At 34.5% G+C, this 65,363-nt stretch overlaps 1 protein-coding gene across 4 annotated transcripts; it reads right to left on the bottom strand.

The window, feature by feature from the left end:
- Positions 1 to 7,543: 7,543 nt before the first annotated feature.
- Positions 7,544 to 49,422, bottom strand: LOC126767899 (uncharacterized). 4 transcript variants are annotated; one of them, XM_050485618.1, is made up of 8 exons: positions 48,679 to 49,422; positions 29,693 to 31,209; positions 18,366 to 19,342; positions 17,624 to 18,167; positions 17,384 to 17,552; positions 11,391 to 14,228; positions 8,765 to 9,082; positions 7,544 to 8,707 (listed from the first exon to the last, which is right to left on the bottom strand). In XM_050485618.1, exons 2-8 carry the CDS (start codon positions 30,474 to 30,476, stop codon positions 8,686 to 8,688), a joined length of 5,652 nt encoding a protein of 1,883 aa, XP_050341575.1. In that variant the 5' UTR covers positions 30,477 to 31,209; positions 48,679 to 49,422; the 3' UTR covers positions 7,544 to 8,685. The 4 variants fall into 4 exon arrangements, with proteins under 4 accessions (XP_050341575.1, XP_050341572.1, XP_050341574.1 ...); XM_050485615.1 differs by having other exon boundaries at positions 17,624 to 19,342; XM_050485617.1 differs by having other exon boundaries at positions 8,765 to 8,989; positions 17,624 to 19,342.
- Between the last annotated feature and the right edge of the window lie 15,941 nt (positions 49,423 to 65,363).

Raw genomic sequence — 65,363 nt, 5'->3', positions numbered from 1 at the left:
GCTGGAGAAGCAATTTTTCAAGGTCTCCTTGGCCGGTAGGAAGATTGTTTTGTATATCATGAATTGACTCTTCTTCGAGTGAGATTTTAAAAAGCATAAAAATCGTACATTCTAATAAACAAAAATTTTTTTGTAGACTCCTTTACCATCTGAAGTATATGTATACCCTCCCTGGCTTGCCATTTCGGAGGGATATTAACTACAGCATTATATATTGAATATCGAACTCTTGCGTCACAATGAGTCAGCCTTGATTCGGATATTCCTATTTAAAATTAATAAGAAATTATTTCCGGATATCTCGATTTCACTTCACACATTCTGCCACGCCGATCCTAAGCCATCCTTACCTAATTTCTTATTAAATCGCCTTGTTTGCTTCCACGAACTGCATAATTATTACGAGCATGCCAGTAGCTTTATTTAAGCTAAAATAATAATGCCGATCGTGTTGATTTGTGATCGCGTTCCAAATGAACTGTGGAATGCCTCAATAAAAAAATTTTGAAGAGTGGTGATGCACTTATGAAAACGTGAAGGCATTATACATAAATAAAAATAAATAATTGATGACACTAGTGGCTAAAAATTCAGTTAAAATTTATCAAGAAGTCAGCACAACGGTAAAAAGTTTGATTTTTAGAGTTCTTACATTTCATTGCTAGTTAAAGAGAAACCAAATTTCGTGTTCTTAAATGGAGTCATTTATGTGAAAGTTATACTTTATATACATATAATTCCGGCAAGCGGATACGGCTATAACGATCCAGCTAGGTGTCCCAATCATATCCGAATAATATTTTACAAACCTACCTTTTTTACCTTCTAATACTTGAAGGCAACTGAAAAGATTAACAGCTCATTTCATATTCATGAATGGTAAAATATAGTATAAAGGGAGTCACTTAAGAAAATTCCAATATTCGAGTGACTATTAGAAGAAGTTAAGCCATAATTCTTTTAGCGATCATGGAAGACTTTCTTAGACATCAGCTTTTCGTAGTTTTTTCGGTATAAAATCCTGATGTTTAATGAAAAAATAAAATTTATAGAGTTGCCACATATCAGCAATTATCCAAAGTAATTAGAAATCCTTTTTAAATAGGTTTACCTTTTTTTTTTGAATGTAACAAGCAAAACTAAATAATTATTATAATATGATATACTAATAAAGGATTATAACAACAGTTGAACATAACCACAACTCCAACTCTCGAACTGGAGCAAATTTCCTTCCAAAACTCGAAGTCCCTCTAACCCGAAGTTTTTTTGTGGATTATATTGATTGCAGTTAGGGAAGTTCAACTCTATTTTAATATTGAATTCATTTAAATTGTAAAAAAAAAATTGTTATCATAATGTTTCTATTCAATCTAAAGTATATGAGAAATTACTGAAGCAAAAACAAATATTTTCATTAGCATTTTTATATTATGTGTTATATCCCAGATATGAAAGCTAAAATTATATTGGAGAATATGAATGAATGAATGAATGAATTAAGTTCTTAAATATCCATAATTATTTTCTCTCGGTTATTGAGTTCAAAGACTACTCTCAAGCTTGTTTAATTTTGATCTCACCTAATTTAACGGTGTAATTGGGTATAGTTAGGCTTCTGGTTGGGCAGTTACAGTTGTAGGACTATACCCAATTCCTACACTTGCCTTCTCGCCGCGCACACTGGAAACGTGAGTAACCCTTGTGTAAGATGTGGCATCCAACCCGTGTGGAGCCTGAAGTCACGACTAAAAGAGTGGAAGATCCTGCGGAGCCACTCCGACATATTCGGTTAAAAGGTTTGACTGAAGTCTAATAACAGCGTCTGTTTACCAGAGGCGCGGCTGCCGGAGGACTTCGGTCTGGAAACAATTGGCTCGCTATATAAATGTGTATAAAACTTTATACTACTAGTTTATCGAAGTTGTGCGCTGTGTTTGGAACTCGCCACGTAGAGACCAGTCCCAATGAAAAAGAAACAACAGCATCAGATGAATGACCCCACTTTTGATGACGACCAGAACCAACTTAATAAGGACTATGACTTAATAGCATGCACCTGAGATATCCGATCCCTAAATTGGGAAGGTGCCTATTCCCAGCTGGTTGTCGTCCTCGTAAGAGTAAAGGTTGACAACACGGCCATCCAACTACGATGGACCAGATAAGAACGCTGAGGAGTAGGTCCTTGTGACATTGACTACAGTGGCCAAATAAAGGAGCTAAGTTCGGTGTGGGATTCGTGGTAGAAGAGAGACTCAGTCGTTGAGTCGTGGCATTCACTCAGGTGGATGAGCATCTAGCCACAATCCACATCAGTGCGAAATTTTCCAACATAACACTTTTTTGCGCAATCGCTCCGACAGAAGATAATGATGATATTATATGGCAACAGATGCCTTTGATGAGTGGCTGGAGCGCACCTATGGGAGATGCCCCCGCCACGATGTCAAAATCGTGCTTGGCAACTTTAACACCAGGGCGGGCAAAGAAGGTATCTTTGACATAACGGTCGTTAAATTCAGCCTCCATGATGAAACATCCCCAAATGGGTTGAGGCTAATTCACTTCGCAGTGACCCGAAATATGGTTGTTTATAGTACTAAATTCCAGCAAAAGAAAATTCATCGAGTTACCTGGCTGTCTCCGGATCGAAAAGCCACCAACCAGATCGATCATGTTGTGATAGACGGAAGACACGTCTTCAGTGTTTTAGAGGTGCGTCCGCTCCGAGGTCCTAACATCGACTACGAAACTATTCATACGCTACCTAAATGGTAAAAAACACTCGATAGCAAACAAATGTGATCCGTGTAAAAAACATATAATTTCTCCCAATTAATTGCGGTGTGTTATACCAAAGTGTTGCAGCTTTCAAAAAACAATTGATTAGAAAAGATTTTACTCACATAACCAACGAGCTTTCAAAAGAGTATAAGCAATTAAAATCGTTTCTCTCCTACTCTCATATCCTTCAGAGTTAAACATGATTTTTTGTTGCCGATATGTTACGGACATTTTATCGCCTCTCAAAAAATCTGCGGAGCACAGAGAAATTGTAAGCAGAACGAGCACTAACATAATATCAACTCAGAAACTAGGAAACGCTATAATAACACTACGCACGCAATAAAAGCTCTTATTTCGAAAATTGTTTCTTTAATTTCGAAAAGTTTTGGAATTCGAAGAGTGCTCAAAGAAACTTAAAATGTTTCTCATTACGCACTTAAAAAAGAATATTACTTACGCTTGACACACAGCGACTCATCCGCAGCAAATCAATTGTGCTCTTCGCGCCACACTCTATTTTCAACGCCCACCACCTAAGACCATTCACGCCTCTTACGCTAATTGCGTGTTCTTTTGCTCTCCCCGAACGGCTGCTGAATACTTGAATGCCTCTGCACTTTAGTCATTCGTCGCACTTCATTGTGTCGATTCGATTCACATTAACAACTTAACTAAAGGTCTTTGATTGCCGCCAAACAGCCACTCAACGCTTCCAGCTTTGTATTTGAATGATTGCCCACACAGTTCCATACATATAGTACATACTGGAGCGGTAATTCTCGTAATGCAGCCGCAAATTGCAGTTCGGTTATCGCTTTGTTCGGCTTGTGTTGCAACCGCGAATTCAATAAATACTCATAGAAATGTAAGTAGTCTCGCCGTAACGCTTAGCCGCACATCGACAGAAGATTAGAAATGACAATTATAGGTCATTCATGGATTGACAGTTATGCCAGGCAGCGCTGAGAAGTGGGGCAAGGGTGAGATATAATTGACTCGTGTGTTCATTTTGCGGAAGTATTAAAAAAAGCTGCAGAAATAGAATGTTTGTTTGGGTTGTTGAACAAAATTTCTAAAAACAGCTTTCAGATAAAAAGATAACATTACTATTCAGATTATAAAAGATAGTTTCCGGGATAACTTAAAGCCTCTTTTCTGATTATGAGATATATGAGATTACACTCGAAATTTAAGCCATAAACAGACTAAACATGCCCTGAAATGTGGCTCTTAATAAAATCAACGAACGATTTTCCTTTATCCTCTCGGTGCCTAATATTTAAGGCATTCTTCTCCTGTTTGTCTTCCGGATTTCAATAATTATTTTAAAGCCCAGTTTTTAAATTATACCATAAACCAGGTCACATTAAGAAAGACATCGAGCCACTTTGTGTTAATACTTGTACTAGTAGAGGGGCCAGGCCACAACGGAATCTCAGGCGGCTGTAAAGTGGATGAGCTAACAAGAAAAGGCACCCAAGAACCTCTATCAGTAGAATAGGAACGTTTCGCTGCTTCCGTCTCCTCTTGTGTTCTACTACTAGATAGCTGGGTTTCGCGGGAGTCACTGGGGCACTATCGGTGAATCACAAGAGATCCAGTAATCGCTTTGCCCCCAGTAAGTCGAGCCTCTCCCTAGTTGTGCGCATTTTAACAAGCTATTGCCTTATCTGCGTCCTTGCTGTAAAGTTGCGAATCATACCGGACGCCAGCTGCGGAAGAAACTTTATGGAAGGAGACAAGGTGGAAACATCTCAACGCTTCCTTTTTGACTGTCCCACGTTTGGGAGATAAACGCTTAAACTCTTGGGAGCGCATACCTACAGACATACCACCAAACTGGTGGGAATGGAAATTAAGCGCCTGTGCAAATTTGTATTGCAAGAGCTCTACTTTTCTATGGCTTCACAAGAGACTACATGTGCGATCTTTCTGTATCAGTTATCTAACTTAACCTAACCAGGTCGAGTTTAACAATACGAAACGCAGCTCTAAATATAATAAAAAATAATATCTGGCCTACTCGGCAAGAGTAGGTTATCACGGGCTCTCTATTATTTTATGCACTTCACTGCAGTTCACTATCGAAGTCAGCCTTAGGCTAATTATTACCTTTGTAATGACTAAGAGAAGTTCTGAGACTGTTTTATTCTACTCTCTCCATACAACATCACTTAATTTTGCAGTACTTTCTCGTTAAGTGGGTCGAATATTAGTGGGAGTCTTTACTGCCTGCTCTATTTTGAGCCCGCGGCTTAAGGTGCTCTCTCCTAAGTAACAACGACTCACTTAGCCCCAGCATATTGATAAATTCCAATATATTGCTAGGGGCTATTGAAATGATGCGATCCCTATTTGAAAACATGGTTCCAAGAGCCTTTATCCTACAACTACAGACTGCTATATTCTTTAGTTTCAGGCTCCATGTTTCAGGACCGGCAACTTGCACAAGAAGCTAAGCCGATGTTATATACATATGTGCTTCTTGAGCTTGCTATGGCGTGTATAGAATGCGACAAGAAGCCTGAGTTTGTCCCTTGAGAAGTTGGTTGTAACCACCCATTGGCAACTTGGTATGACGCATGGTTTGAAGTTGTTGCCAATACCCCTCCTTACCCACTCTTTCATCCTTGCGGCGCAGCTCCTTTAAGGTATGGGGACCAACCGCAATGAAAGGTGCAGGTCCTACCATATTGGTGGATGGTGCGTAGCGGGTGAACTCATCAACCAGTTCATTCCCGGCTAAACATTTGTGACTGTGCACGCAAATAAGGTGCACTTCGTTACGATCTGATAGACTGTCCAGCCAGTAGCAATTTGACCTCGTACGCAGTGAACGCTTTAAGTGCCGCTTGACAGTTGCTGAGTATGACTATACGTTCGTTGTGATAGTTGCGTTGAAGATTTATCTCTACTCACCGACTTTTAGCAAGAACCTCTGCTTGAAATATGCTCGGAAAACTGCTCATAGGTATGGAGAGTTTGGTGCGTGGTCCTGCGACTCTACTACTTGATTGTACTATCCCTAAGCAGTAGCTTGAGAGCGAAATCATTCCATTTAGTCTTGCTGCTAAAAGCAACCTTGAACATCTTAATGAAATTTACTCTTATGGTAATGATGTTCCTTCGGAGAAGAGCCAATGGTATTTCACCACTTAAGTCCTTCATACGCTGGGAAGAGATCACCGATCAAATGTTCCTTCAATGTCTAGGAATACGCATAACATTAGTTCGCCTCCTTCCAACGAACGCTGCATGTCCGCGGTTGTTGATTGATCTGCCTGCTCTGTAAGCATGCTGGTTCGCTTGAGGGATGCAGTTTTCTGCGACTTCGACCTTATTTCTTATCGTGGATTAATTTTTCATACTTTTTAGTTAGAGGGAAGTTAGACTAATTGGCCAGTGAATAGTCCTTCCTTCCTACCTTGGGTATAAAGATCACCTTAAACCAAGTAGTCATCGGAAAAAAAGAATTGAATTAAAAACACTCGCCGTTTTATTACTTTTCTTAATACTTTTTATTTAATATAATATTTATATTTATTTGGATTGTTGTTGTTGTTGTTTTTATACATTTTACTTTGCGTTTTTGTTATTTTTTATTATGTTAAATTCTTCTGCAAATATCTTCAAATTATACATATATATATATTATATTTTTTATTGTTGTTGTATAGGATAGTATGTACTAATATGATAAAGGATACAGTATACAATAGAGATGATACAAATACAGTTAGAATTTTATATAATTTCCGCTGTATTAATGATCAATATGTTTGTTTGTTTGATTTTGTTATTGTTGTTGTTATTTGCTTTTCTTTCTTTTATATATTAAATAAGTAAACAAGTTTTCTTTAGCAATAAAAATTACATTAAAACAGCAGCAAAAAAACTTAAATACCAACTAAGATGCATACAAGTACAAATGTCGTTAGAAAATTATATATACATATACACATATATATGTATATGCATATATGTATGTATGCAAGAGTTAAAAAACGTTTACAATAAATTATAATAATAAATAGAACAACTTTTCAAGCTGCAGCTGCAGACGCAGCTGTTAAACGGGCGGTCCAAGGACCAAACGGAAGCCATCAAATGCATACATACGTTGAATACGGACACACAAGTCACTGCCGAAGAAGGCTTTGTGTTGAAGCTTATGAGCTTTGGGTTTTCAGTCGTCCAACGTGTCGCTTGTAACGCAAAAAAATCACAAAAATTAGGCGAAATCGAAATCCAAATTAGGAGCTGTGTGCACACTTTACTACTGCTCTTTGTTATACAAAATAATAATTCTCATTTGCTCAGTTCCGAGTTTTTTGTTTTTGTTTTTTACATTTTTTTCTCTCTATATTTCATACCGCTTACGTGTTTAAAGTAAATTTCAAAGTAAAAAAGCGCAAAATACGTTATTCAAGGCATTTCATTAGCAGCAATCGAAAGTTAATTATGTGAAAAAATATTACATACACACGTATTGCATTACGAATCCGCACATTCCTTTACAACATACCGTAAAAAACGATAATGGTTTACAATTACGTGCATAGCTATATGCATGTATGAGTGTGTGTGTACATATCTCATTTGTTTATTTGTTGCTTTTGCGCATTTTCTTTTGAATTATACATGCCTCAATTAGATTGAATGTAATTATTTAATGATTACAATGCCGTTTGTTTTCTTTCTTTAATGAAATAGCTGATTTATCATACAATAGGAGTATGTGTTTGCTGCAGTAATATTTTTGTTTTTGCAATTTGCTTTATGTTTTTTTTTTTATATTTTTGTGTTTCATACTTTCGCTGCACACATTAGCGGCGCTGCTAGCAATACTTTTCTGAATTTGAGCTAATTTTTTGTAATACGTTAATTGATATCCATTTGGCTGCGCAGCCGAGCGTGGCGCGTGGCACGCCTTTGAAGTCCACAAGCGCCTTAGCAGCGCTCAAGGCCTTTAGCATGTGGCTACACTTCGAAAATATGCGTTTTCAAACAGTAATGAGACGTTTTGGCTTACTATATGTCACTGTTCTCACTATATATGTAAGTATGTATGTGTGTATGCACGAATGTGTGTCTGTATAAATAGTTGCTGCACATACGTTTGTATGTATATGTCATGTGGCATATACATTTTATTTTTGTTTTTCGTTTTCATATCATCATATCAGCATATTTCTTTATATTTATATTTATTTATATATATATGTATGTACGTTTTTATGTAGAGTACTTTTATTGCATTACATTTTACATAGTTAAATTAGAACTTGCTCTCATCACTAAGTTTAAATTAGAAACGAAAAATTAAATATTCTTTTATTTAGCTTATTCAAATGTTTATGTTATGTATTTATGTATAGTTAGATTAGCAACTAAGGAAATACTAGAGGCATTTCGTCGCGACGCTTGCCAACCAACTACTACACTTCTCCTCCTTCACGTAATATCACTTTGGGCGCGCGCACATATGCACTCGCACGCTTTCGACGCCGTTACTTATACATATCTATACGTTGCTTGCACGGTTGCATTTCGTTTTTGCATTTATTGCGCTTAACTATTTGCTGGTCGCTGCCAAAACTTGCTGTCGTCTCTAACAGCAATAATTCTGCCTTTACATTTGCACGCACTTCTTGATTGTACCGTTAACGTTGAAGTGAAAATGTCAACGTATGTATCTCGTATAAACTCGTTTTGCCAAAATTTGCACGCGTTACTATACTTTTCAGCCTAAACTAGAGTAGAAATCAGTTCGAAAACTATGCATTCCAAAATAGCATAAATTTTGTTGTAAGTTTCTTTGCAGGGCATGTCTTTCAATTCGTGTGTGTGTGTGTGTCTCTGAGTGTCGGGTTTGTGGGTAGCTGGACGCGGTCTTTATCGCACGCGTGGTATTGTTCTGAAAAGAGTCATTTTATTAGGAAAATTTTCAAAAAAAAAATGAAATTAAACTCACCTTGGCGACTGCACTCGTCGCTTGGGTGTATTCGGCGCTGTCACAGCCGCCCGACTGTTGGGCGTACGCGCACGCGCCGCCCCTACACCGACGCCAGTGTTTGTTGCTGCTGCTGCCACCGTTGCATTTGCTCCGCCAATGCCGGCTGTCATGCTGTAGCGCTTCGGTGGCACTATGCGGCTGGGCGAACGTGTTGTCTTGCCATCCGCTTCTTGTGTGCTTATTCTGGTAATTTGTGGAGATATACTTAGTTTAGTGGTTTTCACCTTTTCTAACGGTTTCAAAACAGGTTTCGTATTGCAATTAGCATTTCTAGCTCTATTTAAGCCACACATGCAAAATAATTTCATTTTTTGGCAAACATAAACATGTTCGTTTGTATGTATGTACATATGTATATATGTGTTGGTACAAAAATACAGGTGCAGTACATATAATATAGATGCAGACAATATAAATTTGTACATTTTGCCGAAAGTAGGGTTCGGGGTATTTATATAACGGGTTTCATGAAAATAAAAAAATAGAAAAAAATTGGAAAAAAGAGAAAAAAATTTAGGACAACACTTTTATACAAAATTTCATTTCGAACTTTTTTGAATGAGGATATGTTTTTGAAAGGAAGATGAAGATGATTATGTAATTATGTAAGCTGAGGCTCAAATATGTTTTATTATGAGATTACTCTAGGTTTACTACTCTGATACACAAATACTAATATTCTAAATTACCTGCTACTAAAAAATTATTTTCAGTGCTACTATTGCTTTTTGTTTATTATAAATTCTACTATTTCTACTTCCGATTCTACTGCTTTTAGTACATCTACTACTATTACTGCTACTTCTTCAACTACTACTTCACTAACGATTTTACTAAAAAAACTAGGGAGCCTCGAAATGGATCACCCTTCCCAATTACATACCATATAATGACCGTTCTTCGAATACTATTATTATTAAGATACCTTCCACTAATAATTGGAATACTATTTTTATACTCACTACTACTATTTTCAGTACTACTAAAATCACAACTACAACTTTTTTTGATCTAGTCCATAATTTCATAAAAAATGTGAGACTTAGTTCGAAAATTATCACTATTTTTCTTTCAGTCTCACTATTCTTTTCGTTAAAAATGCGGTTTTTAGATTTCATTTAATTTTTTAAAATATTTGTTTTCGAAATTTTTAGAAAACACGATTTTTCCGCAAAAATGCGGTTTTTGCATTTTTCTAAAACTTTTGAAAAATATTTTTTTTTTCTTAACGAAACATATTTGGTTTTCGGATACTTTTAAATTTTTAAAAATATTTCATCTTTCGAAAATGTTTAAAAAACAATTTTTTTTTTCTTTTTGAAACTTCTTTGCAAAAATATTTTTTTTTCCTTTTTAAAAAATAAAGGAGATTGTCGATTTGATTTATTAAGAATATTAATTTTTGCAGTTTTTACATAAAAATTCGAATTTCGAAGTCATTTATAAAAAAATCAAAAATCAATACTTTGGAAAAAAGCAGAAAATAATAGATTTATTTAAATACGATTTTTTCGTTAAAAATGCGGTTCTCGGATTTATTCCAGAACTTTTGTGAAATATTTTTTCTTTTCGAAACTTTTTTGAAAAAAAAATTTTCGTAAAAAATGCGTTTTTTGCATAATTTTCTAAAATTTTAGTATAAATTTTTTTCGTTTTGAAACTTTTTAAAAAACATTTTTTTCTTTACGAAAGTTTTGTAAACACAATTTCTTTTTTCTTTATAAAAAAATTAAGGATATTGACAATTTGATGTATTAAGTATATTCAATTTTGAAGTTTTCGCATAAAAATTCGATTTTCGAAGTTATTTCAAAAAAGACCAAAAATTAATTTTTTGTAAGAAAACAGAAAAGAACACATTTATTTGGGCCTTTTGCATGGAAATACGAATTTTTCGTTAAAAATGCGATTTTCGGAGATATGTATGTATTTCAGAAGATTGGGAAAATCTATTTTTTTTTAGAAAACAATAAAAGTTAAAATATACAGAAAGATTTACTAATTTCTTCGAAAACGAAGTAAATTCTATTGATATTTTCAAAAACCGCCAAAACTTTTAAACAATTTTGTAATCGATCATAATTTTCGAAATAGTTGATTTCGAAATGGTATCGGCTGATTTCCGAATATTTTTTTACTGTAAACTAGTATTTTTACATAATACAAGCTTATATTTTTAAAAACTGATGAGAAATAAAAAAATATATTTCTAATTGAATGATTTTCGAATTTTTCGAATATTAATTTTTGCTACTCAAATATTCTTGACGAAACGATTGTGAAAAAAAATTTATAAAAACAAGAACATTAATTTATTATTAAGACAATTATGTAGAAAGACATATGTAGGAAGACCCCAGGGACACCACCAACACATTACAAAGTAATAAACAAACTACAAGTATTGGAAATTAGTAAAAAAATCAAATATTAAGAGACTACAAACTACAAAAAAGTAACGGAATTTGGTATAAATCTACGACAAGTTAGAAAACCACTTTTTTGGATGCACTACAGTTGCGAAAACAAAAGTCGAAACAAATCTACACACTACTTCGAAATTCAAGCGGCTACTTGTACTCACTTTCCCGCTGGATAGCTGACTGGCCGCGGTATACGCGACTTGTGCGCTGCATTCGCTGCTGCTGCCGCCGCCGCGGCCGTCGCAGTGGCTGCCGTGGCGGTCGGTGTCGAGCCACCGCTCTTCGTCTCTTGTGCGCTAGCCAAATCCTTCAACATGGTCGAGTCTTTGCTCATCAGTTCCCATTGTATTTGCAAACGCTTGAAGCGATTGCTCTCAATCTTACGTTTCTCTTGCTCGTCGAGTGCGGCCAAACGCTTGGCCGTCTGATGCTGCTCCATTTGGGAGGAGCGACGCGATGCTGGCTCACCGCTCCGCATGCCGGCCACCGAAATATTCGGTGAATTTGGTGGTGTTGTGAAGCGTTGGCGTGCTTCTGGTGCAATCGGCGGTTGTTGCATTTGTTGTTGCATAGTCAAATCAACTTCTTGCTCGTTCTCTGTGAGTGTGTGTATGTCATTGAAGGACACCTTCTTTTGCTGACTGAGCGCACGACTCACTTCTTTCTTCAATGCCGCTGGATCGTAGGCGACCTGGTATTCGGTTGATGACTCCAATATGGCCGCTATTTCAGCGTAACACTTCAGCTCGGAACGCGGTAGCGATGAGAGGAAACGCATACGCGCATCCAAATCTTTGCGTGATAGACGCTCTTGACGTGGCTGTGGCACTGCATAAAGCTCTGCCTCCTCTTCGAATACTTCACCCAGCTCTTCGGACGAACCGACTGCATGATGATACGGTGGCTCTTGTAGACTGCGACGTTTCTCTTGCTTCGACAGTTTCGATTGCTGACCTTCAATCATTGAATTGCGCTTCGTGCGATTCGCCGAATGTGAAGATGATTTGCGTAAGATGCCGCGTGGCATGGGCTGTGGCGGTGTTTTGCCAATCGCCGGACTCATTTCAACACCTGAGTCCATACGTTGTTGTTCATACTGATATATGTACATTTGTTTTAAAGGGTCCGCGTTCTCGAGATCAGCAGAGTCGGCCAGCAGTGTGGACGAACCGCGATAACCTGAACTGGGTTGTTGACTAGAGGCAGAGCTCGAGGAACCTTCCTCACCATTTTGTAGCTGTGTTGTCTGTTGCTGTTGAAAGTACTGCGCGCAGTCGCATATGTGTGGTCGATTACGGCGTATGGGTGGAGTCATGCAGAAAAGCGGACGCTGCGACAACTCGGCATCCAAATCAGGCAACAAACTATTCACCTCAGGAATGTGTTTCAAGCGACGACGATAGTCCGCCGGCAAAAGTGTGGTCAATGATTGCCAATCCATGACGTGCTTGTAGTCCATGGCCTTGAGTATCTCATCGTCATTGCTATTTAAGTTGACGCGTTTCTTCAACGATGCCATCGAAGCCGAATCATCATTGCTGCCAACAGCCATTTTGTAATTGAACGGCGAGAAGATCACATCTGCCGTCGAATTGGTCTTTACGAAACCCAAATCGGGCAACGCATAATTGGGATAGATAACATAAATTGGCGCCTGACGCTCTTCACCCAAATTATTCAGCTTCGCCAAGAAGGAAGGTGGCACAAATCGAAAACGATCACTCATACTGCTGCGCGTACTCAACGAGCCACACGATGTTTGCATTGAGCGTGAAATCAACTCCGAACTCGAAGCCGCCGATACTGTGGGTTGAGCGCCTTCACAACGCGATCTTTGACGCTCCAATGTGGTTGACGACGTACCAGTCGACACATAGACCTGTGTAAGTTGTTCGGAATTGCTGCGACTATTCTCTGACGACTGCAAGCTGCATGCCGTACCGACGTCCTTATGTTGCGTCACCAGTTGGCACAATTGAGGATGGCGCGGCGGCATACTTCTACGTCGATGCGCAGGCGAATTGGTGGCTGTCAAAGAACCACTTGAGCTTGAGCTGGGGTCTTCATCGTAGAAAACGGCATCGTTACGTATACGTAAATGGCGTCGCGTGGGCGTGGGATGACCGGCATGGCCATGATGTGGCTCCGCCTGGAATGCAGACTCGCATGTGTCACGCACTTGCGCACACAATTGCTCCTCATCCTCATCGTGTCGGCTAAGTGCCGAACCCTTACCCGAATCATTCATGCTCTTCTTACGCAGACGCTGTTCCAGTGATGAGCTACTACTCGAGCCGGCCGCATCGCTTGACGGCCAACAACCCGACGACACATCCATACAAGTGTGTGTGCTCATCTGTTGCTCGTCCGTGGCGGAATTATTGCTCTTTTGTTTGATGAATAGTTTGACTAGATTGAAGGCGGGTGGATTCGAGCTACCTGACGAAGCGGAGCCCGTAATGGGCGCATGTTTTTGCGCGGCGGAACAATTGTGACTATTTGTGGCGGCAGCGGCTGCGGCAGCCAAAACGGCATTCGATGGCTGGCAAGAGCAGCGATGTTTGTGACGTAACTGAGCGGCATTTTGCTGTTGCTGCTGTTGTTGTTGTAGCAGTGTCTCCTGCTGCTGCTGCTGATGATGATGATGATGATGCTGCGTTTGCAATTGCTCAGCCGCATTTAGACGCTCCGACGTAATGGAGGCGATTATGGAATTAGACGAGATTGGCATCTGGCACATGGGAAGCATATTACGCGACGTCTTGCAACACTCCATATTGGAGGTGCTAACCGCCTGCGAGACATTCAGCTGTTGCTGCTGCGAATGATGTTTTTGTTGTTGTATATCCGCTAAACCGCTGCAAACCATTGCAGTTGGATCTTTGTGCTCGCGCAGATTTGGTACGCTGCGACTTTTGCGCACCGTGCAATTGGGTGTGTGTTGTATTTGTTGCACAAAGATGTTATTGGCGGCGGTGTTGTTGTTGCCCGACGGATATCTGCAAATGTGTAGTTGTAATTAGTCAACGTATAATGTAAGAAAAACTGAAAATTTGTCAAAACTCTTCGTATAACGTTAGTTTACGCTGTCCGTGCTGAACGGAAGAGGAGCGCTTTGCCGCAAACTACCCTAGAACTGCAGTGGTGCAAATTTTTTTTCGACAAATCGCATATTGTTTGCATAAATATTATGATCGTGCGCTTCCTCGCTGACACCACCTCTTAACCAATATAATATTATTCGCCATGCATATGTTCCACAAGCCTATTTCCTCTGTCATACATAGAGGTACATACATACTACATGCATATGCACAAAGGCACCGTCAAACCGCATGAGTAATGAATTTAAATTGAACTCAATTGAATTGACCCCACCAACGGTTCGCGTACTCAACTCAACAAGCTGTCAGCCGTTTCACTGCTTACTTTCCACACTTCTCCCTATTTTATTTACTTATACTCGTCATCTCTCTTGCATATATGTATGTATGTATATACCCTTACATATGTATGTATGTATGTATATGTGGCGAAAGTATGCGGTCTGACGTCTATATTCTTATTTGTTATCGCTTGTGGAACGAGAATTTCGAACAGCTCACTCATTGTTCATTATAATAGTGCATTTGTTTATATATATTTACATAGAGTGGCACTATATACTACTTATATGTATGTATATATGAACATCGGCATGCAATCTCTTGACGAAGTTAAGCCATAAATTTGTAAAACAAGAGTATATTTTCAACTAGAGACGGTTAGGTTCACTTTTACTGCCTCAAATTAGACTCTTTAAGACTAGGACTGATGTGATGAAAGACTTTACAATGGGTCGCCGTAAACAGCTGATAATGTGAGGCTTGTACTAACAATAAAACGGTTTATATGTACTCTTATCACACAGTGACGCTTTATAGGGTTTATTAAAATAGAGTTTTAGACTTCAGAAGTTACCATTCTCCGCTTCTATCAATATTTGAAGGAAGAAATACAGTTATATATGTACATTCGGGGTTCAGACACTAGAATTAAGTAATTTTTAACTAATTTTTATGGGCTTCGAATGCCTAAAAATCTCAAAATTTCAAATGACAATCAAATTTACAGACGGGAGATTTTTTTGTACAATATTCGATAATGAGATCAGGATTAAGACTTTTTAAATTAAAAAATTTGGTTGAATAATAAATTTTCAAATTATTATTTTTTTTTAATATTTTTTTATAAACTTAAATTTAGAAAATTTAATCCCAAAATTGGAATTCAAAAATTAAACCAAACTAAAAAATTTAGTTAAAAAATTAAATTTTCAAAATTTAATCCCAAAATTGGAAATATAAATTTAAAATCTACTTTTTAATTAAACATCTTATTTTTAATCCAAAAATCCTATTTTGCAGTTTAAAATAAAGTTTTCAAATTTTTTTTCAATATTTGGTCATAAAATTAAATTTTAAAAATTTAAGTTGGAATTAAAAAATTAAACCAAATTAAAACATTTGGTTAAAAAATTCAATTAAAATTTTTTTTTTTCAATAATTGGTCGTAAAATTAAATTTTCAAAATTTAAATTGGAATTAAAAAATTAAACCTTATTAAAAAATTTGGTTATAAAATTAAATTTTGAAAATTTAAATCCCAAAATTGGAATTAAAAAATTAAATCATACTAAAAAATTTAGTTAAAAATTAAATTTTCAAAATTTAATCCTAAAATTGGAATTATAAATTTACTTTTTACTTTTTAATTAAACATCTAATTTTTAATCCAAAAATCCTATTTTGCAGTTTGAAATAAAATTTTCTGATTTTTTCAAAATTTAATCCCCAAATTGGAATTGAACCAAATTAAAAAATTTGGTTAAAAAATTAGATTAATTTTTTTTAATGTTTGGTTATTAAATTAAATTTTCAAAATTTAAATTGGAATTAAAAAATTAAACCAAATTAAAAAATTTGGTTTAAAGTTTAAAAATTGGAATTATAAATTAAATGTCCAAAAATCGTATTTTGCAAATTAAAATAAAATTTTAAAATTTGAATCCCAAATTTGATTTAAAATATGATATTCTAATTCTTAATAAAAACAATTGGTATTAGAATTATACTTTTTAAATATATATTATTTTTTAATTTCTTTTAATATTCCGAATCCAAGTTTTTATCCAAAATGTCGGGATTACTTGATAATTTTATTTTTAATTTTAAAATCGAAATTAAAAATTGAAAATTTATTTGTTAATCCCAAAATCGGAATTAAAAATTGATAAAATATAAATTCTCTGATTGTGTAGGTTAGCCGACTACTGTTCTAGAGTACTGAATATGATGGCTCTACTTTACTCTACCTCAAAATGATGGCACACGAAGTAATCTAACGCGAAAAAATTTTTTGAAAGCGGTATTCGGGACTATTTTTTTCAATCGGCTATTTGGAATTTAAAATTTATTTTTAAAATTTCAATCCGGTGCTTTGGATTTTTTTTTTCAATACGGTGTTAGGGTCTAACATTTTTTTTTTAATTTTTCATTCCGGTATTTACAGACTAAAATTTATTTTTAATTTTTCTATCCGGTACATGGGTTTATGGGTTTCAAAAAATTAATTTTTCTATTGTCTTATTAAATTCTGCAACACCTCTACAATATTGTCCTAAATTTTCAAGTTGATCAGAGTCTATCTAGGCTAAGTGCGCCGTCTTTAAACGCGTTTTTCTCGAAACTGTGTTTCTGAAGTCGGTTGACAAGATTTCTCGACTACTCAACCGATCTTCATGGAATTGTACACAGATCTTTGAGATACAATCTTTGAAGAGTTTTTCAAAAAACCCATTTCAGTTTTTTTTTCTCGTAAAGACGTATTTGGACTTTAGTTGATTTTAAAATGCCAACGCAGGCACATTTTTTTCCAAAAATTTCAGAATTTCTTTGGTATACACTATTTGTGTTCAGATTCGATCGATTCAGCAAAATTATGAGCCGTTCACCAACTGAAACGTTCAGAGCGAAATTAATCAATGAGCATACTCCGTTCGGTATCTTAGTAAATCAAGTAAATGCAGTTTTTGTTTTTTACTTGGAATGGGCTTTCAAAAATATCATTTCTTCTTGTGTAAACTTTTTACAACCAAACCAAATCTCTTACGCACCTTTGTAATTGTGTTGTGTTGCTCTTTTGTAGCTTGCCGCGCACACTGGCGGCCTGCTCCGAGCGTGACATGGACACGTCCAAAGCTTTGCGCTTGACAATATCCTCAAGATTGCTATGCAAATTAATGAAATTATGTGTGTTTCTTGCGGCGACATCGGAGGGTTCAGCTATAAGCACAAGAAGAGAGCATTAGAAAAACGAACGTAGCGACAATAAAAAGCGAACAGCCTCAACTCACCATAGAAACTCTCATCCGAGTACAGTACGCTGCCCTCGAAAGCGATTGTGTAATTGTCCTTGTTCGCTTTGCACGTCAAGATGATGTCCTCATTTTCCGGATACGCGTCCATATCGAGCGAATCGGCGGACAAGTGCGACTCTTTGACCGGCGAGAAGAGCAATTCCGACTTACAAATGGAATTATCGATAAGCTCATTATTAGAGGTCAACGAAGTTTGTGATAAGTGGTTAATGCCACCACCAACACCGCCAACGCCACCAACATGTTCTTGTGCATTTGCGGGCAATGCATTCTGTTGCAACAAAAACGATTGTTGCAATCGATTACTGTTGCTCATATTCTTGCAATACGACGGCATATGTAGTAAGATGTCTTCGGCACGAAAGCTTTCCATATCGACTTCGGCAAGATTAGCGTCGAGTTTTTTCGAGAAGTCATTGTAGAAGATTATGTCGCCACTGTAGGAGCCCGACAGCGATGAGAATATGCTGCGCTGCAGTCCGGTGCCGCAGCCATCCCGATAGTCGCAATCTAGTAGCCACTGATAATCGGAATTGTCATGAGTGAAATCGTGTGAAGAAGCAATCGAATAATTTAAATTGTTGCCGGCAACATTGTTGCCAAAGTAGCCACCACCACCACCAACACCATTTATATTATTACTAACACTACCAACACCACCACCACCGCCACCACAAGCTGTTACCGCAGCCGCAGCCGCTGCGTTGGCGAAACCTACCAAATGCTGATGCTGCTGCAGCATATTGCTATCGAGCGGCATGTTGTGACGCGAACCGGGCGTTGTTGCATTACTATTGTAATCCGATTCCGGCGTTGCTGGCGCAGCCATTGTATTGCCACAATTCAACAGAAAATTATTGTTCGCACCCAAACTCTCCACCAACAAGCTGTCGTCGATCAGCACACTGCTCTGCCCGCTCACTTGCTCATTCAGTATGATGCTGCGCAGCGCGTTATTGTAACGGTCCAAATTGTTCAATACTATTGCAACATTCTGCTTGAGACTCTCCTCGCTCAGTTCGTCGTCGGCGTCCTTGGCGCTGAGCAGCTGTTGCTGGTGCTTTTGCAAGTGCTGTTGTTGCAGCAGCAAATCATTCAAATGCTGCTGATATTGCGTCTGCGTCAGAAGCGGCAACGTCTTGCTGCTACGCAAATGTTGTTGCAATTGATGTTGCTGTGCCGTGGCAGCTGTGGCGCTGCTCCTTTGCTGCTGCTGCTGCTGTCGCTGCTGTGGTTCGCGTTCACGCTCGTTTTCGCCGTAGTTGTTGTAGGCGAAAGCAAATGGCGAATTGTTCGGACTATTCAATGGATTCTTATAATGCAATGGCGATTGTGTCGCCGATGTGGGTGATGATGGATTATTTGCTGTTGTGATGTTACTATTTATATGTGATGTTGTTGTAAATGTATTTGCAGAAGAATTTAATGGAAGCGTTTGCAGATTATTTTTATTGTTATGCGTCTGCTTGAAAGCGTAGGTAAAATGTGAATTTATGTTATTGGCGTAATGTTGTGGGGAATTAGGATGTGGTTGTTGTTGTTGTGAAAGATTCGGTTGATGTTGTTGATGATATTGTTTCGTTTGGGAGTGGGCGTAATGACGTGGTGAATTTTGAAGCGGTTGTGATAGATGTGATTTGTTGTTGATATCGTTGTTTGTTGAGAATTCTGTCATGCCACGACGGAATTTTTGTCCTGCAAAGAAGAAGTGTTGAGAATTTAGTTATGTATGAGCATGAAGTTATTAAAAATTACTATTTTTTTATAATTTTTATGCAGATAATGAATGAAGGTGGGTCAAACTAATAAGATAAATAGAGGATTGCACCGTGCCCTAGGGTCTATTGTTACCCTTACTTTTTAACAATTTTTGTTATTTTCTGAACAAGAAAACTGCGAGAGGCATGAACCATTACGGTAAATTACCAGTTGATATAATTATTGTGCAAATATAGTTAGGATTAAGATTTTATATGAGTACAACATGAAGAAAAGCAACAAAATTTATTTTGCAACTTTGACTCTCTCTCCCTCTCTCTCTCTCTCTGAGAGACTGGTCTCCGTCGCTTCCTTCTGGGTAGGACAGGGCAAGTAGTCCGTTCTAACGGGGTTTTCAATAGGGACGCTACAAAAGTAGACCGGTAGGGACATTTCTCTTCAGTAAGGTTTGCCACTTCAACATCGAAAGATATACGATCCAACAACGAGTCGAAATTATGTATTACAATTTACTACCGAAGTTTGGAGTCAGTGGCCTCAACTTTAAGAGCGCTACGTGCAATTTATGGTCGTCATAATCGTCCAGTCAAATCAACAATTGAGCGTCTAATGAAAAAATTTGAATCCACAGGCACAGTTCAAAATGTTCCCGTGCCAGTGAGACCAAGAAGTGCCCGTAGTGTCGAGAATATTGCTGCCGTTAGCGCATCAATTGAGGAAGACAACAAGTCAGTCTCTCACAAGTCGTTCTCAAGCGTTGGGCATCTCTGTGACGTTGTTGTGAAAAGATCTTGGTCTACATAGTTACAAGATCCGACTGACCACGAGAATCGTCGTATTTCCGTAAATTGGTATCAGTCGTTCTCAAGCGTTGGGCATCTCTGTGACGTTGTTGTGAAAAGATCTTGGTCTACATAGTTACAAGATCCGACTGACCACGAGAATCGTCGTATTTCCGTAAATTGGTATGAGCAACAACTTGAAAATGATCCAGATTTTCATCGAATAATCATCTCAAGCTATATCTAGCTGAATGGCTTCGTCAATAAGCAAAATATGGGTTATTAGTCGGGCAGCAATTCACACGTAACCCATGAGTCACCATTGCATCCCGAAAAACTTACGGTTTGGTGCAGTTTATGGGCCGTAATGATTCCGAGATGAGCAAAGCCGACACGTTATTGTGAATGGGAATCGCTACCGCTCAATGATAACCGAATATTTTTGGCCCGAATTGGATGATATGTACTTGGACAATATGTGGTGCGAACAGGACGGCGCCACAAGCCACATTGCTAATGTCACAATCGATTTATTGAAAACCGAGTTTGGTGAACGTGTTATCTCACGAAAAGGCCCAGTCAATTGTGCCTCTTGGTCGTGCGATTTGACGCCGTTAGACTATTTCCTGTGGGGCAACGGCAAGTCTATGCTCTATGCCAACAAGCCAGCGACGATTGACGAACTTCGTACGAATATCGAACGTGAAATTGCAGCAGTATCGGCGGATTTATGCTTGAATTGAAATTGTTCAGCGTCTGGACTTCAGCAAGCATGCCCGGGGTGGATGGGGTTAAATTTTTTTATAAAAGCGGATTAAGTTACCTTTTTAGGATTATAGAAATGATATTTAAGGCTATTTTAAATATTTTTTTAGACAAGTTTAGGAGTGGTATTCAATAGTAAACACACCACAATGAACGATACGATAAACTCGAGTTTATGGTGCGAAATGACTTAATTTAAGTATGTACTCAGGGTAGTATAACCAAAAGGGACTAACCACAAATAGTATACTATTTATATACTAAATACATATATTCAAATAATGTTATTAAAAGAAGTAAAAAATCGGTAAGTTTGAAGAAAAAGCAATACAAATAAGTAAAAAAAAAATGCGTAGGATATCGACTAAAGATTAATACAACGTATCAGCGAGTTGTCAACTATAATCTATTTCAAATTTTAATGCAACGCTGCAGACACCAGACACCCTCAAACTCTTCCTTTGTAATCCAGCAAACAACTAAAACAAAGACTTTAATCTTTGCGCCACAACTTCGACAGTTTTCATTAATTTACTCATTTAGCGAGGCTATTTTCATAGAAGTTTTAATGGATACCTGCTAGATGGCGCGTAAATTTACTATAATTACTCCAACTAACATAAAAACGCCACGGGCACACATAACAATTGTCTTTATAGAGCTTCGTGCCGAAATAAAAATGAACTAAAACTAGGGAATGACTAGTACAAATTGTCACATTGACATTGAGTGTGGCGTTGGGTCGGCCAATGCACTGCACCACCGCGCCACCGCCGCCTTCAACTACTGGCGTGTAGCTGAGCGGGCAAATGCAAGCAAGCAAGTAGTGCACTTTTACGACTTCACAGCAAATTTCAAAATGTCACACCAACTAATAAGTGGAAATATGTATGTGTGTGTGTGAGTAGCATGTGTGTATACATATGTGTGGATATTTGCTGATTTGAAGCATACATATACATACATATACATACATATATATGTATATATATAGTTATGTACTTATGCATGAGGCATGTATAGAGATGTGTAAATTTTATGTCTCTACCAACCATTGCCTCGGTTTCAATCCATGACATTTTATGGTAGCAACTAAGTATTTATTTAAGAGCACTGAAATTGATCATAAAAATTAGTTGAAGAATAGTCACGCTTGCTTGTCTGTATGTGTGTTGGGTTGGATGAAAAATGTATGTAATTAAAAAATGAAATTTTATTCTTAAAACTTTTGAAATTGAATTGAAAATTTTATTTTTAAATTTTTTATGGCTAGCAGGAAGCACACACACACACATGATAAATAGTTGCACTCAAAAGCTTTGGACTGGCAAGTGCATTTGTCTTTGAGGAAACAACACGTCTTCATGCCAAGATGATGCTTCAATGTGTCAGCTATTTCAGCATTTTAGTTGAATATACATACATACATACATACATACATATGTACATACAGATATTCAAGATCATAAATGCATTCTCCCCAGTTCTTGTGCTTTATTCATTAACTCGAAACACAGAAAATGGCCGCTTGAATTCCCCAAAATTTTATAACCTACAAACATGTTGCTTGTTGTTCCATTGCCCGCCCGCCAGTGAGCCAATCAACTCGGCGAGGCCAGTCAACAGCCGCGCATTTATTTAAAACAAATCACTCGTTTCATTATTACAAACTGAATTCATATACACAAGTGTATATATATATATATACATATGTATGTATGTACATATGTATTTGTATGAAATTGTTTATTAAAAGTTGCAGGAGAGTAGGCAAGTGTTTCGTGTGGGTGTGCGGAATTAAATGAACAACATGAGACCCTTGAGCTCATATAAGCAAGTGAGTATGTAAATTTTTACCCAGCATTAAAAATGAGCCGGCGGTCTGTATATGTATGTATATGCACATATGCATGTACATATTTATCGTCGCCTAAAATGAAAAACAATGTAGCATCAAAAAATCGAAAACATAAAATTGTCAACTTCCGCTGTCAAATATAACCAGTAGGTAACCATTTAATAACCAGCATATAACCAATATATAAACATTTTATAACCAGTACATAACCATTTTATAACTAGTATATAACCGTTTCATAACCAGTATATAGCCATTTTATAACCAAAACTCAAATTTTGTTTCAAAATGGCTGGTAACTAAAATAACATTTTTCCTTCGCCTGAAAAACTTATGTAAAGTGAAGTTAACATTATTTATTGACGATATGATATATATGTATAACTTTATATATGTATAACTTTATATAAGTATTTGTATATATAAAGTACCGCTAGAGAGTAGCGAATTGAACAAACTATAACAGCTGATATTCACAATAGTACTATAACTGGTATAAAATCTGACAAGAGAACTTAGCAGGAAAATCTGCGAGTAATTATACAACTTTAATAAAATAAGGTACCCGCATATCCTCTTATAACGAATTCAGCTCGGTAACTTTAATGTTGCTTTCACGTGTACAATTCTGAGAAAAGAGCAGCGTTGAAAGATAGCGAGCAGAGAAATGGCGAATCGATGACGCATACTATAAACTTTATATTTAAGTATGTAATAGAACGTACATTAGCACATTTTTGACCGATAACAACAGTAAAACGAGACTTGCAACACTAAAAGCGCCGCAAAGAATTCTCCTTCATATCATACCGCCAACAAGTATTTTTGCCTTTTAACAAACAATATTTACAAACAATATAATAACCGACTCTAAGATCCTTCAGCAGATTGTGAAAGTAAAATGCAGTTCGAAACCCACACCCTAGCATTTAAGGCAATGAAGTTCAACTATTAGGTACTGATTGCGTGGAGAGCAAACATCCACTAACTTAGACCTGAAATTATTTAAAATCACTGCTTTTACTGTGGGGTATTTCTGACCTCATTGTTCAGTATATGTATATATAATATTATATATGTAAAATCATAATAATCATTTATTGTACACTGTCTGCATTGTATTTACAAAAGAAAAGCACGAAGTTCGAACCAAGCTGACAGGAGGTTCTATTATACCACATACAAACAAGTAGCAAAAATCGGAAAATTAAAACAAATAGTATATATAATATACAAATATAAAGTACTATATATCTGTCTACACCCAACAAACATCAAAAAAGTTTCAACGATTGAAAAATGCTACCTCCAACTTACAATGAGACAATAATGCACCAGGAAATTGTAAACTAGTTCCCCAGCTAAATGATATTTCAAAAAAAGTTAAGTTGGTAGGACTGTCCCTAATTGCTATGACAAATATGAGCGTGATCTGTAAATCAGTTTTTTTAAAAGAGCTGCTTAAGTCGGTACACCTCAATAGTGCGTTGCGATTTTTGCAATCGGTGAAAATATCGAGCAAGAGATTTGTCTCAAATTGTATATTTCTAACGAAATTTCATGTGCGAAATCGCTGCAAATGTTGGAAAAGGCTTACGGTAATTCAGCTTTATCAAAACCACACGCCTACGAGTGGTACAAAGCCTTCAAAGACGGTCGAGAGGTCATTGAAGACATGCCTCGTTCTGGCCGACATACGACCTCTTCAACTGATGAAAATTTTTAAGAATGCTTGAAAATCGTCAGGCAAGTGTGAGAAAGATGACAAGAGAGGACATCTCTAGCGAGACCGTTCGAATGAGTTTGGTGGATATTTTGGGTATGAAACGCGTTCTTGCTCGAGTCGTCTCGATAAATAATTTGTTATTGTCCCGGTAAATGATTTATTATTCCTGATTTGTTTTCAAAGAGAGTATCGTAAACGGGTTTCTTTGGTCATTCTGGATCCAGCGACTTCCGATCCCAAGTTCATGACATTCATGGAGCGCATTACCATAATTGCCGATGGGACATGAGTTTGACATGCAAACAAGTCATCAAACATCGTAATGGTTGGAAAAAAAGAGCCAAAACCAAAACAACCATGCCAAAGCTGCTCAAAAACCAATGAAGTTCATTGTTTTTTTCTATATTCGTGATTTGATGCATCATGAATTTGTTCAGGACAGACGGTCAATAAGGAGTGCTGCTTGAGATTACTTTGAAGGCAACAAAATAAATATTGATGCAATTTTTGGAGTTTTATTTACAATTTTCGGGTACTTTAGAGAAGCCAGATACTGTGTTGAGATACTGTGGAGAAGCTATGTTAGAAACTTGAGAAGTGAGTTCTCGATATGAGCTCTAAGTTCACTCAAGTTGAATGGTTTTTGAGTATACATACTCGTATAAAGCATGCTTAACAAAAGGAAGCTGACAAGTTTCATTTGAGAAATATATATACATATATATAGTATATTCATATGTATACATATGTATATTATATATAGACTCTCTTAAATTCATATATAAACTATATTTAAGTCAAAAAGTGGGAGACTTTGTAGTAAAAACGCGAAGTATATAACAGTTACAACTCGAAGCACTGCGTTCAAGGGTGGCATGACAAGCTTCATTTGCACAACAAATGATATCTTTTTATTATCTCGTACAAATGTCAAATGAAAATAATTACTTCAAGCTAATGTAAGCAGAACTTAACCGCTTCTTCTGGCTAGCTCCAAAACTGAACATCTGCAGCACACATTGTTGCGCAAACAAAAATGTACAGAAGTTTATATATGTAAATATTAAAACGAACATTTACAGCTATATACTTAATTAACCATAAATTCTGAGTTTGTACATTTTTAGCAAAGCAGCCAAATTTTTTTGTGTTTATATTCATACTAGAGTAGAACACTTTTACTTGGCATGCTTTAAATAAATAATGGAAATATTTGGAGTGTAAAGTTATGTTCACAAAAACATGTGTGTAAATATGTACAAATCTAAAGATAATTCAAAAAACTTTGGCGCGCAAAGTTCATTAAAAAGGCACAAACTTAAAATCAAAATCTAAAAATATTATTGTGGCAATGGTATGCAACAAAAGTAGCTTAAGTCGACTTAAGCTAAGGCAAGCATGTTGAGTTTTAGTAAAAAATTTGAGCAAATATTTTTTCACAATGTACTGTTATCAATTTTTGCCATTCCATAACATTGTTTCGGTAAAACTTATCAACGAGTCTCGTATAAAATATTGAAAAATATGCAAAATTTTCCACATTTGATTACAACTTAAGCGTGCCAGTTTAGAAGAGTTTAGAATTGAGAGCAGTCAGTAATCAAAGGAATCAAGTACAGCTATAAATAAATACAATTTATGAGAGAATGAATAGCGAGCAGACATCTTGAGAATTTCGCAAAGCCAGATGTACTTGCCCATATGGAAAAATGCACACAATATGGCAACAACAATCGGCTGAAATTCATTCAATTAACTGCAATTTATCTATAGTCTGATAATGCGAGCACATTGCTCATTTGAATACGAAGCTTGATGCATTTAAAGCACACAAAAGATTCATATGAGTACAGAAAAGAAAAAGCGAAGACAAGATATGCGACAAAATAAATAACAAAATTGAAAAAATTTGCAAAAATATATTTTTTATGTATAAAAAATAGATGGCAAAAAGTACGACTATTAAAAAACTGAATTCAAATTATCTCAAATATGAAAAGTATATAAAATATAAAAAACAAAAATATGAAATATATAAACAAATAAATATATAACATATAAAAAATATAAAAACAACATATAAAAATATAAAAAATATGAAAAAATATATAAAGCAAAAAAAAATTAAGAAAAATTAATATTTTTTTTATATAAAAAAATATAAAAAAATGTCTAAAGCAGAAAAAATTTATAAAAAAAATTTAAAAAATGTAAAATTGTTTGGACAACGGCGTAAAGGCAAAATCGAAAAATTGTATATCTTCTTCATATGTACATACATATACTTGTTTGTATGTATTAAAATAATTTTAATTGTTTATATTTTTGCCATCTTTTTTTGCAGCAAAAACAATTTTGGCAACGCAACGCAAACACTCGCTCGCCAAATGCTCAAATGACCAAGTTTCCGAGTTGTTGCTGGCTGCCTGCCCACTAAATGGCAAACTTATACATATTTTTGTATGTATGTATGTATCTGCATAGTAAAATGAAGTATGTACCCATTTGTTGTGCGTTGCTTTGACCAAATAAAAAATAAATATTTGAAATGTTGTCTAAGAAAGTGCAAAAAATAGACAAACACAAGTCAGTGTGCGGATTCACTCAATTTCATTTAAAGGTCATAGGCACCAAGCTTGTATAACACAATGTCAGTTTGACAGCTGTCAACGGTTGCGTAATATGATAGGACACATGCCACATATTGGTTAACCGTACAAAGAAATATAAGAGCGTGATTGGAAAATTTAATGCTGCAGAATTGGAAAAGTTCAATGAAAAAATAGTATGTATGTATATTAAAAATATATTATATTAAATAAATATACATGTCAATTATTAAATTAAAGAAATAAATACATTTAAATTATTAATTATATTTAAATTAAAGAAATATAAATTTTTATTCAAAATTTAGCGATGAAGTAAAAAAACCTTCTGTTATGGTCTGCATTTCCACATTTAACACAAAAATATTTTAAGTAAATAAAAAAGTTGAGAAAAATGTTTCGTTCACAAAAATTTCCAAAAAAAACTAGCGGTAAAAACATGTATGTATACATATGTATATAATAATTCTTTTTATCAACTGTTATTGTGTATTTAAAAAAAAATATTTTTTTTTCTTAAAAATTAGTAAAACACAAAAAACAATTTTAATATACATTTTTTTTTTTTTTTTCAAAAAATAAAATGGCAAAAATTAATAAAATTTAAAAAATTATTTAAACTTAAAAAAATAATTTTATATACTTTATATTTTCAAATTAAATAATTTTTTGAAATAAATTCTTATTTAATTAATTTTTTTTTAATTAACAACAATAAATTTAATGTTCAAGATTTAACAATACAACATTTAGTTTTTGTGTATTTTAATTGACTTTTTAAATACTTCAACGAATTTAGTAATTAAATTTTACTTTTTTACATATGTATATTTTTAAATTAGCTATTGGCAATTTTTTAAAATAACTTTTATTACTTATTAAAAAAATGTATTTCCAAAATTGATAAATTTAATTTTTTAATTAATGTTAATTTAATTTAATAATTAATTTAATTTTTTAATTAACTTTAATTAATTAAATTTAACAAAATTACCATAATTTTTAATAATGCTTTTTGCATTAAAAAATTAATTTTATAAAATTTAACAATAAAAAATTATTTTTTTTATATTTTATTAGAATTTTAATTTAGAAAAACTACATAAATTGATGAAATTTTTATATTTTTAAAGTTAAATTTTAAATTAGTTGTTACTAAATTTTTAAATATAAGCTTTATTATTTATTAAAAAAAACTTTTATTTTACAAAATGTTTACATTCAGTTTTGAAATTAATTATATTGAAAAAAGTTTTAACTTTTACTTCTACAATTTTTCTATAAAAAATGTATTTATTTGGCAATAAAGTTTTAATTTTAATTAAAAAAAAAATATACAACATTTACATATGTATGTTTTTCAATTTATTTATTTATTATTAAATTTAAGATTTTAATTTTCTTATTTAAAAACAAAAATCTGAAAAATGTATAATTAAAATATTTGAATTTAATTTTTAAAAAAAAATTACTTTTAATTTAATTTAAAAAAATTACTTTTAATTTGACAATGAAAATTGTACAAATTAAATTTTTTAATAAATTTATTTATTATTAAATTTTCAAAATTAATTTTATTATTTAACAAAAAAAATCTGAAAAATTTATAAGGAAGAAAATGTTAAATTAATCTGTTAAATATGTTAACTGAATTTAAATTAAAGATAATTACATATGTTACTGTTATTGGTATTTTTTTTTAATAAATTAAAAATTTCATTGTTTTTATTTTAAAAAAATCTAAATTGCAATTTTTTTAATACTTTTTAATTTTATAATTTTTCTAAGTAAAAAATTTTACTTTCAAATATCTCAATTTAATTAAAAAATAATTTAATTTTACTTTAGTCTTTCATTATTAATGCTTACAATATTAATATTATTTTTTTAAATTAGATTTTATTATTTATTAAATTCATTAAATTATTTATTTAATTAATAAAATAAAAAAAGTTTGTTGAATCGGCCAATGTTTATTTTTTAATATTTTTCGATTTTTTATCCTTTTTATATTTTCTGAGTTTTCTAAAAAAAAATATTATTTTCAAATTAAAAAAAAATATTATTTACTTCAAAATTAATTAATGCCGATATTAAATTATTTAATTTTTAATAAAAAAAAAAAAAAAAAAAAAAAAAAAAAAATAAAAAAAAAAAAAAAAATAAAAAAATAGGTTGATGAATTCAATTTTATTTTTTTTTATAAAATTTTTTTATTTTATATAAATTTAATTCTTTCAAACCCCTTTTTTGAGACTTTAAGAATGTTTGTATATTTAACATGCCTCAATTTTAAAGGATAAAAAAATATTTGTTTCTCTTATTTTGCTTTAAAATCATTTTACTGAACTTTCTCGAATTCGCAAATTGTTTTTGTCTATACTTCATGCTAACGAACCACCCTTTATCGCACAGCAAGCGAAAATCGCAAAATATTTTGAAAAGCCAAATTTTCGGCACAGATTTTAGACTAATGCAAAATGAAATAAGTTAATCACACACACACAACATAACGGCATGTTATGGGGTGGTGGGAACTGTATCACTCATACAAGCATATACAAGTACACAAATATTATGGCAAACCTTTTTGTTGTCCCACGCCAATGTCACTGAGAAGCACAGCGAAATCATCATTATTGTTAATTATGTCATTGTTGTTGTACAGCATATTGTTGTTGTTGTGCTGATTATTGAAATTGTAATTGTGATTGTTGCGCAACCATTGTGGTGGCGGCGGTTGCTGTTGTTGCTGCTGCTGCTGCAAACGCTGCTCTATCAAATACTGCTGATTGCAGGTGAGCGCCGCCGACGCATTTGCACTGCTCAAACGCGGCGGTGAAGTAGCGACGCCGGTGCCTTTCTCCACACTAAGGTTAGGCGCGCGCACGCCCACATCCACGCCCTGTTCGCGCAAATGCTGCTGCAGCAGACGACGCTGCAGCAATTGTTGTTGCAATATCTGCAACTGTTGTTGTTGCATTTGTTGGTAATAACGTATCTGCTCGAGCTGCTGCGGTGTTATGGTCTGATGTTGTGCCGCCTGCCGATGCAGCTGCTGTTGCTGCTGGCGCTGTTGCTGACGCCGCTGCTGTGGCGGCATATTCATTGCGTAATAATTCTCTTTGGTGGAGCTGCCAGCCGATGCCGAGGAGGCATTGCTGTCGCAGCCGCTGCTCGTGCTGCTGCTGTTCGAGTTGGCCACGTTGGCTTTGTGGGCGGCAGCGGCAGCCGCTGCGGCGGCGGCTTGTTGCCAGCATTTCACCTTGTTCTGGCAATCGTCGGCGCCGTTCGTGCAATTGCAGCGGTCGCTGTGCAATTTGGAAATGTCTACGAATCGCATGAGGAAGCTGAAGAACGTTAACAACATCGATCGAGTAAGGCGCGTGTGTGTGTGTGTGTCTTCACATTAGCAAAAATATTGGCGTAATCGTGTTGTTGTGAAATGTTGGCGAAATTTCGCCTTCAGTTTTAGTGTTTATAGCGAGTTGTTGCTGTGTGACAATGTGGCATGCCAGCGGCGGCACGCACGTACGCGATGGAAATTTTTTTCAACACTTAATATTTTTGTTGTTGTCTCTTATTACTGCCGCTTTGGTTCTAACATAAAATTTTTATATTATAATTTTTTTTATTTTTTTTTTACTTTTTTGCTTTTTAGTCTTTATTTTTAATTTTTATGTGCTCGCGCTCGGCACTCCGCGCTCATTTGCCGACCAACGCGTTGTTGCGCGTCGAAATCACTTGCTCACGTGGGCTTGCCACAGGCCTCTTCCACGCGTTGCATCTACTTGTGTCTGTATTTTTAGCTGCCACGCTGTTGGCGCTGCTGCTCTGACGTCAGTCTGCAGTGTCTATGCGTCAATAATTAACTCCAGCGCAACGCCGTTTGTCTCCAAAATCTTCATTCGATTTATTTTGGAATTTTTAATAAAATTTTTCCGCTGCTTTGAGGCTACACTTTACACTGTTGCTACGTCACTCATTGGATTTTCAAGTTTATTTTGGTTGTTTGATTATTTTTGTAGTCAATATATACACTTATATATGTATGTATATGTATAAATATGCTAGTAGTTGGCTCCGAAACATGATTTGCCACGCTGTAAAACCGAAATTTGTAGAACAAACCAAAAATGTTGATTTTTCGAAGCTATTTGTATTTGGATTACTTTTTCGTGCTAACACCAAAATTTATGAGTTCTCTTTAACATTCAACGCCAATAAAAAAATTGGAAAAAAAAATAGAAGAAACAAGTTAAAAAAACTTAAAAAAAAATATAGAACAAAATTAAAAAAAAAAAAAAAAATAAAACAAACAAAATAAACAGAAAAATTCCAAAAAAAAAAAAACTATTTTCTTTAAAAAAAAAAAAAAATTTTCTTGTTTTGTACTTATTTGTTGTTGTAATATATTTCAAAAAAATACAAAAAATAAAATAATATAAAAAAAAAAAAAAAAAAAAAAAATAAAAAAAAAAAAAAAAAAAAAAAAAAAAAAAAAAAAAAAAAACAAAAAAAAAAAATTTAAAAAAAAAAAAAAATTTAAAAAATATTTTAAAAAATAAATATTTAAAAAATTAAACAAAAATAATAAAACAAATTTGTTGGAATATAGAAAAATTACAAAAAAATATTTTCTTGCTTTCAGCTTTATAATATATGATTACGACTAGAAAATTGAAAAAAAAAACTTCAAAAAATTTAAAAAAATATTTTCTTGTTTTCTACTTCTTTGCTGTTGTAATATATTTCGAAAAAAATTACAAAAAAAATTCTTTTTTTCTACTCTTTTGTTGTTGTAATATTTATGTAACTCCGGCTAGAACAATTTCGACTTGTTTGCTATGCGCTTCGATAAAAATCTAAAATTAAATGTGTTGCCGTTGCATGCAATATAGCGCGCGCGGACCTCATGCCACCACCTTGTTGCACCACTACTGCATTATACATGCGCGCACGGGTTAGAGTTGGCTGCCAAAGGAATATTTGGTGAAAATTTGTAAATTTCTTATAGCCAAGCAGCAGCGTGTGGCGCAGCCATTTTCGTTTTCCAATTCGATTTTTTTTTTTTGATTTTTGGAAATTTATGGCCTTCTTGCAACAAGGCAGCCAGCTAGCGGCTGCATGCCACAATTGCCTGCCGTTGCATGCATGCAAATGAGAACGCGCCAAGCAATTTGGTTCACTCGAATTGACTTTAATGTTTACTAATGCACACAACAAAAAAGGAACAAGCAAAAAGTACAGTTACGAAACTGGGCTAGAGAGTGCAGCAGCGCTTTGGTGGCCCTTAAACGAAAGTAAATTGAGGCTAAACAATTCAAGGGAGCAAAGCAGCGCATGCAAATAAGCCTTTTGATTTGCAACTTCAAAAAATAAAACAACAACACACACACAACGTTGCATTTGTGGCACACACACAGACACACCATGACATGCCTGACAAGGTGTTATGCCACAACAATAATTCACTTTAGAAGTTGCCGCAACGCTATAAATCGTGCGCGGAAGTCCTTCCCAGTCCATGGCTTACTCAGACTACACACCGCTTCGAGCCAGCCGCTTGCCAGCTATGCGAAATTTATGCACATTTTTGTTGCAAACACTTTGAATGGCTATAAATTTAGTCGAGCCACTCGATAGTGACAATCCTAGTTATAGCAGGAAAATGCCAGGCGAGCTTTAATTAGCATATTTGCAGGCGAGTCAAGTGCATTGCAGGTGTTGCAGGCACAAGCAGTACAGTTACCATACAATTTTACGGCAAATATACATATTATTTATGTAAATTACTGTTCCACAAGCTTGTCCTCGCGTCAACGGTACAACGCGAAGAAGCAATTTTATTTGCTAATGAAATTAGAACGAGCTATAAAAAGGCGTAGCAGCTTAGACCTGGCAAATACTATAATCGATGACAGAGCTGTGATATGGTGAGAGCGCTCTTCAGCATGGCAAAATTTGAATGTAATAACGAATTTAAGGAGTAAAACAGATGTTTCGTAACTACGTAACTAAAATCAAGCAATAACAAGGAAAGTCTTCAACTTCGGCTGAACCGAAACTATAATTGCCTCTACAAATAAAAAGTTCACATTCAAGAACTTGATCAGATCAGATGACTCAGTTTGTATGGCAGCTATATATGTACCATAGTGGTCCTATATCGGCGGTTCCGTCAAATGAGCAGCTTCTTGAGAACTGGAGGACGTGTGTAAAATTTTAAGATCGACATCTCAAAAACTGCCATAAGGCTTGTCAGGCTGATATATATACTTTTTATAGGGTCTCCGATGTTTTCTTCATGATTTTACCAACTTCTTGGCGCACTTAATATACTCTTTTCAGGGTATGAAAAGCCTAAAAGCAATAAAAATTATGGTCGAAAATCTGACTTCGAGATCGGTGACTTAAAGTGGTGGTTATGAATCACACTTTATATAATTTTTGCGTTTAAATCCAAGAAGAATAGATAAAAAGAAATAGAAAGAGGAAGAGGTGGCGAGAAGAGAAAGGTAAAGAGTAATAGAAATGAAGCGAAGAAAGAGATAAAGAGAGAGAGGGATCGGGATAGAGACAGAAACTGAGACGGAGCAAGAGATACATTATATTCTACAACAATTTCAGAGGGAGAGGGAGAGGAAGACATATAGAGAAAGAAAGGAATAAAAAATAGATAAAGAGAAATAAAGTGAGGAAGAGATGAGGACAAGAGAAAAACGGAGAGCGATAGAGGCGGAAAATGAGGGAGATAGAGAGTGAGAGAGAGAGGGATATGGATAGGGATGGCGACAGAGACAGAGGCAGAGCAAGAGATACATTATATCCTAGAAAGAGAGAGAGAGATAGCGACAGAAAAGGATAAAGGCTGCAAGAGTTACAGGGCAAAAAGCGATCCTAGACATTAGATTTTAAGTAGATAGCGATAAAGAGCCATAGAGAAATAGAGAGAGAAAGAGATATCGAGATAGAGTTAGAGATAGAGACACCGATACATAGAAAGAAAGAAAACTAGTGAACTAGATTTTATTATTTATGTAGCTTAATATACATATGTATATGGATTTTCTGAACTCTCAGAGGAGTATCATTCAAAATTTTTGAAAATCTCAACTTTTAACATACCAAAAATCAAATAATTGTACTCAATTTAATAGAAAATATGCCGATCGACTTTATGGGGTCATTGCAAATCCATTTTGATTACAGTTGCAAAAATGTATAACATTAAACAACAACAATTCAATATAAGTAATTTATTTTTCTGCGCAAATTCGCAAATTATTTGCAAAAAATATACATATGTACATACAAACAAACATATTAAATTCGCACGATAAAAGAAAGCCACAAATCGTATACACACCCACACGCACGTGTAGTGCACAAAAACAAAAACAACCTAATATATATTTTTAAAATGTCGGCGAAAATTTTTGATAAGTGAGATCATGAGTGTGAGGTGTGCGAGCACGAGTCATATGCGTCAAAGGCGGTACAACGGCATAAAGAACCTTCAAATAGAAAATAATGAAAGCAGACGAGCAAAGCGAAAGAAGTATGCTATTTACTTAATTAAGTGCATATAATATTCATTTGCGCAAGATAATTTCGGCAGCGGCACTTGCAGATGCAAAGGTGGATTCTTTTTTGTAGAATTCATGCTAGTAAAACGCAGAAATTGCAAGAAATGTTTGTGAAAATTATTTGCGAAGAGAATTTGAAGGTCTTTAATTGCTGATTTTCTGGCAAAGAAGAAATTTTTTGCTTTGCTGATTTTATTTAATTATACAGAAAATAATGAATAGCCTGCTTATACACACATAAATATATGTATGCATATATCGTCACCTAAAATGCAAGACAAAGTATCATAAAAAAATCGAAAATCGCTGTCAGTTATAATAACCAATATATAACCATTTTATAACTCAAAGATATGAGTATGATAACCAATATATAACCATTTTATAACCAAAACTCAAATTTTGTTTCAATATGACCGTGTATGATAACCAATATATAACCGTTTTATAACCAAAACTCAAATTTTGTTTCAATATGAGTATGGTAACCCATATATAACCGTTTTATAACCAAAACTCAAATTTTGTTTCAATATGAATATGATAACCAATATATAACCGCTTTATAACAAAAACTAAAATTTTGTTTCAATATGAGTATGATAATCATTATATAACCATTTTATAACCAAAACTCAAAATTTTTTTCAATTTAAGTGTTTTCTATTATATCGTTTTTCCTTCGCCTGTAAACTTATGAAAATTGATGTTACGTTATTTTGCATTTTAGGTGACGATATATACATAGATATATGTATGTATATGTATGTATGTATGTAATTATAATTATATAGAATACACCGAAAAAAAAAATGTTTGTAAACATAAACCGTTGGGAATGATTCATATTGGCCGAAAATAATTTTGCAACAAATATGTCAAGCAATAAATACACCCCTTTTCGCTTTAATTTTGTGCAAGATTTTTGCCACGCCAAGAAAGTGCAAAACCTTTAACGTGCGACACCCTGCCGCTGACTTAACACCACAACAAAAGTGTGAATCATGCGCCAACTAAAGCACACACGCACATACATATATATTTATATATATGTATGTACAAACAGATACATAGACACAGGCATACAAGCATTATAACCGTTACACTCAGCGCCAAACAAACAAAGCCAGCAAACTCGAGAATGACGTGTAAAGCATTCCTTATTTTGTCATTTCCTGGTACGCCTGACGTTAACCCCTCACTGCTTCTCTAACAAACCAGTTAGCACGCAAGGGACTATGCGGCTCAAACTACAACAACAGAATGCAGCAAAAACTTCGACAAAGCAAAAGCTCACACTTGTAGCCGCGTGAGCTGGCGCCATTGAGCATGCAACACAATAGCTGTAGGTGCGTGTGTGCGTGTTGGTGTGCGAAAGCGAAAGTTCCAACTGCACACAAATCAAATTCACTGTCTGCCACATGCCACCCAAGCATCGCACTTGCAACTGTTGACTCCCTTCCTCCCTGCCACATGTACGCAGCAACGGCTTTTAACTAGCTTCCTTTTGTCTTGCTATGAATTTACAACGCACTGCAGTACAACTACAACATCCGCTACAGCAATTCAATCTCTAAGCGCGCCTAGCAGCAACACGCCTCAGCAAGAGCACGCGCAGCGCCAACGTGTCTACAATGCAGGCTGCAGATTCTGCTTTTTACTCAACCCAACTGCCGCGTGCTTCCTTCTAGTGTAGTGTATCTAGTGTGTGTGTGTGTGTGTGCAGTGACTGGCTCCATGCTTGTGCAACTTTTGACGCATTGTTCGAGTGCTGAATGATGCAGTGCGAATGGGTCGTCCTGGCAAAGGACCTGCTGTCACTCAACTTACTATTCAACTATGTATCTACATAAATATATGTGTATATACATATGTATGTATGTTTGCTTATGTGCTATTTGCCTGTCTAGATTTCAAGCTTCGTTCCAGCGTGCAGCGACAGCGACGCCGTCATGGCGCAGCGTCCGCGTGTCAGCGAGTCTCGCAATTTATTTGCAAAACATTGCACAAGTTTTGCTTCACTTCACAATTTCTACATTATTTCAATATGCCTTGCCTTTTACAGTTTTTTCTCCCTGCTCTATTTTATTTATTCTATAATTTGCCTTAAAATTTTTTTTTTGCATCTACAGAAAACAAAATGGCCGTCACACTGCCGCCATCCAAGCATGTAGTTGCGTTCCTTGTCTCCGTGTGCGCGTGTATGTGTGTGTTCATTCGTGTATAAATGGAAAAGTTTGGTCGAACGTGCAACTGGAAAGGTAAGCGAAGCGAAGCTGCTGATTATTTGCGCAACTTTTTGCAATCTTTCGCCACCTTCGCTGCGCCGCCCGGGGAATCGATGGCAGACGGCCAAGATTTTGCTGTGTAGCGGCCTGTGTTTGAGTTAAAGGTAGATGGCAGTGGCTGGCTTTGCAGAAATTAAGTTGATTATGAAATATTTTTGTTGCTAATTTTAAGTTAAATGACAATAAAAACAATTTACTTATGGCATTTCATGCGAAAAATATGCAGGTGGGCTGATTGTAGTCGTAAATAGCACAACTAAAGAGGCGAGAGGGAGTGAAAGTGAGGAGAAAAATCGAAATTTACTAATTACTTGTATATTTAGAACGCTTGCTTTCTAATATTAGCACTGTGACTTGTGCTGAGCACTTTCGATGGCAGCTTTTTGTTCAAGTGGAATTCAGATTTAAATGCCAGTTGCCTGTTGGTGCTATAAAAGATAGTGTTTACATAACTCATTAAAATGTATAACCACTTATTATTTCCAATTATTTATACCAGTTTATTGCATTTATACCAGTTGTTTGTTCGATTCGCCGCTCTATAAAGATCTGACGAAGCGAAAGCAACTAGAATCACTAAACGATTTCAAATAGAAACTAGGAAGACCTACAACTTTGATCAAAGTAAACTAAACTACAGCACTACAATACTTGAGAATTACTCAAGCAATTAATGCAATAACAACTACAAAAGTTATCGTATGTTTCCCTTTGTGAGCAGCAAGCAGATTAAGTACATAGAAAGATATTGATATTGGCATTCATGTTCAACAAAGCGTAAAGCATCTGTGCAACAGTATGTGGAGCGGGTTTTATGCACGATGAAAAATAATTTTAAGGGAAATTGTAAGAATTATTACAACAATCTGTTGAAAGAAACTAAGGAATAAAGCACAGCAACGCTGAACTGTCGATACTTTTAAAAGAAAAAACTAAATAAATAATAAACAAACTATTACAAAAAAAAGAAAAAACCAAATATTAAGAAAAAAAAGAAAAAAGAAAAGAAAAACCAAATATTAAAAAAAAATTAATTATTAAATTCTAATAAACAGAAAAAAATTTAAAAACTATTAAAATTAATAAAAAAAAATATGAACTTTAGAGACAAATTTTAATAAAACAAATTAAAAATTATATGTAAAAATATATATGTAAATATAAATAAAAATATCATAAATATATAAAAATTTAAAAATAAAAATTGGAAAACCTACATAAAAAATATAAAAAAAAATAAAAAAGTTTAAATTCTAAGTAAAAAAATTACAGAAAAAATGTATAAATTAGGTATAATAAACAAAAATAAAATAAAAAACATTAAAATATTTTAAACTTAAACTTTAGAGAAAGTTATAAATAAAAACCATCAAAAATTATAGAAAAAATACAAAAAATAGGAATTAAATTTTTAAAGACATTAATAAGTTATAATAAAGACAAAAATTAAAAATATATTAAAATTTAAATATATAAAAAATAAAAACCTGAGAGAAAATTATAACTAAAACAAATTAAAAATTATATAAAAATACAGATACAATAAACATTTTAACTAACACATAGAAAGTATAGTATAAATAAAAAGTTTTAAATTCTAAACAAAAAAAAGGCACAAAAAATTAATAAATTATAACAAAAAATATTGCACCAATTAATTTTAAAATTAATATAAAAAATAAAAAAAGATTAAAGAAAATTATAAATAAAGCAAATTAAAAATTATATAAAAATACAGATACAATAACAAAAATTTTAAATAACACATAAGAAATATAATATAAATAAAAAGTTTTAAATTCTAAATAAAAAAATGCACAAAAAATTAATAAATTATACAAAAAATATTACACCAATTATAAAACAAATTAAAACTTATATAAAATACAAAAGTATAAAAATATAAATTTTATAAAAATAAAAATAAAATATAAAAAGTTTAAATTGTAAAAAACGAATTAAAAATTGCACAAAAACATGAAAAAAATTAAATGTAAATGAATTTCAAAATTAAAGCAATTAAAAGTTTAAATATTTATTAAAAACAAAATAACTACAAAAAAGCTAAATAAAAAATAAACAATTTTGCAAAAATTGCAGAAGCAACAGAAAAAATTAAAAATTATAAAAAGTACAAATTTACAAAGCAAAACAAACCAATAATAAAAATCTTAAACACAACAAAAATAAAATTAAAATAATAAATACTATATAAAAAAATTTGTGAAAAGCGCACAAACAACACGAAAAATAGCAAATATTGAAATAAAAAATATTATTTTAATAAAAAAAAAATAAATTTTAAAAAAAAAAATAAATTTTAAAAAAAAATTTAGAAAAAAACTAAATATAAAAAAAATTTTAATAAAAAAAAAAATTTTAAAAAAAATACTAAAAAACATTTTAATAAAAAAAACATTTTAATAAAAATGAAAATATTAAAAAAAAAAACAATTAATAGTTTAAAACCTTAATACAAAAAATTATTTAAAATAAGTATAAAAACTAAATAAAAAATTTAAAAAATTCCACAAAAATATCAAAATAAAAATATTCTCATTGTCAACCCACTCTGTAGTAGCGATCAATATGCGAAGTGCTCACGCATAAGAATGCAAGCTCATTCATATCTCTAGAGATAGCTGTGCAACATCACACTTTATAAATGCAAGTTTGTATGCAAAAACGCTGCCGCAATGACAGCTAAAGTGCCTGCATGCAACAAACATATACATATGTATATATACACATATGTAAGTGAATACATAGTACATACATATGTATATATGAAAACTTATAGAAAATTGTAGTTGTAATTGGACTTGTTTGCGTGCACTCACTTAGAACGGTGAACACAACACAAACTCATGATCAAAGCGCAAACTAAGTAGTATGTGTGTATGTGCCTCAGATTGCTTGTGTGGCAAAAAGTAATAAAACTATTAACAAGAAATACAAAATAAGAAAAACACACAAATTATAAGAGCACAAACATAAACAAACGGGCTTATAAATAATCTATATGTGTATGTGTGTATGCATAAATTTATTTGTAGACTACTTGAATTGCAGCCAATAAGAATGAAAACCATACACAAGATGGCGTAAAATAAAAATACAGCACAGAGGAATATTAGTGCGAGCACAATGAGGAGCGACACGCACATAGCACGCACGCAACGCATGAAAAACGGGAATGAAATGCAGGAAAACAAGCGCAACGAAATCGAGGAAGTATTGATGCTGTGCTGAAATGCACAAAACATACAAAGCAAGGCGTGACAAATTGCAGTTACCGCAATGCTGCCGTCATTAACTTGCCACAAGCATAGCAGCAGAACGACAGGTTGCGTATACGCAGTGTGTGCTGACGCCGAAGGTGAACGCAAATTAGTGAAGAGTGCTTAGCAGAGGCAGCGGAACATCTGCACACATATATAAATAAATACATGCATTTGCAGTTCTATTGCGTGTTGTTGCATGCGAATTCACGCCACATTCAAAGCGTTTGGGAAAATCACCAGCAAATTACAACAATCAGCACTTAGCGTCGTGTATGAATTGCTTCACGCAAGTGGGCTGTGTACGCAACGCTGATGGCATTTGGCATTTTGCACCTTGCCAACTGTGGGCAACAACAGCAAAACCAACAACAACTAGATAAATAAACAAGCGAGTGAAACTAACAGCAAGGCAAATTGCTCAGCATAAACTGAAAGAGCAGCAGCACAAGTAACAACAACCACAGTGCGACCGCGATGAGATCAGCGCTAAAGCGTTGCTGGTATTGCTGGTTGTGTTGTTTTTGTAACTGCAATGCATTTGCATGCTAGTTGCATGCCACAACATGTAGGGCCAGCCAGCTAGGTAACTAAGCCGATCGATGGCAACGCGTTAGGATGCTGCTTGGTGCAGGCTTGTCTGCTGCCATCGCATGCAAATGACGGTAATTAAGCGCAAATAATAACAACAACAAATACAAGAGAAGTACACGCAATGCAACAGCACACACACACGCATGCATAAATTCACTTGAAAATAGCGAAGTTCAATCACATTTGAACTTTTCAATGAAGTCGATTTTTATGAGCAGCTACAGCAACAGAAAGTGAAGACAGTGCTGAGCGGCCACTATTTACATACAAATCTAACTACATACATACACACAAATATATATACATACATAAATACAAACATATATACAAACATATATACTACATATATGTACATTATTGGTCATGTCATTACCGTTTTTACTCGCTCGCCGCCGCTCAAGTGGACCTTATCGCAGCAGAATTGCAGTTAAGCGTGCACACGCGCCCAAACTCACGAAGCATGCGCTTATGAAATGATGTCGAACGGCACGAAGCCCATTTCATAGACAGTCGTCGGTGGTATTGACAGTAGAAATGATGAGTCAAGAATTAAGGAAATGCGTTCAATGAGAAATATATAATGATGATGACTACTTGAATTATCAGTATGTAGAGCTTTAAAATTGCCAAAGAAGCGGTAGAAGAAAGATTAGGTATATATTTATTCAGTGAAAGCGTATATGATATGATGTGTAAGCTTCAAGCGCGGCAAACAAATAAAAAACAGTACGTTAGTATTACTTACTGATTGATGACACGCATTTCAAGTTAAAGGGGAGTGACATAAGTGCATATGTTCCGGATCAGAAGCAGCAATGCTGAGGTCACTTGGTTTGCGTCTAAGCTCTTACTCTTCACAAATGAAAAAACTTGCCGTACAAGAACTGGATTATGAGCGGACAGTTTGTATGGCAGCTATATGTTATATCGCTCCGATCGGAACAATTTGTTCGAAGATTGCATCGTTACAACGAACAATAATGTATGTAAAATTGCGTGAAGCTAGCTTGTTAAATAGAAAAGTTTTCCATACCAAAACTTGATTTTGATTAGCCAGTTTATATGGCAGCTAAATGATGGAGTGGACCGATCTGAACAATTTACTAGGAGATTGTAGCATTGACTTTAACAATAATACATGCCAAATTTCGTAAAGATATCTTGTGGAATAAAAAAGTTTTCCATATAAGAACTTGATTCTGATCGGACAGTTTTTATGACAGCTGTATACTATAGAGAACCGATATCGACAATTCTAACAAATGTGGATGCCCTTGGGAATACAATGACGTAAGAAAAATTTCAGATCAATGTCTCAAAAACTCAAGGTCTAGTTTGCATATATACAGCCAGGTTGACGGACAGAGGAATATGACGAAATCTACTCAACTCATCACGCTGAATATTAAAATGAATTTAAATACATATTTATATGAACTCTGACATTTACTTCGGAGCCGAAAATTTTGAATTTTAGTGAAATTCGGATGGAAATTATATGTTGTTGGGTTATATTTCATAATTTATTGACTAAATGTTACAGGCAAAAGCTTTTTCTCGAACCAACTGTGAATTTTTTTGGATTTCCTGAAGAGTTACATCAATGACGATAAATAGTCCAATAACTATGATTATTTAACAGAAACCAAAGGACAATCTTAACAATTCAGCTCCAAAAAATTATTTTTATGCAAGAATAGATAAAAATTAGCACCGAAAAAGGCATTAAAAGCTCTTTCGGTTTATTTTTAGTACTTATGAGGTAGTTAAAGACTTTCTTTTGCTAGTACTTAGTAGCTTCTGGATATGATCGTATCGTGGTAAAAAGATGGTCACACTCAAGGAATATTAGTTTAATACGGAAGTTATTCCAAGATAATATAAACATAAAAATGTCATTCTGACAATAAAAGCTCAAAAAAAGTAGTAAAAACAGTAGTTTGTTATCTGTGAAATGTTTTGCAGTTATGGAATAGTTTAAAATGTGTAGCTGATCGCAGATCGAACAATTTACTCCATAAAAGATCAAAAAAGCCAAAAAGGCTGTGGACCAATAAACGAATGCGATGCTGAGACGGTCAGAAAGTAGGTCTCTGGTGAACAAGATAACCAGTATTATCAGTTTTTTATGTTATATTATTACGAAAGCTCTAAAGCTTAAGGAAGCTACAAAAGCTTTCATATATGAAAGCTCTGACTGCTGCAAAGCTTTCATTTAAGAAAGCTGCAGAAGATAAAATTTCCTAAAAACTAAACGAATTACAGTCAAATAAAATATTAAAGTTAAATAAAGCTTTCATACAACTCCTCTCAAGCCTTTACCCGGGTCCATATTGGACATATGTAAGTATTAAAATATATTCCCATATTTCAAGCTTTCATTTAGAAAAGCTCCGAAGCTTCATTTTTGAAAGCTATGAAGCTTATGGAAGCTGCAAAGATTAAATTTCCTAAAAACTAAACGAATTACCGTTATAACAGTCAAATAAAATATTAAAGTTGAATAAAACTTTCATACAACTCCTCTCAAAGCTTTCACCCGAGTCCTTATTCGACATAAGTATTAAAATATATGTACATATGTATTTATGTATCTATAAAATTGTACATGGCATTAGTACATATGTATGTATACTCCTAATACTACCACCTAACAGCGAAGTACAGTGCTGTGCAGTTCAATGCACTTCAGCCGAGTTGGCCTATATTATTGACATGTGTTTTTATGTAGTACTTTTTGTTGCTGTCGTCGCAATGGTTGTAAATAGTACGATTACAATAGCATTGTTGTTGCTTTTTTCACTTATAGTCGCTTGTTTTATATTTGAGTTTTTAGTTATTGCAATTTCTACGCGCGTTTGTTTAGTTTTGACTCTTTCACAAGTTTTAACGGTAAAATGCAGCCAACATGTGTACACAGCCATAAGAAAATGCAGTAAAAATCGCGCGCAAAAAGCCAACATACAAATATAGCTAAAGTGAAATGGAAAATAGTGAATAGCAAAATAAACACACACACACACATGCACGCACACAAATGCACTTATTTGTAAAAAGAAAATAAGTTTCTGTGTAAAAAGCTTTAAAAATAGCAAATACGCAACGCTAATGTTTATGTAGGCGCATAAAAATGCGTTTCAGCGCTGCTTGTTGCATGTGTGTATGTGTGTGAGTATGCATGGTGCATAAAGTGTATGCAACGTTGGAGTTGCGCGCCAAAAGTTGCATGTTGCCGCATTTTATAAAAATAGCAATGTTTTGAAATGTTTAGAAAATTGCGAAGACTACGTGAAGATGCGAGAAAATACACACGTAAATAGGTATGTAAATGCACAACCGCAAGCAGCAAACAACAGCAACAACTGGCAACATATTTGCACACAAATACATACATTTATTTATGTGTGAGTGCTTGCGCCACGCTCGTTGCATCGCCTAATTTCCCACCTCTAATTGCCGCTGGCAATTTGTTGCAGCAAAAATGCTGTACATTGCCTGCCATTAGCGGTGGTTTGCGGCTGTAGCTGCCACTGGCTGATTTTTCAAATTGCAGGCATACTCGTAAAAAATAGGCATGAACATTATGGCAACATTTTTATGACCAACTTTGCACGAATCTAATATATTTATGCTCCATGCAGAGTAAAATGTTGCTTGGAAGCGCATAATTTGGATATTTTCGTACCGGATTTCAGCGCTTTTTAGAACTTTGTGCTTTTCAAGCAGCTAACTAAATAAATTGCGCAAAAAATTAACAAAAAATTATGACTTTTAGAGAGAAATGCATTAACTTGCAACTTTGCTACCTTACGAGGGCCTATAGTGGGATTTTCAAAATCATATAATAGCCAAATAAAATGCCTAAAGATCAAGCACAGAATAACTCTCGTTTTTTGCGATCGTTAGGCAATTGAGATCCCTCTCCCGACGAACAAATATTACGCTCAATAAGTCTTTTATTATTCTCGCTCTATTATACGGCGCAGAAAAATGGCGGATGACGAACCGCGATTAAAGATTTTTGTAGAATTCGGAAGAACTGTTCTCCGCAAGAGTTTTGGAGCCGCCCGCGTGAGCGATGAATATTGAAGAGGATTGAAGAGGATAGAACCACGAACTGTATGAACTCTGTATGAGTTCTGTATGAGCTTTGCGGCGACATGGATATAGTTAAGCGCATAAAAATTGGACGAACGCGCTGGAGGATGACGCTCCAGCGAAATGCTCCTTTATCTGGAGACCCGGAAATGCTCCTTCATCTGGAGACCCGGAAATAAGGGCGCTCACACATCTAATGGAAAGACCAAATGCATAGCGACCAGTCTGCACTTGGGATATGCAACTGACGTGACCCCGCAAAGGATAGAGGCAACTGACGAAGTTTCGTGGTCTCGGCCCAGACCGACAAACGCTTGTAGTGCCAAGGAAGAAGAAGAATCCACATTCGACTTTACTTAAGAGAAATTTTCATGTCACAAATACCTTTTATGGTGTTTACATGGAGTGAACAGTAGCACTTAGTTCAGCGTTTTTTAGCGAAAATTATATTTAAAGCTCTAATATTGTGTCCTAATCGCACTAGTTTCATAGGACTGACTTTCTAAGCCGATAATTATATAGGAGTAAGCGATATTCGATACTTTTTCCAAGAAAAGTCGAGCTTTATGATCGGCACGATCTCACTGTTTCTCTCCCCATCTCTCTCTAACAGTTCATGTAGAACGAAAACATTAGTAAGAAAATACGTATAAGAACTAAACTCCTTTAAACTCGGAATCGTAATACTGAGGGCTTCAAATTAGCTTTGCTTTAGAAGTAGAAAACTTCAATTCCATTCTGTATCTAACAAAGACCTCTCAGATTTGAAAAAACAATAAATAATAATTAAATATTCTTATTAGATGACCGCGCCCACTCTACATCTACTTAATGTCGTTCACTAACTTAATATCTCTTTTAGGAAGCCTAGTATTCTAGTTTTATGCTTTCGTTTAATGTGATTCGAACACAATTCTTCTTACTTATTTATTTTTATCTCTCTTTTATAAAAATCTTAAGTTCTCAATATTCCATTCATTCGCTGACCAATTGTACTGGCAGCGCATAAAACAGCAACAAAATAAAGACCAAAGTGTAAAATAAAATAACATGCGGTAAAGGGAAACGTTGATGAATGCGATGAAAAGCAAATGGAGTGCAATGCAAATGCTTTGGTTTGTTGTTGGTATGCGACTATGCTTCTTTCGAATGCGCTGTGGTGCTTATGTTGCTTATTTTTGTCTTGATGTTCTATTTGTTTTTCAAATATTTGCTAAAGAAAAGATCGCTGATAGCTCGATAGTTCGAGCGTTGAATGCGGAAGCAATCATTTTCGCGCTTCTCTTCGTATTTTTATCACACAGTGTTTTATTTAATTTGGAAGTGACAAAAGTAAAAGGCTAAGAAGTCAATACGATACAGGGTGGGGCAGAAAATTAAATTATGTAGAATTTTGGGTGTGGCGAAAATTACGAAGGATTTCGAATTTGAGAAAAATTGTGGATGTGGCCAAAATTACGTACAAAAAAATGTCGAATGAAAAATTAAAATAAAAAAAATTAAAAAAAAAAAATACATATAAAAAAGTTATAAAAAAATATATAAAAAAATATATATAAAAAAATATATATAAAAAAATATATATAAAAAAATATATATAAAAAAATATATAAAAAAACATATAAAAAAATTTCAGCGATGATGTCCATTTCCTGCTCATTGGGTATGTAATCAAGCGAAATTATCACATTTGGGACGAAGAGCAGCCTGAAAAAATTCAAAGCTACCATTTCACCCAGAAAAAACAACGATTTGGTGTGGGCAAAAATATGTACAATGTAATGCCGGTAAGAACGTAACTCTCAATGAAGACTGTCATCGCGCCATCTTAACCGACTATTTGATGACTGAAATTGAAACTCGTGATTCCGGCGACATTTGGTTACAACAAGACGGCGTCACTTTCCATACATTCATCGATCAATGGATTTATTGAGAGAACACTTCAGGGAGCAGAAATTTTACGTTTTGAGACGATCAATTGCCCACCAAGATCGTGTGACTTTTTTTTGTAGGGATATGTGAAGTCTAAGGTCTATGCGAACAATCCCGCTTCGATTTAGGCCTTGGAGCAAAACATCACGTGTGTCTTAGCCGGTTACCAGTTGGAATGCTTGAAGAAGTCATTGAAAATCGGACTCAACGGATGGTTCATCTTAGACATAGCCACAACCAACATTTGAAAGAGATAATCTCCAAAACATAAATGCCAAAGAATGTCCTTTCGAATGATAATAAACATTTGCCATTAAAATTGAAGTTTCTGTGTTTTTTTCTTTCAAAAAAAAAAAGGTAGGGAACATCGAAATGGATCATACCTTATATGGTATTTGAGGGAAACTTAAGATTTTGAAACAAAACCTGTTCTAAAAAGTAAGAATAATATCAATTTTATATATTTTTATAGTAAATTGGGAAAACCAAAAATAAGAATAATTAATTACTTGCACTTTGCTGGCACTTAAAAGCGATTTTTGACTTTGAACCTCACTATTATTAGCTTTGGACTTTTGACAACGCTGGAGTGTACACTCAGATTTTTTAAACGAAGAGAAAAATAATATTTATATTTAAATAACATTTAACTAAAGACGAGCTGAAGTATTGATGATAGATACGACTGATATTGTTGAGATATTATGAAACTGAACTTAGAGTAAGATATAAAGTCCCATATAAGTAAACAAAGAAACAATTTTTTAAACCGTTACAACGAGATTTAATGAGGAATATGTCTAAATAATATGAAAAGCGGTCGCTCTCACTTGCAAATTTGGATTATATAAGTTTTTTTAAATCCATTCATTATTAATTTATTATGCAAAAACACAAACATTCCTTACAAATTCAACAAAACATGTAAGCTATAAGGCTGAATAAATCTTATTTTGAATGTAGAATTTTTATTTTTACAATAACAAGCAAATATCTAGCGCTTTCATTTCCGTAAACAAGCAACAACAATAAATCGTATTTCGCAGCATAATAAATTCGAAGCATAGCAGACACCTTAAACTAATCATAAAATGGATTTAACCTATTTGACAAAAGCATTTTCGAGACTTAAGTAACAAACACTTATGCAATTTATGCTTGCATAAGACTGAGAACCGCTGAGCGCCAACGGCAAAGCAACTGCTTAATAGACGCTAATGAAGAAATCATTAACGAATGGTAGCGAACAAACAAGTGGAGAAAAAAATTCAAATGAATAGATAGCAAAAGCAGAAAGAATTTTTAATGCTCGAGTGTAAAATAAGGGGAGGGGGTAGGCTTATTGTAAGCACATAAAAATATATAATAAAAGGGTAGATAGATACGTGGAAAATCGACATACAAACGCGTGCGTGGAAATGTAAACAAAAATGCGCCTAAAATAATTTTTTACAGTGAATATCATTAAAAAAATGTTTATATTAGCTGGAGCTTTTCCCATGAAAAGCTAGACAGCGGCAGGCATGAGTGCCAGTATATGGATATATAACATATTTTATATTTTATACTAAGCTTATGTCGAAATTTCTGTTTCTTTTTTGTGAATCTACAGGGTTTCGTTCCAACACATTATAGCAACATTAATTCTCATACAGTTCTTTAGTGGCGGCGTAATGTGGAAGAGAACTCATAAGTATTTTTCAAGCGCCGAAATTTAAGAAACTCGATTTTTTATTTAATTTCTTAAAATAAAAAATAATAATAAATAATTTTCCAGCTTTAATTACCAATTGCGTATACCTGCGGTTTACCACTAGGCAATAATTTTTTTGTCTAATTAAATTATTCAGCTGCTTAGTATTGCCATAGTCGTTCGAGTCGTTTACAATGTAACATATATAAATATATGTTTATATATTTTTTTAAACAGTATGTAACAATTATGCACAAAACGCACACTTAGAACGACGTCTCACTGTATTTACTATAAAAAATACATTGGCACAAAGTCAAAGGTTTCTCTTACATACAGACGTTTCTTTGCACACTTTATTTATATTTTCCTTTATGTGCATATAATAGCACATATTTTTTGAAACACTCTTTACGTCGACACTTGTTCCATATATAAATTAAAAATATATTTTTTTACATTTGTTTTAATGTAAATATGTCATAGGTACTTTTTGCACTTTACAGCATTGAAATTCACAAGGTCTGCTGCTGAAGTTTCAATTTCCTTCGATTTACGCCTCAAACTGCGTCATACACTGCGAAGGATTCCAGACTAATAAATATTGTCCGACAATTTTCCGTAATTTCTTCGGTTTCACAGTTGTACTATGGAAGCACAGAGTTGCACGCACATAAAGTTTACGTAAGTATAAATAGAAAATAGCAAAATATTGTCGAAATTATTTAAAAACACAAACGAAATGTTGAAAATAAAAGAGATATTTAATAATATCAGTCAAAACGGCACGGAAAATCGCGTTTGAGGAAAATCACGCGTCACACATTTTCACAGTTCCACAAGCTCAAGGAGACTGAAGCCGAGCCAGCGACCGAGTACACAGCACACTCGTGGAAATTGTAGCAACACACACACACATTCATGCATACATACAAACGCACGCACACGAAAGTAAAGTACATAGAAAATAAGTCACACGATGTGATGGGCATATTGTTGCTGTTGTTGGCTGTGGATTCAATTGCCTGCCATGGCCTCCCCGACTGCCGGTCTTTTGTACAGCAAGCGCAAGAGTGCTTTAAGCAGTGGACTGATGCTGGCAATGCCGCCACTGCACTGCGCTGCATTGTTGTTGCTTACACTCTGTTTGTTGCTGTTGTTGTTGTTGTGGCTTATGCACTGTAATGTGCGCCAGTATATGGTTTTATTGCATTTCGTACAACTTTGCGTGGTTGTCGTTGTTTTTGATATTGTGACCATTGTTGTTGTTGTCGCTATTGTTGTTGTTGTCGCTATTGTTGTTGTTTTCACTGATATTGCAGAAAATTGAGCAGCAGCATATCAGGCAGCAACAAATTAACGGAAATCTAAAACAACAACAAGCGTTATATGTTGTTTTTGTTGTATTGCATTAGGAGGGCGGAGCGGGCGGTGCAATGCGGAGCGTAAAGCGCCGAGAATGTGGAACTGAAATGTGGGTTGACCAAGAATTTTTTGTGCTTTCGAGAGGCATAGAGCATAGCAGAAAGCTAGCACATAGAGAGCGCATAACTAGAGGAATAGAAAAGCAGCTTGAGGAGCATAATGACAGAAGACGCACGAGTAATTTGCAAAAAGCTCTCGATTCGTTCGTTTATTAGAGCATTTGGAAGCTAGGAAAATATTTATAGTGTATATTTTTATTAAATCACTTATGTATGTGTGCATTTGTGAGTAGATTTTGATTAGCACTTTGGAGCAAGATTTTGAGTATTTACACACAAACACACACACACACAGGAGCTGCCAATGAAAGTCACTTAAGTAAGCAACACTCGGCGATAAGCCGAAACTAGCAAGTGGATGGTAACTGTTATCTGTGGAACTCACAAAAAAAATAGACAATGCGCACAATGACACGTACAAATACATAACAGTAAAAACATAACTAACTACCTGTCAAGACAGCTGACTGATAAAGGCGTTATTATTCGGCAGACCGCAGAAATGTAACTGATAATTAAAAGCAGATAATTACGACTTGTTGTTGCGGATGATTCAAAAATAGCAAAAACAAAAACAGCACAGATAGAGAAAACATGAACAACAATAACAAAACAGTGACTTTTACTACACAATAAAAGTAAATAAAGAGAAAAGAAGGCGGTACAAATGGAAAATATAAAAATATTAAAAAAAAAAATAAAACAAAAACAAGTAAGAAGGTAACTGCGTCTGCACTGAGGCTATAATACCCTTCACATGTGCATTTCTTATGGCCTAGAATGGTATAAAAGCATCTTAATCTTGATTTTGATCGTTCAGTTTGTATGGCAGTTATATGCTATAGTAAATCGACGTGAACAATTTCTTCGCAGACTAAATTGTTGACATAGGCATTAATCCATGCCAAATTTCGTGAAGATATCTCGAGAAATAAAATAGTTTCTCATACAAGAACTTAATTTTGATCGGTCAGTTTGTATGGCAGCTATATGATATAGTGGTCCGATCTAAACAATTTATTCGTGGATTGTAGCGTTGACTTGGTCAATAATCCGTGCCAAATTTCATGAAGATATCTCGTGAAATAAAAACGTTTTTCATACAAGAAGTTTACTTTAATCCTCCAGTTTGTATGGCAGCTATATGCTATAGTGGTCCGATCTGAACAATTTGTTTGGAGACTGTAGCGTTTTCTTTGACAATAATCCAAGCCAATTTTCGTGAAGACATCTCATGAAATAAAAGAGTTTTCCATACAAGAACTTGGTTCCAATCGTTCAGTTTGTATGGCAGCTATATGCTATAACAGTCCGATATCAGCGATTCCGATAAATTAACAGTTTCTTACATAGAAAATAACGTGTGCAAAATTTCAGAACGATATCTCGAAAAATAATGAAAAATTATTTTATATAAATATTTTATACGCTCTCCGACGTTTGCTGCCGGGTTTTAAAAACTTCTTAACCAACTTAATAAATCCTATACAGGGTATAAGAATATAAATGAAATAAAAATGGAGAGGAATTGTGTTTTAGATTAACAAACAGAGCGCAGATGGTTTTGAATGCAATCAAGTATTTTTCCTTGTCTGACTCAGAAGCCTTATCGCTCCAGCGAAGATGCAACGGCAAGTTGACTGAGTCCATATAGCTTATACATATATATGTACATATGAAGCAAATATTTGAAACAATAACAAATACATAAATAATTTTAATAACTTACACACAGAATGCACTTCCCTCTTCGTCTTTTTATTGATTTATAAGCAACCCTAATGACCCGAAGAGCACTTGTGGCATTCCACTGTGTATGTATAAGTATATACATATGTAAAACCATAAATGCCAGCATTTACTACAAGTACTTCCTTTACTTTATTACATTATATGTGTATATAAAGCCAGCAAGTGCGTTATGGTAACACTTAAGCACATCTGCTATGTTACTTAAGCATACAGAGGCAAGATTTCTAAAGAGAATAGAGCTGCTAGTATATAATTTAAGTAGCTGTGGTAAATGCAGCGCAGAACAATGTGCACAACAGTAGCACTTGCCTTTGTCATTAGTGTTGCCGCCTGCTTACCGACGTGCTGTAGCGCATGCGCGCACACTCTTAAAGATGTGTCCTGTGCGCTGAGCAAACGCAGCCGGAAAAACGCAAACAACAAATTTTACACGTAACAGACTTCACACATTTGGTATTTCCACACACTTACATAAACACAGGCGTGTATGGGCGATTTACGGCAAACACGCTCAAGTGGTACGGATATTACGCTATTGATTGAGGTCCTTAGAGGTCTTCCTTAGAAAACGAACGTTTAAGTCCGACGGGTTGCGTTGGCACGCGCCTACAGTGGTGTGCTTGAAAACATTTTTCAAGCAGAAAAGATGTAAGTCTATGAAAAATTAGGCAAATTTGAATATGAAAAGGATTTCGGTTGACTTTTTGAGAAAGACAAAGCTTTGGAGAGCAGCGAAACGAACACATGTAATCTCTTTTCGGCGCATAATTAAGTTTCGTAATGGAAAGTACGAGAAACAATCGACATATAGTAGTTTTCAAATCACAAAGCTTTAGAGAGTGGCGAAACGAACAGACGAACACATGTATTCTTCTTTCCCCCTCTAATTAAGTTTTGGTTAACCCTCAAGTGGTATTATTATAATATAAATAATGCTCTAAACTCAAGTTTCGAGTTCTTAAAACATATAAATTAATGATTTTTGTTTATTAAAAAATGTGTATTGTAACTTTTGGCAGTTCTTTCCCATTTGAGCTATTCACAATAGTATAACTGATTTTAAAACCGTAAAAGACAACTTGATAGCATTGAAAGAAGTGGTTATTCTATTTTAAAGTGATATTTGCATACTCTCTTTTATCGTATTGAACTCTACATATAGATTTTTTATAAAGAGCGCAGCTCCATTAATTGAAAGCAGGCAAAACAAGAGAAATTATGAGAGAATGAGAGTAAATCGTTAAAATTTTGGAAAAATTTGGAATAGATGTAAAGGTTTCATAATGACTGCCGAAAGTAGACTGAAGAGAGCACATTTTGCATTAAGAGTTATATTACTTGCAAAGAGAGATCTTAAATTACCGAAATTTCCAGAAATCTCGAACAACAATAGAAGTTAAAATACAATACATCGAAAAGAAACTGTTGACGATCACAGGGAATATCTTCGGAGTCTCTTCTTAATGTATTTCAGGTAGCAAATGAACATGTTTATTCATGTTTTGACGCCACATGAGAAAAATGTTGGGAATTGCATAAAAAGAGTTGTAAAATTCGGCTATTCTCATTAAGAAGCATGAAATTATTTTTTGTTTTAATTTTTTGATATAAAAAATCTTACAACTGAGCACAGGAAATTTTGAAATTTTCTAGATAAATACATATCGTCAGCCAAAATGCCAAATAACGTAACACCACTTTTCAGTTTATAGGCGAGGTAATAGAAATCACTCATATTCAAACAAATGGTTATAAAAATGGTTATGAAATGGTTATAAAATGGTTATATATTGGTTATATCTAAATCGTAAGCAATAAAAACTAAATTTCGATTTTTTTGACGATACGATGTTTTACATTTTAGGTGACGATATACAAAATATCATAATGAACCAATTTTCACAGCCACCACTGTACACTTATGCTACTCCAGCGACTATGTCACATATTGGCTGTCAAAAACGTTTGTCTTTTATCAATTCCATGTAATTTAAGAAGTCCCCGGAGATTTTCGAAACATGTATAGGCACTTGCATAATTACACACAGAAGGATGCACATGAAGAGCAATACAGTGTACGAGGGCATATTGCATGCATGTAACACTTGTTGGGGGTCCCAAAGGCAGCTGTGGCGTAACGCCCCAACAATTCGACACACAACATGCTTCGCTTCGAGTCTGATCCGCTGACACTAGTATTTTGTTGACTATAAATTCATTTTCTAATGAAATATTTAATAAAAACATTGTCCCATAAATGCTGTCACGCTTGATTTAATAAGCAAATAATGCATTTGAAGTAGACAGTTGCACCATAAATTGTTTCACTGCACATAACTTTTTCATTACTGCTAGTTGATAAGAAAAATATATTGCTTAAGAGTTGCTATGGCGCATGCGTTAAGGAATTTATGTGAAGTTTTTGAAGTTATGTTTCCGCAAAACAAATATCCATTTATGGTTTTAGGGTTATAAGGCAAAGGAGTAAGCCTCAAAGTATTTATGGTTAATCAATAACTTTTCATTAGCTTTTTTAAAATATAAATGATAATATTTTATGAGTAATTTAGTATGTGTTTATTTATAAATTTCTCTTTAATAATCGTAACATAACCTAAATGTCATATTACCAAAACTTATTTGTATAAAGCGCGTCAATAATAGACTCGTACGAAAACAGCTGAACTTTTTTCAAAAACGACGTTGAGTAGAAAATGTTAGACAATCTAGCAGAGGACGTTTCTTCATCAGTCCTGGTCAAATTTGATCAGCTGGCACTTCGACTTTTTAATGGTACTTTAAAATAAAAAGTTTAAAGTCGCCTTCTATTAAAGAAGGTGGTATAAAAAAACTGTATCAAACAGTACAATATGATTATCAAAATGAACGGTTTTATGAAAGCCAATAGCCAATAATACAAAATATTTTCTGGAGAGGATTGGCAATTACAAATTTTAATACAACAGAATTAATAAAATCGAGGCATTTTTACAATATGGATATCAAACCAAAGAATTTTAAGAACAACTGATAACAATCAATTCCAATCAAATACCGACCTGACACGTAGATGGCGCTACTAGAAATAAATCCATTTTTAGTTAGCGCTAACCTTCAAAAGGCGCCTGTATGAATTTGACAACTGTCAGAACATTACTTTGAGAAACATATCGCATTGAGTGGAGCAACTTTTATTTTTGTGAAAAAAATGGATAAAAAGGAATTTCGCGAGTTGAAAAAAATTTTGATTTTTGAGAGTAAAAAATACAGTTGAAGCAAAAACTTAGCTCGATCACGAGTTGCTGTATACTACACCAGAAAAATCAACCATAAAGGGTTGGTATGCAAAGTTTAGAAATGGTGAAAGGAGCACCGAAGACGATGATCAAATGGACGCCCAAAAGAGGTTGTTACCGACGAAAATGTCTAAAAAGTCAACAAAATAATTTAGAATGCTCATAACGGGATGTTGTTCGAGATAGCAGGCACTCTAAAGATATCAACTGAATGTGTACATCATATCATTCACGAACATTTGGGTACGAGGAAGTTCTATGTAAAGTGGGTGAAGGGGAGTTCACTTTTGAGTAAAAACACGACGAGCTAATGATTCAGAGCAGTGTTTGGAGTTGTTCGAGAGTAACAAACCCGAGTTTTTGCGTCGATGTGTGACAATGGATGAAACATGGCTCCATCACTTCACTCCGAAATCCAATCGGCAATCATCCGAGTGGACTGGACGCGATGAACCCGCTCCAAAGCGCGAGAAAACGTAAAACTCGACTGGCAAGGTTATGACATCTGTTTCTAGGATGCACATGGAATCATTCTTAATGACTACCTTGAAAAAGGAGGGACCATCTACAGCTAGTATTACATAGCGTTATTGAACTGTTTGAAGGACGAAAACTGGTCGCATTTGACGAAACAGCAAGTACTGTTTCACCAAGACTATGCACCGTGCCACATGTTAGTGAAGACGTTGGCAAAAATCCATGAATTGAGCTTCGAATTGCTACCGCATCCACCATATTCTCCAGATCTGTCCTCCAGCAACCATTTCCTCAATTGACCTGTTACTATTTTTACTTAATGATTATATATAAAATGGAATATTAAAAGAAAAAAGATAACTGTTGGTGTTTGTTCTGGTATCCCCGAAAAGAGACTAGCCAACAAGAAAAGTTTATATATTTTTTTAACTGAAACCTAACCTATGTATGTATATGTATTCTCATATCTGAAAATCGCCATATAGCAAAAAAAAGTGAAGGTCATGTGCTACAGATAAGTAGTAGTACGAGCAGTATTGTCTGCATATACAAATATGCGAATACACGTATAATACATACATATGTACATATGCCTGAACACTTGTATTTATAAGCATCGGCGAATTAATTTCAATTAACATCAATTGAAGCAGAAAACCGTTGAATAAATGAATAAATGAATGCACACTCATATTCACTTAAACGGTCGTACTACTCACCAACCAAGAGCTGTCAGATTACGCGATTATCTCTTATATACTAGACAGCAATTTTTTGATAGGTTCGGTTGAATGAGCAATGCCCGTGAAATAAACAATATGGACAGATGGCAGGTTGAGGTCGTGGGCTGAACAATTCGATAACGGAAAAAAATATAAAAAAATAGGAGAAGACCATGCAATGGAATACAAGATGGTAATAATATAAACAGATGAAACGGTAATTTAAATGAATTTTACTTACGAAAAGAATAGTTGATCTCTGTTTGACTTTGTAAGAGAGTTTGATGAGCATGCGGATTAAATTCATTAAAGAAGTAGGTCAGACTAGGATTTTCAAAAAGACAGATTTTGGCTCAGGATTCTCCGCTGTAGCTTTAAAACAAGCTTCAATGTTCGCTATCAATGGCATTGAGTCACTTCGTGTTAAGACTAGTATGGCTCTCAAGCTACAGCAGAATCGCAGGTAACTGCAAAGCTGTTGCGTGTTGATAGGAAAAGGCACCATAGTCCCGCTGTCGACAAAATGGGAACGGGTAGGAGCTCCATTCTCTTCGTGGGTTATACTATACCCAGATAAATGAGATTTGCAGGAGATTGGCCGGAACTGGGCTACCATTAGTACTCGTGCGGTCGCAAAATCTTTTTCGCCTAAACTGGATCACAAGAGGTCTAATGGGATCGCAAGAGGTCTCATCATGGGTTCTACAATACCTAGATAAATGAGATTTGCAGGAGCTCTGGCAGAACTGTGCTACCATTACTGCTTGTGCTGTCGCAATATCCTTTTGGCCCAAATCAATCGCAAGAGGTCTAATGAGACCTTTGCCGTCAGTAAGTCTAGACTTAACAATATCTTACGAGTACAAGCATGGATCACTGGACATAGAGTTACGATTGGAAATGAGCTAGCCGGTTTCGTGGTGAAAAATGCGGCGGCAACCAGTCCGTTAGCATTTTAAACGTTCCTCGCTTGTTGGCATTTTACGAGAGGAGGTACGGAAAAAGAATGGGGCCAATAGAAAAAACTACTGACAAGGAGTTCTGGTCGCTGTCCGTGCGGTAAGTTTGGAAATTTTGCCAGATAACAGTTACAGAAGCTGTGTGGAAATAGACGAGATAGAAATATCTCGTGGGATGGTAAGCTGGTACGAATAGAAGTAAAACCGCTAAGCAGAATTGTATTGGCTTCAAGCGTTTTATTTTCTGGCTTAATAAAGAACTGTATATACCATATCATATAGTAGTTCAAAGATTTTCAATGGTCAGTAAGAACCGAAACCTCACAAAGCTCATGTGTGAAGAACTGCATTGGCATCTCTAGAGAAATTGAGATGGTATACACTCAAAAAGCGCTTTGTGCCAATAGTAATTGATAGTTCCAGAACCACAACAATGCATCTGCTCAAGCATCATTGATTTTCCAAGAGATTTTAGTAAAACTCAGCATTACTATAAACTTTTCTTTAGGATTGAGTTAGCTAAGACTTGACAAACACATGAAAAATAATTGCTCTACTCTCAATTGATACCAGCATCGAGGAAGCTACTACAAAGAGGTCATTAGTTATTGCTCGTTAAGTTCTATGACTCACGCCATGCCGTTTTATTGCACTTTATTTACTACATTAGCTTGCAACACGACCTCCTGCTTGCAGCAGATAATTTCAATTTATTATTTTTATTATTCCAAATTTTCGCCATAGCCGAGTGCATACAAATTTTAGTACGTGGCAAGTGGCGCCAACCCATGTGGCAAGAGCAAACGCAGCGAATTTCTAGAAACTCAATTAACGATAAGCGCTAAGGCACACGATGCTCGCAAGTACACACATACAAACCTAAGTACATACGACATACAAAAATAAATGGAAAAATATAAACAAAAAGGAAGCACGATTCTTATAGATGGCGTTGCGGGTGGGAGCTTCCTCGATAGCGCTTACAAAGAAAATTTTATGCGAGCGCCATGAGATGGTCCTCTATAAACTTTGGCCAAAGACGATTGTGGCGAAATGCATTAACTGCCGCGGAAAAGTGTAAAAGAGTTGGCTGCAGCAGGAGGCCTTTGAAGACGTTGACACTTGGGATGCTGGGCGGGCGCCACGGAACACCCGACGGACCCATAGCCGCTGCGCTAAGATGTGGTACGTCAAGGTGGTGGTCTTTGGCGTCGCACTAAGTACGCACTAAATGCATTGAAATACATATGTATGGATACATACATACATCCATACATACATGCATATATAGAAACGGATACATTTTGCGAATCTTGCACTTTGTACTCGCCGCAGCCGCCAGTGGGAGGTAACCGAGCGCAAGAGCAGCAGTGCGACGACTCAATGCAAAACAACAACGAAAATACACACACACACAAGCGACAGACAGCAAATATTATAAAAATAGAAGAATACTACACTCTCATCATCGGCAGAATATGTATAGCTTTGTGGCAGCAACAAATTATTACGCTGCATGTGGAACCTAAGCACCGAAGCAAACATAACCTCAAGCAATCACTTGTGGGGCATCATTAGTCGGGTTCAGCCGACCGTGTGCGAGCGCAGATGAGTGTACACTCTTGTGGGAGAGTTATTTTTGATTGCTTGTATATGTTTGTGTGTGGTTTCTTGTAATTACATTTTGTTCGTTTATACGTTTAGACTTCGTGTGGCAAGATTTTGAAACTCATCATAAATTAAGAATAATGCAATGCACTTCAATCAATTCGCCTAAAAATATGCTGTAAAAAATAGTTACCAATAAAGGAATATATTTAATGATGGCGTGATTTTAGGATGCACTGTTTTCGAAATATTTATGTTTTGAACAAGAAAACTGAATGCTCGCTTTTTAAAAATCAAGTTTTGGAATTTCGATTTTGAAATTGTAATTCTTTGAAAATTTTGAGTGAAGTTGTTTGATTCTTGAAGTATTGCTGTAACGCTTTTAGCAAACAGTTATTTGAATATTGGTTTCGAAAAAATATTTTTTAAATTTTTTTTGTAAATTTTTTTTTTCGAAAAAATATATTTTAATTTTTTTTAACAACTTGTTTTCGACAAAACATTTTTATTTTTTGAAAATTTTTTTTTTTTTGGAAAAACATTTCTTTGAAATTTTTTAAATTTTGCTTTTTGAAAACATATTTTTTTAAATTTTATTTTTCTGAAAAATTTTTTTACATTTTTTTTTGAACATTTTTTTTGCAAAAGAAATTTCTTTGAAATATTGTTACGAAAAAAGTGGTTTCCGATTTCTTTTTATGCATGTACATTTTTTTTAGTTTTAGAAAACCAATCTTTTAAAATTGAATTTAGAAATTTAAATGTATTAAATAAAAATTGTTTATAACTGTGGTTTTATAGAACCATAAATTTGGAAAATATGTTTTAATATGTGTTTTTAATTTAAATTTTCAAAAACTGCAACATTTATTTAAAAACATTTCAATTTGGAGATTTGATACTTGAAATATTGTTGTAATGTTTTCAACAAAAAACTTATTTGAAATTTTTTTTTTTCGAAAACATTTTTTTTTTGTTTTTTGAAATTTAATTCTAAAAAAATTGATTTTGATGTCTTTTATGTGACAAAAAAATCAATTTTAGGTTTGGAGATTTTTACTTGAAGTATTGTTGTAATTTTTTTAGCAAACAGTTTTTTGAAAATTTGTTTGTGTTTTCCAAAACATATTTTTTATATTATATAGTTCTAAAAATTTGGTTTCCGATTTCGTTTCATGTACCAAATTTTTTTTCAACCAAATTTTGAAATTTTGGCATTAAATTATTTGTTTTCGAACAAATGCTTAATTTTTTATATATTTTTTGATTATATTATGAAAAATTTGTATTTCGAATTATTGTTATGTTAGTTAATTTTTTTTCTGAAAACCTGAACTTCAAATAATATATTAAAATTTTGTTTGGAAATTTTATTTTATAAGTTAATTTTTAAAATCTTTCTCATTTTATTTTTTTGAAATTATTTGTTTAACTTTTGTGTTCGAATCTTGGCAAATTAGTAAATAAATGTATTACTTAATTTTTGAGTATTTAAATATTGTTTTTTATTTTTCTTTGGAAAAATGTGTGCAAAAATTGATTTTCGAAAATTTGATTTTTGAAACACCTACTAAAAATCGATTTTGAAACATAACCACATATGATATAAACAATAAAAAATGTTAATATTTATATCTGGTTTTTGATGCATTTCTAGTAAAATTAACTTCGAAAAATTGGCTTTTTTTTCGAAAATTTGACATTGAATATCTCAGAAAAATCGATTTGGAAAAAAAAATATTATATAAACAATAAAAAATTTGAATATAGATTATTGGTTTTTTATGTGCATATTTCAAGTCAAATTAATTTCGTAAATTTTTTTTCCGAAAATTCGATATTAAAAATCAGTTTGTTTAAATTCTAATTTTGAAAAAATAAATATTTCCAATAAATTGATATAAACAAATTTGTATTGTTAGAAATAAAAGCTCGAACTCGAATATATCAACTTTATATTTTTATTTGGACTATCTAGTTAACTTTTAACGGTGAAAAATATCTAGTATATTTTACTAATCGCCGACAAAAGATTTTTACATTTACAGATGAACGCAATAACAAGCAAATTCACATACCGTGATGCCTGTGAGAATAAAATGTGAAAGGGGAAAAATATTTATTTCGATTTGGTTTTCTAATTAGTTGGGGGTTCTCATTACAAAACCCCCCAACAGCTGTCAAAAACACTTTACTTTGAGAAAATGATACATTTGCGGTTGAAACACTAACAACATACTATGTATATTTAAAATCACATTACACATGTTGTACGAAGTTCACTTGTGAGATACTTGAGGGTTCATTTTTCAAAGTGTAAACAGGGCGTATAAAACTCGCGCTGAGCGGAACTCCCTTTTATTATGTGTCTATGGATTTGTGTATATGGAAATGTAGAGATTTCTGTGAATTACTTGGAAAAATTCTTTGAGGTCACACTCACAACACACAAGTGCACACATGTACTTGCAACAAGCGTTGAGAGTTTATAGGAGACAATGAAACAAGTGTGATTTGAAGCGTGAATTATTTAATAAAGTCTTTGGCACCTAATTCTTACTTATATGTACGATTGTAAGCTATACAGCATAAAATTGAAAAAAAAAATAATTTTTGAAAAAAAAAAATTTTAAAAGAGATAAAATTTTGAGCAAGATCGCCATTTGCTTAGTCCAAAATGTTTAGAAATTAGTACAAAAATCTGAAGATCCCTTCTCGCTTCGAAATATTTAAATCTTTTCTCTGGATTTTTTACTTATTTACTTTTCAAATAATACCAAGTCCAACTGCCAGTCGAAATAAAATCCCAAAAGTTCCGCATATGAATTATCATATAAAATAAACTGTCCACGAAGCTTTTTAAAGTTTCCAGTAATTGAAAAGTTGTCCAGCAACAAATCGCAATGGACAATGTGCATTGGCGCGAAGAGATTTCCTTTTATAAGCGATTGATAAGTGCGCGACGACGATATAATCATTACATATTTCATGCTTACGCATATTTTAACAGCGAAATACCATCATCGGCAACAACAACAATTGCTTAACATCAAATACAACAACAACTTTTTTAAGTAACCCACAGCCTCTGTTACGCAAGCAGTTAACGGCGTAATCATGGAATTTAAAATATACTTCTTCCTGACACTTCAATTAGACGTTGTGCGCATGCGGATGTGCGTGGCATAGACATAAGTATTTAATTAATACTGCATAATACATATGGTATGGTATATACATACGTATTGGTATGTGTTTTTGTAGCAAATGTGTTTGTATGCGTTTGCACTGTAAGTTTTCCAAATAGCTTGAAGCTCGGATTTAAAGCAATCAACATGACTCTTGTTATTGGAACAACCAGACTCTGTTCGCTCTATGTCTTTTAACCAACCACCCTTGCTAGTTAAGCTCTGTGTTTGAATGGAATTGGAATTGTTCATGTAAATTTTATTCGAAAATCGGTGGGACCTTCAACTCAAAACTTGCTATAATTTTTACGCGGATCCACCAACTCAAACTAAAATATTCTAAGAATTTTGAAAATTCAAGACAAAATGTCTGCAAGCATTGTTTTTTCTTATCAAAAAGGTGTAAGCGTGTGAGTTTTGAGCAGAAAACATGTTTTTTGCATTTCATTTCTGAATGATAGGAACTTAATATCGTCATCAAGGTGATATAAAAAAACAAAAACTCAGGAAGAGATTGTTGACAGTTAAAAGGCCGAACAAAAATTATCTCTGGTAAGCATTAGTAGAGAACACTTTGGTTTACTCACATATGAAAACATAATGTCTCTTCATAAAAAAGCAGGTTACAGCACCATCTCAACGGCTTTGAAAAGGTCGCAGGAACTTCAAAAATTCTCTTATCTACGACAATAGAGCCTTTCTAATCGGTACGAACAATATTTATATCTGACAATTGATATTTGCAGGCAATCTCTTCTTCGTTTTTTAACGAAAAATTTTAGTAAACATTACTGACGGTCCTTAGAAGTTAAACGATATATGATACAGGAAAAAAGTTAGAACTGCATTATAGGCACATGCTGATCACTATATTAGGTTTAAACACCAAGCAAGTTTCATTAGTCAACATAACCACTTCCCTACTCACTATGTTTGAGCTCTGATCTCTTGTCAAAAAAGTAAATCGTCGAAACAATCTCTACTAGTTTGAATTTTATTATTTGATAAAAAGAAAAAAATAGAAAACTGTAAGGCGGATGGCCTTCCTGAGTTCAAAGTTCTTACTTGGAGAGACTTTCTTAGAGTTGTCTAAGACTTTCCTTGTTTGAGCACAAAGCAAAAAAATTATTTGTTATTCTTTGACCAACTCTATTGTGGTTATTGCATTAAGTGGTATAACCGCTTGTTACTTTATATATTTGATTATACCAGTTTATACCAGTTGTTTGTTCGATACGCCAAACTTTGAATTTGATTTAATGACTTATATCTTGTGTATTTTCCTCAGAAAAAAAAAATAAAAAACTGTAATGCGGAGGATCTTCATGTATGTATGTATATCATATCATGCTAGACTTTCTTAGAGTTGTCTAAGAACCTACTTTTCTGTGCACAAAGCGAAAAAATTATTTGTTATTCTTTGCCAAGCCTATTGTGGATATTGCATTAAAGTGGTAAAACCGCTTATTATTTTATATATTTGATTATACCAGTTTATACCAGTTGTCTGTTCGATTCGCCAATCTGTGGATGTTGAATTAAAGTGGTATAACCGCTTGTTATTTTATATATTTGATTATACCAGTTTATACCACTTGTTTGTTCGATACGCCACTCACCGAAATTGATTTAATGGCTACTATCTTGATATCTTGTGTATTTTCCTCACTAATCTCTAATCCTTCAAGACAAACAACAACAAAAATGCAAGTAAAATATTGAATTTCACTATTTATGCATTGAAATGGAGCAAGCCACCGCCATAAATCCAAATATTTCCTCCAACTCAATTAAACGTGAGTAACAAGTTCCATCATACGAGCTGACACTACAAAGCTGCCGTGTTGAATATCAAATAACAAATGAAATTGTTGCAAGCGCAGCTTCTATTAATTGCATTTCACAACTGAAAGCAATCAACTTGAAAATCTTAAGCGCCAAAACCAGATCAATTTAGCGGAGATACAGGAAAATGTTTAGTGATATGCAAAATGGCAACTGCCACACGCTGCACGCAAGTTTTTAAGCGCGTTACCGTTATTTGGTTTTTGTTTTTTTTTTTTTTGTTTGTGACAGGAGGCAATGCAATGAGGTAGCAAATTGTGCGTCCGATAGCAATGCAAATAGGCAACGCAAGCTAATAAATACAAACAAAATGGCAACACCAACGGTAACAGCAGAGACAGCAGCGACTGGCAATTACACTAGTCAAACATGTTTTGCAGCAATTTCGGCAAATTGCTGTTATTTATTGGCATTGGCAGCGCTAGATGCGTACACGCATGCGCACAACGGCCGGGAGTCTGCCCACAGGCGTGCCATTTTAGCGCGCCCGCCTTTAGCTGGGAGCTGGTAGCTCGCCGCTAAGGCGAATCTGTGTGAAATACCGGTATAAATGGCGGTCAGACACGCCAACCGCACACCATACCGTTACTAAAGCAGGCGCGACCGGGGGCGAGCCGCCATAGGCGCTGCAACAAGACAGATTACTTGGGTGTTAAGTTTTGGAAAGTATTCCGCATTTGAACGCATTTATCATTGGCCTACCATTATTTACAGCTATTTAATAAATAACAGCAACAATAACAAAAACATTAGCGTGCAAGGAGGAAAATGTAGCGGAAAGGTAGCAGGAACTTGTGGTGACACTTTCACTTCGCCGATTGATCGGGATTGTGTGATGAGCAGGCGTTTCGTACGAGTTCACATTAACTGGCACTTACATTCAATAAGGAAGTGTGTGTGTGCTAAAGTGTGTAAGAAATTTTACCAAAGCATCATAGCCTCGAACTCTTAACACGTAAATTGAGAAGACGCGCTTAGAAGCCATTGTTTTCAGTTTCTTTTTGTTTTTAGTTAACAAAGGATTATTGAATTCTGTAGTGGCTTTGAGCTCTTATGAGCAATCGCACAGATTATGCTTGCAGACGTTTGTAGAATGTGTGTGGTCTAACATACGTATGCCCATACTTGGTTTACAAATATATTATATAAGGAAATCTGCAGACTTTATTTTTGTTATACATAAGCAAAGATATATAGTATATATTTACATGTGTATATTTTGTTTGTATGCAGTTTATGTGGCAGCTCTTTCATTGTCAAGTCACATTTGTTGCAAGTGCGAGTCTCTTCAAAGGACAAGCTGTCAAGATACAGACTAAATTACGAACTTTTCACATCAAAGCTAAAAGCTATGTATGTATGCATTGTTCATGAGCTGTTTGAAGGTCATATTTGTATTGATTTGTCATATTAATGTTGTTGCTTTGAAAGAGAAAATCTTCATAAAA

The sequence above is a fragment of the Bactrocera neohumeralis genome, chromosome 2 (assembly GCF_024586455.1).
Source record: "Bactrocera neohumeralis isolate Rockhampton chromosome 2, APGP_CSIRO_Bneo_wtdbg2-racon-allhic-juicebox.fasta_v2, whole genome shotgun sequence".
Lineage (NCBI taxonomy): Eukaryota > Metazoa > Arthropoda > Insecta > Diptera > Tephritidae > Bactrocera > Bactrocera neohumeralis.
This window is presented reverse-complemented; position numbering and strand designations above follow the sequence as displayed.

What these genes read in the sequence shown, in the direction of transcription:
- LOC126767899 (XM_050485615.1), bottom strand. Translation starts at nt 30,476, where the DNA reads ATGTTGTTAACGTTCTTCAGCTTCCTCATGCGATTCGTAGACATTTCC. An exon ending in CTCGGATGAGAGTTTCTATG is followed by an intron (nt 17,553 to 17,623) that starts GTGAGTTGAGGC and finishes TTGTGCTTATAG; the next exon opens with CTGAACCCTCCGATGTCGCC. An exon ending in AACACAACACAATTACAAAG is followed by an intron (nt 14,229 to 17,383) that starts GTGCGTAAGAGA and finishes ACACATTTGCAG; the next exon opens with ATATCCGTCGGGCAACAACA.